At 44.1% G+C, this 72,089-nt stretch overlaps 1 protein-coding gene across 1 annotated transcript; it reads right to left on the reverse strand.

Annotated features, from left to right (window-relative positions):
• Positions 1-3,020: 3,020 nt before the first annotated feature.
• On the reverse strand, positions 3,021-37,061 carry MTARC2 (mitochondrial amidoxime reducing component 2). The gene is made up of 8 exons (XM_057554374.1): positions 36,448-37,061; positions 30,476-30,649; positions 23,666-23,828; positions 22,540-22,680; positions 9,950-10,011; positions 9,805-9,876; positions 8,939-9,077; positions 3,021-4,753 (listed from the first exon to the last, which is right to left on the reverse strand). The coding sequence occupies exons 1-7, from the start codon at positions 36,720-36,722 to the stop codon at positions 8,951-8,953; spliced, it is 1,014 nt and encodes a 337-aa protein (XP_057410357.1). The 5' UTR covers positions 36,723-37,061; the 3' UTR covers positions 3,021-4,753; positions 8,939-8,950.
• Positions 37,062-72,089: the final 35,028 nt, after the last annotated feature.

Consider the following 72,089-nt stretch of genomic DNA (forward strand, 5'->3'; position numbering starts at 1 on the left):
TTGCATAGCTATACACTAACAATGAACTATCAGAGAAATTAAGAAAGCAATCCTATTTATAACTTACCAAAAAGAGTAAAATACCTAGGAGTTAATTTAACCAAAGAGGTGAAAGATTTGTACTTTGAAAACTAAAACACATTGAAGAAGACACAAATAAATGGAAAGATGGTCTGCGCTCATGGATCGGAAGAATTAATATTGTTAAAATAACCATACTACCTAAAGCAATCTGCAGATGCAATGGAATCCCTATCAAAATGCCAATGGCAGTTTTCACAGAAATAGAAAAAACAATCCTAAAATTTTCATGAAGCCACAATAGACCCCGAAGAACCAAAGCAATCTTGAGAAAGAAGAACAAATCTGGACACATCACACTTCCTGATTTCAAACTATATTACAAAGCTATAGTAATTAATATAGTATAGAGTTGGCATAAAAACAGACACATAGATCAATGGAATTGCTCAACTGAGAGCCCAGAAATAAACTCACACATATCTGGTCAATTAATTTCAACAAAGGAGCCAAGCATAAACAATGCGGAATGGATAGGATAGTCTTTTCAATAAATTGTGTTAGGAAAAGTATGAAACTGAAACTTCTCTTCCCACCCTATCTTACACCATACACAAAAATCAATTCAAAATAGATTGAAGACTTGAATAAAACCTGAAACCATAAAACTCCTAGAAGAAAACATGGGCAGTAAGCTCCTTGACATCTGTCTTGACAATGATTTTTAGATTTAACACCAAAAGCAAGGGCAACAAAAGCAAACATACATAAGTGGGATTACATCAAACTAAAAAGCTTCTGTGCAACAAAGGAAACCATTAACAAAATGAAAAGGCAACCTATATAATGAGGGAAAGTATTTTCAAATCATATCTCTGATGAGGGGTTAATATTCAACATATATAAAAACACATACAACTCAACAGCAAAAAGAAAAAAGCCAAGTTTTAAAATGGGCAGAGGAACTAAATAGACATTTTTTCAAAGAAGACATACATACAGATGGCCAACAGGTACATGAAAAGGTGCTCAACATCACTAATCATCAGGGAAATACAAATCAAAACCACAATGAGATATCACTTACACCTGTTAAAGTGGCTATGATCATAAAAGCAAGAGATAAGTTTTGGGGAGAAAGTGAAGGAAAGGGAACCCTTGTGCACTGTTGGTGAGAATATAAATTGGTACAGCCACTTTGAGAAAAAATATGGAGGTTCTTAAAAATTTTTTTAATAGAACTACCAAATGATCCAGCAATTCCACTTCTGGGTATACATCTGAAAGAAACAAAATCACTATCGTGAAAAGACATCTACACTCCCAGGTTCACTGCAGCATTATTTACAATCACTAAGACATGTAAACAACCTAAGTGTCCATAGACTGATGAATGGAGAAAGAAGTTGTGGTGTATATATATACAATGGGATATTATTCAAGCATAAAAAAAAGGAAATCCTGCCATTTGTGACAATATGGGTGGACTTCGAGTGCATTATACTAAGTGAAGTATGTCAGACAGAGAAAGACAAATACAGTATGATTTCACTTATAATTGGAATCTAAAAAACCAAGCTCATAGATACAGAGAACAGATTGGTGGTTGCCAGACATAGGGGTGGGGTGTGCAAAATGGGTGAAGGTGGTCAATAAGTACAAACTTCCAGTTATAAGAAAAATAAGTCCTGGGGATGCAATGTACAGCATGGTGATCATATATAACAATGCTGTATTGTATATTTAAAAATTGCTAAGATATTAGATCTTAAAAGTTCTCATCACAAGAAAAAATATTGTAACTATATGAGGTAATGGATGTTCACTAAACTTATTGTGGTTTCATTTACACACACATATATCATTTCATTTATACATACACATATCATTTCATTTATATATACACATTTCATTTATATATACAGATATCATTTCCTTTATACATACACATATCATTTCATTTATACATACACATATTTCATTTATATATACACATATCATTTCATTTATACACATACATATCATTTCATTTATATGTATACATATCATTTCATTTATATGTATACATATCATTTCATTTATATGTATACATATCAAATCACTATGTTGTGCACCTTAAACTAATACAATGTTATATGTCAATTAGAAAAATAAAACTATTTTAATAGAGGTCATTACAATAGGGCTCAGCTCTGAATACAGCAAAGACATCTGGGGATGTATAGCCAAGGGGCACAGTGAGGGGGTGAGTGGCTGAAAAATTACTAAGCGGAGACATCAAAGGTAGGGATTCTCTCAAAAACTGGGCTTAGCAGGATTCTTGTTAAAACTGGGCTAGGCAGGTCTGACAAGGCTATAGCCAAGGTGGAAGCCCAGGCGAGAAGAGGGCTCAGAGGAGCTTGAGTAAGGTTTGGCCAAGGAGAGAGTTGTTCTCAGGCTCAAGCTCAGCACACGGGCCAGGATGGTACAAGACCTCATCAAACTCATCCATGCAGATAGAGGGTGTCTTACATCACAGAAGGGTCAGTTTCCAAAGGACAGTGAATCCTCTTTCCCCAGATGGCAACACACCTCAGGACCTTTCAGTGCTGAGCAAAGATCTGTCTTTGGACATTGTTCCCCACCATAAATATTTAGGCCTAAACAGAGTATATCTGTCCTTCCTTTCCTCCTCCCACTCCAGGTACACCCTCCCTCCCCACTCCTGTGAAATCCAGGAACTGAGTTCAGAGCACAGAGGCCAGTGCTGCTTCAGGCGTTAGGGCTCTTCAGTGATCTGGCTTCTTCCAGGAATGAGCTGGAGGAAGAAGGGCCTTGCATGAATCTAGCTTCCCCAGAAGAAAGGTTGACTGGTGGTGATGTGCACCATGGGGGGGGGGGTGGGTGGAGGGGAAGCAGTGGTGGGGTGGCAGGGGGCGGGTTGGGGGGACAGAGTGAACAGCAACACAGCACAGGACGGCCAGGACTTGAGCTCCATACGCTCCACAGAAAGGGCAGCTCAGGGGCACTAAATTTTGTTTACTTCTGTTTACCTCCCTCCCTGATTTCTCTTCGGAAATTTAACAGGAAAAAAAGTTGCTTCTCTACTTTAACGGTTGACTTTAAAGTGAGCATGATTTTTCAATTTCATCATTTCCAAACTTCACCCAGGGATATAGCTAAGTTAACACTTTTACCTCACAGGGTACTGGCAGTGGAGGTGAATTTCAGTCCCAGAACCCAGCAAAGGAGAGTGGAGAAGGAAGCAACAGCTGTTCCTCACTGGGCACCAGGCAGTCCCTGGGCAGTCACTGGCCATCACGCCTCAGATGGGCTATCTGTGTAGGTTATGATGGCCCTACCCCACCAATGACAGGAGGTAACATCTGTGGAGTCCAACTGCATCTCTGCTAGTCTATCCGAAAGGGTAAAGAACAACGAGTGACAGTGACTGAAGCTTTAATACAAAATGAGAAAAGCCCTGGAAGCAGACTCAGAAATACCAAAGAAAAAGTACAATTGAGAATCACATTTATAAATATTAAAGAAACCACAAAATTATAAGTGAGTTCATTCATTCTCATATTACATCAGTGAGAATTCTTGTTCTATTCATACCAATAGTTCAAAAATCACTGGCATCTGAAAGAATAGGTTCGTGATTCCATCCTCCTACTCCTACTGTCAAAATTTCATTCTCTTTCAAATCCCATTCTCTTCTTTATCGTACTTGGAATTCATACTTGGTGTATCTGTCAGTTACAATTACTTTTACCTGGCTTAATAGAGGCATAATCAAATATAGAAGCAAAGTCTACAGAATAATTTCCATTCTCAAATAAAACCCGATTCCGTAATGGTGGGGTCAAAACCACACAAGCAAAAAGTCAACAGGACTCAATAGCAATGTAAAAACCAATCAGTAAGAATCTGTGTGTTAACATGTCACTAATAGGAATTTGTATGTTAACATGTAAAGGCATATCAGGAAACCTGTTGTTTCCCATGTCTCCTAAAACACAGAACGATGGGTAATAAAATATAAGCATTCAAAAAAATTGTGTAGCTTTTTAGCTGATTCTTTAAACTTTTTTTTTACATTCTCTTTTTATATTATTTTCCATTATGGTTTATCACAGGATATTGAATACAGTTCCTTATGCTATACATTAAGACCTTGTTTATCCATTCTAAATGTAACAGTTTGTATCTACCAACCCCAAACTCCCAGTCCATCCCTCTCCCTCCCCGCTCCCCCTTGGCAACCATAAGTCTGTTCTCTATGTCTATGAGTCTGTTTCTGTTTCCTAGATAGGTTCATTTGTGTCATATTTTAGATTCCACATATAAGTGATATCATATGGTATTTGTCTATCTCTTTCTGACTTACTTCACTTCATATGATGATCTCTAGTTGTATCCATGTTGCTGTAAATGGCACTATTTTGTCCTTTAAACTTTCTTTATTCCTCAATATTAATGTCAGGGATTGGAGAAGTGCAGTAGCTACCACACATTAATTTTATCGGCAATTTTATTTATTTTAAAAGTCTTCATTATCTAAAATCTACATATGTTCTTATTCCCAAATCACCTCTCATACTTTCCTTGCATCAACTCAGAGCATCCGTTAACTCCAAAAAGAGATTCATTTCTACGATGAAGATGGTCACAGGCTGGGTAATAAGAATTTGCCCAGGTGGTGCTGCTGTGGTCATTAAAATCCAGATCAGTGCCTCCGGGATGCTGAAACCTGAAAAAATTGTAAGAATCTCTACTTATCTGGCTGTTTCTCTTACCAGTCATAAATAACTCAAACATGCACAAACCAGTCACTTACTGAGGTTAAAATGCACGAAATATAAACTATGTCCTGTACCAAATTACCTCGGCAAAGGCCAGAGCCAGGGATCTCTCTCTCATATGACAGGTCGGAGTGCAGATGGGAAGAACCCTTTGGAAAGCAATTGGTCAAGATGCTAAAAAATATGCCGACACCCCACGAGACAATAATTCCACCTTTAGAAACCTAACTTACAGGAAAACAATTTTAAAATGCTCTGCATATAACGGCATATACTAGAATATTATTGATAACAAAATTGGATATAGTTCGAGTGTCAAATACTGTAAAATGGTGTTTAAACAGTGTCACGTAATGTTACAAAGCCATCAAAAATGACATTTTAGGACTTCCCTGGTGGCGCAGTGGTTAAGAATCTGCCTGCCAATGCAGGGGACACGGGTTCGAGCCCTGGTCCGGGAAGATCCCACATGCCGCGGAGCAACTAAGCCTGTGCGCCACAACTACTGAGCCTGCGCTCTAGAGCCCGCGAGCCACAACTACCGAGCCCACGTGACACAACTACTGAAGCCCCCGCGCCTAGAGCCCGTGCTCCGCCACAAGGGAAGCCACCGCAGTGAGAAGCCCACACACCACAAAGAAGAGTAGCCCCCGCTCGCCGCAACTAGAGGAAGCCCACGCGCAGCAATGAAGACCCAAGGCAGCCAAATTAAAAAATAAATAAATAAATAAATTTATTTATTTTTTAAAAAATGACATTTTAATAGGTTGGAGGACTATGAAAGTGCTTATGATACTTAGTTTGTAATTCATAGATACATATTCATAAGCTCATAGTTCAGAGATATACATATATATGTGTGTGTACATATATCATATGATATGTGGGCAGGGAATGTTGCCTGCCCTTCCAGTAAACAAAAAGTGTTGCCCACCATTCTGGTTCTACGAGGATCAAGCCATCAGCAGCTGCAGAAGCCCAAGGAAGGTGTGCCCTGAGGAGAATTCAGGATGGAGAAAAACAGAAAGCGTTCTGTGCTTTGAATACTGGCCCTAGAGCATTAAGGTGCATAACTAAGGAATAATTTCAATGAGCCCAGACTCTTGCACCTTCCCACAGGCAGAGAAGCACTCAAATCATTAACTTGAGATGTCTACTCTTTGTGATGAGCAGTCATCTTTTGAAGTTCGACCACATTTTTTTTTTTTTTCCCAGCAAAAAACTCAAATATATCCTGGCTTCTCCCTGATCTCTTCAGAGCAGTTCCTCAGAGCTAGCTCAGAGGCTGTCTCCCAGGCTATAACCTCAGTAAGATCCCCCAATAAGACTTAACTCACAACTATTAGGTTGTGTATTTTTCTTCAGTCGACAGATACATATTTGTATATATATAAATTATATGTAATATATATCTGCATTATATATGATATATAATCATACAATCATACAGATCATGATATATTATAGATCATGGCTACCTTAAACAGACAAAAAACAAACCAAAATAAAATTTACAAGTGGTAACAATGGGTGATTTTTTCTTCTACATTTCTGGTGTCTTCTAAATTTGCTGTGATGAATATGAATTGCATTTATAATGAACAGATAAACTTTTGTATAATTATATTTTAAATGGATTTAAAAAAACAACTCAAGTAACCCTGGTGCAAGTATTAACAGCTATTTTTCTTAATGGCTTTAATCAACCTGTTGGATAAAGGAGACCCTCCAGAATCAGAAACTACAGTAGGCTCACAATCAAAGTAGGGGAGCAACGTTGTTATTTGTAAAGCCCAACAGAAATGCCCACCAGAGAGGAAACCTCTTGGTGCCCTGGGGGGCGGGCAGCAGGGATGACCACATTCCCCGGATGGGACTCTGAGGGGCTGGCACTCAGGGCACTCATGGGGTAGAAGAAAGTTCAGAGCAGAGAAGCAGGAGAGAGCCATTGGGAAGCGCTCAGGGTTTCGCAGGGGAGTGGTGATAAAAAAGCTGAAAAGTGATTTAAAAGAGCTGAAAAGGAGCTTAGGACCAAAGGGCAAACAGCACCCACGTCATGCTGAGCATCTGGGCACGCCACCCTGCCTCTCCACGCCCGTGGCCTCCACCCCATTTAAATCACATGCTGTCACCCCTGCCTGGCCTTTCCCCTCCCCTCTCACCTGTCTCCTGTCCATTCCACACATAGCTCTCAGGACGATCTTCCAAAAGCACCGTTTTGATCATGATTTGGACTTACACAGTTTCCACAGCGACCTTTACCGGCAAACTAACTTTCAAGAACCTATAATAGGCTTCAAGCCTCCTCTTGGTCAGCTGACCTATCTGAGACTTTGTTTCTTGCCCCTGAAAATGCTGATTATCACATCTATCTCACAGAGACCCTAGAAGGACTACAAAAGATAACACATTATCTTAGGCTTTCTAACACAAGGGCTCTGGGAGCTAAGACGATTGGAAACGGCTGAATGTGAGTGAAACACGGGTGATCCTCACCTCCGTCCACTGCAACACAACAGGATCTGATCTTGAGGAGGTTTGAGACTGAGCAATACAGAGGACCCTTAACTGTTAAGGTACCTCAGAGGCCATTGGGTCCTTCAAATGCAGACAACATGTGAAAGATATTGGCTCAGGTACCCATCCAGGTCCTGTGAATGGCGGCCTGACCAGCAGGGACACAGGATCAGTTCCACTCAAGCTAGATGACTCAGGCTTGGGTCCGTTTTCCCCAGATGCTTTTAGAAATGGTAGGCACTTGGGACTTTCACAATTTTTTTCTCTAGCATTTACTGTATTTCATCAAATCCAAGATACATCAACCCTAAGATACATTATTCTGTGCACACCAAGGTTTTTCTAGAAGACACCCTGAAATGTTATAAGAAGCTTTCTGATTTCAGAGGTTTTAAGACGTGGGGAAAATAGGCATCCTCGGACTGATGAAATATCTAATATGTAATATGAATGTATGATGTAATATGAAAGATGTAATATGGTTATGTACATGCCTGACCATAGCCAGGAGAAGTTTCTTTCTTTTTTGCCCAGCCTGTCTCATCTTTCTATTCACTGTGGCACCTGAGACTGGGCCCTACATGGAGTACTTGTTGCAAAGATGACAATAAAGATCGTAGCTAATATTTATGGACCACTTTCCATGCAATGCTACAACTTCATATGAATTAACCCTCAAAATAACTTGTATTGGTTGTTTTGGTGAGTACTATTTTTGATCCCACTTTGCAGGTAAGAGTACTGAGGCTTAGAGGTATAGACGGATTAAATAACTCAACAGAGTTAGGAAAGGGAACTGGTAGGATTATAAACCCAAGTCTGCCTAAGGATCAATCTCGACTGTCTAAACCACTGTGCCACGTTGTCCTGAAGGATGGTCAGGCAAGAAGGTGTGAAAGCCAGGTCGGAATTAAAGAGAAGAATGGTCAAGAGTTTTGGATATGAAGGGACTTTAAGATCGGGGTTATGGATTTTATGAGAAGAGTTACTTATAGTCTTCAATTTGAGGTCTTCTGACTGACTTTCCCATTCCTATAATTTGGCAGGTAAGCATTATGCTCCAGGAGTCTGAATTTTATTTGGCCCAAGGAACTCAACGTGAGAACGCTATTTTCTTCCTTAAGATTCAGAATCCAGGCACCTTGTTGCATCGATATTTTTTCACACTTTAAATCATATTTTAAAAATACATTGGATAACAAGCATTTGATTTAACATATTTCCCCCAAGTTGACTTTGAAGAGTCTATACATTTCCCCTTCACTTTTCTATCACAGACACAAAAAATAAATACAGAACTCTCCAGAACCGCTCACCTTCGCTTTCTTATTCCTTCATGATATTCCCTAATGAACTGGGACCCAAACCTGTCTTTCTGCTGGGGCTCCTGAATCCACATTTTATAATTGGATGGGAAAGTGAGGTGGAGGAGGCTGCAAGAATACTGATTGCTGCGGGGAATAAAAATAAAGGGCATTTTCCAGCTCCAAAGATCAGAGCACAAACTGTTCATTCTCCCAAGAGCTAAAGTAGCAAAACGTAAAAGCATCTCAACACAAGAAAATGTGGCCATGGCTTCAAGGCACTGCATTCCAGAAGCAAAGATTGCCCTTTACCTAGTGGATCTGTCACTGTACCATCTGGTACACGGGGTCACCAACTTTCAGACTTCCAATTTTTTCCACCGAATAATACATCCCAAAAAGTGGGGATGACTGGTAAATTGGCTTCTCGGAAGGATCACACAGGCGGTAGCTGAAAGAAGCAAAAATTCACCCTTAGGCACACAGAGGAAATAATCTAAGTGCTCTCAGTGGAATTCAAGCGTTCATTCTCAGGTTCTGTATAAATAAGCAGCAAGCCTTTTCTAAAATGTGGACAGAGAAGTCTTGGCAATTAGTCAAACTGCAAATAATCCTGGTTTTTCTAGAAGTATCCTGAGAGTCGAAACAGCTTTTCTATGGCTTCGTTTTGAGCCCAAAAGAAGAAACTTGTACGTGTTACTTAAAATAAATACTTTGTTTGCATGTGTACTTCCAGCTTCACAACTCATGGAAATAAATGCCCGTACAATCTCAAAATGGACCTGCCCTGAACTCCAGGCTTCCTCAACAATTCTCATATTCTTGATATTGATTCTATCAAATAAATGTGAGTTGCAATAAAAATAAAATGACTCGAGGTCTTAATTTGGAAATACACATGTAAAGGTTATTAAAAATTGATGTGAGAGAGACAAAAATTGCAAAATGTAGGATTATACAATTAAAAATTTGTCCAACATTAAAAAAAAAAAATTTGTCCAAAGCACTCAAAGATCCATCTAGAAAAAAAAGAGAAAGCCACAAGTACTCACGTACATTAAACAACTGACACAAAACGAGCAGAGAGCAGAAAGTTGCCCAGACAGAGCACCTACAGCCATAAGCGGTTCAAAGGATGGGGATAATATAAAAATACACTGGACACGTGGATGTTCTACCTTTTCAGGGTTTCCAGTGGCTCCTTCCTGTTGATCACTCCGGTATCTGGGTCCACCGTGGTCATAACGCACCTGTCACACAATAACAAAGGGTTAGGGGACAGTTAAGAACCGTTGAGCATGCCGCGCCCCAGAGAGTCCTTACCTGGGACAAGCCAAGACCTTTTTCATTTCTACGTCGCCAATGAGGAGTTCACCCCAGGTGTCCTAGGAGAAAAGGAAAAGGTATTTTTTGAATTAAGGCTTCAACAGTCTTTATAGCAGTTTATTATTTGGCTGGTCCTATGAAGCTAGCAGAAGAAAGCAGTGCAAGAGGATGCCACGAAGTATTCCCCCAAAAGGACTCAAATGGAGGCAGTGTGTTGGTGAGACCAGGATCCAGCTCTTGACTTGGTCTCAGGAGCCTGCCCCTTTCAGCACAGCAAAAATAGATCTTCTCTAGGGGGTCCTTTGCCATGAGGACCGTAAACAACTCCAGGTCAAGGTAATGATATATAATGAGAAGCGGAAAGCTTGCAAGACTGCCCACTCTTTCCTTTTGCTAAGCTACAATGGAAGCCAAGTTACAATCTGATGGTCCTTTGATGAGTGGGACATGACCGAAGAAAAGTCAGTTCTGAGACTCATCCATCCAGCACCTCCACCTCCACAGAGCGGCAGCCTGCCCCCGGCTCTGGCCAGTCATGGCCGCCGGCCCTGCTTTGCTTTCCCACCCTTGAACTGTGGTAGGTCCTGCCAACGTCTGCCTCAGGGCTTCCATCAAACCTCACGACTTTGAGGGAGGTACTCTTATGGTCTCATTTTTACACAAAGATAAGGAGGCAAAGAGAGATTAAAAACTTTTCTCAGGGTTGCAGCAGCTAGGTTTGAAAACCTTTCTGATTCTGAAGCAGGACTTTTAAACACCCAGCTTCTAACTATACCTATCTATATATCTATCTACACACACACATACATACATACATATATACACACATATATGGAGGTTATACAGATTACATTATATATACATATATACACATACATATACACATATATATACGAGGAGGGTATGTTACAGGTCTCTCTTGTTAACAGGAAAGCCATCTATCTGCAAAGCTTGAATTTCACAGGACAATCGTTTGTCCAGGCCGCCGGAGGAGAGGCGGGAGGCATGGGGGAATGGGGCTTCACTCCAGGCTCCAAAAACCAACAGTACTTATAACTAGATGCAAAAAAAACATGACCCTTGAAAAACTGTTTCCTGATCTCAACCCAAGTGAGGTTTTCGGAGACCGTGGGTCTAACGGATTTGGTGAGAAATCAGCCTCCAAGTGAGGCAATGAGGCATCTATTCCTCTCACCAGCTGGGCTCACTCCCCCAGGGACAGCAGAGGAGAGCAGTCTGTCCCCGCAGGAAGCAGGGCAGAGCAGGGCGTGGGGCCTCTCATGTAACACTTCCCCCTCGCCACTGATGACCAGGCTCCAATCATGCTAGGGTCCTCCTTCAGGGATACACTAACCCCCCAGGGCCTATAGGGGTGATTCAGCCAAGGCACAAAAGGAAGTCCAGTACCTAACTGGGTCTTCCCAACTCAGAAATCTCCTGCGGGATATGACTGAAGTAAGGAGGTCTCTGTGAATGCCCTGGGTTCCCAACCATCATTTATGAAACTGTTTCTGTGCGGAAATAAACTCTGCGTTCCAAACAACCCGTTGAGGGGTGAACTATGTAACCCTTGTAAAAGGCAAACCCACATTACGTAAAATGGAATCTCTATAGCCTAGCCAGGACTTTTTACAAGCAATGTTCAAACGCAAAACTGCAAGACAGGCGTAGTGCCTAGCTAACCTCCTGGAGGAAGGTGGAATATGACCAGTAATAACAGCTCCTGCCTCGGGAAGTGATGGGTCTTGTGGTACCCTGGCCTGGAAGCGGCTAAAAAGGCTGGACGCACTTCGCCACACGAGGGCGCTGCGGCCACAGGAACGTGAGCCCATCAGGCAGCCCGGGCCGAACCTCGCCCCCCCGTCAGCTTTCCAAGTAGCCCCCCACCCCCGCTAACGTTCAATTTCTTTTTACAAGGGCTGAGCAATCTCATATTTCAAAACAACATTATCTGTGGAAAGTCGGCCTCGTGACTATGATATAAAGCAGGAAGTCTGAAAAGTTCAGTTAGGTTTCCTAGTTTAACAAAACATTTAATCTGCTCAACGCTATTACACAACTGAAGTACCCAGTTTAGAATAACAAATTACCCGTTTTCATATGAATTGTATGAAGCCCCCCAAATGCCAGTTCTAATTACCTCCTAAAATATTAATCAGTTTATATGATAACATCACCCATCCTGATCTGATTGTCAGCATTTTTGTGTAAAGCCTTATTTGCAGTAAAAAAAAAAATGCAGGGGCTTCCCTGGTGGCGCAGTGGTTGAGAGTCTGCCTGCTAATGCAGGGGACATGGGTTCGAGCCCTGGTCTGGTAGGATCCCACATGCCGCGGAGCAGCTGGGCCCGTGAGCCACAACTGCTGAGCCTGCGCGTCTGGAGCCTGTGCCCCGCAGCGGGAGGGGCCGCGATGGTGAGAGGCCCGCGCACCGCGATGAAGAGCGGTCCCCGCACCGCGATGAAGAGTGGCCCCCGCTTGCCGCAACTGGAGAAGGCCCTCGCACGAACCGAAGACCCAACACAGCCAAAAATAAATAATAAATAAATAAATAAAGTAGCTATAAAATTAAAAAAAAAAAAAATGCACTAAGCAAATTAATTTAAATGAAATTACTAATTATGTTATTAGAGAAAATAATAATACATTTTAAATTATTGAAAAAATAAATTTAAATTAAATAGTATAGGAAATTAAATTTTCCATTACATTCTACTAGGCACCCGAAGTGTCTTCCCTAAGCACAGAAACAGCTCCAAGAGCTTACAGCTCCCCCTGCTGGTAAGCAGCCTCTCTGAAGTCTGGCAAAATCCAGGCCATTTAGAACGACCACAGAAAAAACCATGGAGTTTTTGAGATGGAAGAAGAAAGGAAAGGAAGAAAGAAAGCAGGGAGAAAGGGGAAAGTACTATACATAAAGGGCTCAGCTTGTGGAAGAATCCTGAGAATTTACTATTAATTTGCAGGCATTTTGTAAACACTAAATTAAGACTACATGGTTTCCTATCACAAGAAGCATCCAGAGAAAGACATAAAAGAAGGGCTTGGAGTGGTTGGTGAGGAACACACAGAACAGCACAGGGGAGGAGGTCTGTTTATTGGAGACCTTCACTGGAGTGCATACGGGCATGTGCCCAGAAAAACACTAAAGGTACGCCAGGAGATTAATCTCTCTCTCTCTCTCTCTCTCTCCATATGGCTATACACACACAGCTATATACATATATTTAGAGAGAGGTAATAGCTATATAGAGAGAATATTTATCCATCATTCTCTATATATGTTATGGTTCTCTCTATATATGTTCTATGATTATATACATATATACTTGTGGCTATACATACACATACACATGTATACATGGATATATACATATATTTGTAGAGAGGAAATATATATCTATACATTCCATCTTTTTCTATGGATATATATATATATATATATATATATATATAGTGAGAGAGAGAGAGAGAGAGAGAGAGAGGAGAGTGCCAGGTGAGAATGTAGGCCCAGGTAAGCTCTTGAATAACCAACTAACCATAGACAGACAAGACATTTGAAAGTAAGAAGGAAAGACAGAGGGCAAAGGCCTGAGTGGGTCTGCTGTTCAGTGGTCTACAAAGGAATTCTCCTAAAGAGCACAGAGCAGATCAACAGTTCTAATCAGACCAACAGCTACAGAGCCTTTGGGCACCTACACCTCAGGCCCTGCTCGCCTACTACCACCTGAGCCCTTCCCCTCCCAAATCTCAGATACATGATCAGTGCTTTCCTTCCACTGCCCCTGATTCTTTAATGGCTACTCATCAGTTCATTATACTGTGTCATACATACAATTGTTGGAAGAAGTTTTAAGCTATGTTGGGATAATTCGAAGGAATGAATAAGTAAATAAAATTTTTGTCTAGAAATCTTTAAGTAATTTTCTGGCTTGGTATCAATGACTGGACAAGATTACCATAGGCTCAGAAAGTCATCTACTAGAGGCTGGCTATATGCATGCAGACTTACTGTTTGGGCATTAGAAAGGAGGGTGTGAATCTACATTTATTAACGCTGAATAATGTTCAAGATGTTGCTGAGGGAAAAAAGCACACCTAGATATATATATACTACACGTAGGATGAGTCCATCTATGTAAAAGAAATCTGTATAAATACCTGTGTGTATATATTTATAGCAATATATTTGGAAGGCTCCTCAAGTTTAAATAGTATTATTTGCTTTTTATAATAAATGTTTCTTTTATTTTTTTCATTTTACTTTTTATACGAAGCATTATAATCCCAACAACACATTTAAATAAATCATTTTAGTCTAGAAAGTTTCTCAGATTCTTTCTGACAACAAATACATGGTGTCTTATCCAACACCAATTCTGCAATTCTTTGACACCAAGTGCTGTCCAACAATTTAACTCAATTCTGGTACTAACTGCTCTGAGTTAGCACAGACCCCATGGGTTCAGGGCTCAGTCCCACAAGACTGCCCCACTTCAGACGCCAGCGGCAAGTCCCAAGTCTCCCATACTTCTGACCACCCAGCTATAAATCAAGGGTTCCCATGACCCCCTCTGACATTCCATATTTTGCTAGAAGAGCTCACAGAATTCAGGAAAGTGCTTTACAATTACCAGTTTATTATAAAGAATACAATTCAGGAACAGTCAAATGGAAGAGATGCACAGGGCAAGGTATGGGGGAAGGGCACAGGCAGAGCTTCTGTGCCATCCCCAAATGCACTGCCCTCCCAGCACCGTGATGTGTCACCAATCAGGGAGCTCTCCAAACCCCATCGTTTAGGTGTTTTATGGTGGTGTCATTACTTAGGCATGATTGATTAAATCATTAAACTCAACCTCCAGCCCCTCTCCGCTCCCTGGAAGTCTGGGGTGGGGCTGAAAGTTCCACACTGTAATCACGTCTTGGTCTTTCTGGTGACCAAGCTCCCTCCTGAAGCTATCGACCTGCCTCACCCATCCTGACACTCACCTCATTACCATAAACTTAGGTGTGATTGAAAGGGGCTTGTTATTAACAAAAAACGTTCCTATCACCCTTGTCAGTCAGGAAATTCCAAGGGTTTTAGGAGCTGTGACAGGAACAGGGGACAAAGACCAAATAGATATTTCCCATTACACCGCACAGTTAAGCTATCTCAAACCAAAATCTGTTTCTCTATTTTTAAGGTACACAAGCAAAATGATATTCTTTAATGTCCTGTTCGAATCTCCCTATAAAGAAACCCCATGGCATTCTTCCTACAACGAGATCCCTATACACACATACCTTGCACTGCGTGCTCCTCTCTCTGGGCTCCAGAGAAAGCTCCGGAGAAACATAACATGGTTATGTTCCCAGTACCACAGCCCTTCTACTGAGCCCTACGTCCTGCTTCGCCCTGAGACCCTTGCAGGCAGACACAGTGAGGTCACTTTGGTAATCTTAGCATCCATCTCAGAGATTAGCACCCAGGAAGCCCTCAATAAATGTTTGTTGCCAACAGGAATGTTCCAGAATCTTGGTTATGATATGAACTTGCAGGAAATGTATCCTTAGCCGAAGTAAAACTCGACCTCATGGTCAAACTTCCTTCACAGACTGACTAACACTGGATGCCATACACTGAGAATCACCAACTTACATGAGACGTGACTTTTCACTTACCAGATAAGTCAAGATTATAGGCATCAATGCTGGCAGGAGTACAAGAAAAAGGGCATACTTCCACTGAGCTTGTGGGAATATAGATTGGTGCAGGGTTTCTGCAAAGCAATTTGGCAATGTATATGGAGAGCCTTTAAAGTGCGGATTCAGCATTTCTGAAGAGTAAATTTAGAAATGTAGACAGAGACTGTTTTACAGAGCTGTTCATTATTCATGTAAGGGGAAATGGAAAATAGCCTAATTGCCCGATGATACAGGAATGGCTAAATGAGTTATTGCATAGTTCTGTGATGCACTAATATGGAACTATGAAAACTATGCTGATGAGGAATTTGTAAAGATAAGAGATGTGTTTGCCATATGCCATGAAGTGAAAATGGTGGAATTCAAAATTATCTATACAATATCATACAAACAATATTGGAAACGCAATAAAATGTTATTGCTGGCTACTTTTTGACAGTAGGATGGTGAGGGAGTTTTACTCCTTTAAATTTTTCTGTATTTTTCTAACTGTATACAGAGGATGTGGTACTTTAAAAAATTACTTTTATAATCAGAAAAAAATTAACTGTATCTTAAAAAGATTCTTGAATTAAATCATCAAGAAGCTTTCTACTTCTCTGCAGCCCTGGTTCCAGATGCCCTCAAGGCTTTCTCCTGACCCCGTGTTTGAGCAACCCCGTGCAAAGAAGTAAATCCACTTCATCTTCACAGCGGCTGGTGTATGCTCCTACAGAATTACGGGAGATACATTTCTGTTAACCTAAATGCATAATAAATGTGCCAGGAGGAAGTTGCTCTTTGGAGGCACTTGGACTTGGAAAATCCAGGCAGAAGGGAAGGACTTCCCAAAGCTGGATAAAGCCAGCAAAGCTAGCTTCCGTTCCCTGGAGGGGTCACCTACTTTTCGGAACACCAGTAACAGGCTACAAAAAAGGAAAGAAGAGACCTTGAGATGTGGCTCTTCCTCTCTCTCTGATGTGTATTCACGGAGGGATACTTGGCGGGGCTGTTGTGGCTGCTCGTGTCCCATCCACACGCCAGGCTCCTCTCAGGGAGGTTAGGGTCCTGAGGATTCCAGTGCTTCATGGACAGTAAGAGATCCCAGTCTCCCCTTGGGGTTCAGCTTCTGACTGAGATGCTGGGGGTCCCACACCCACCAACAGCAGGGTCTGGGAGAGGCAGCCGCCAGCCCCGATTCCCAAGGGCAGCAGCCTGGGCTGCTCTTCAGCATCTGGGTGCAGGTGTGTGAATCACAGCCTTCTGGAGGACATGGAGGGAAAGGGTTGGGTGTATGGCGGGGGTGGGGGAGGGTCCATCCGATGACTCCTACCCGCCTCTACAATACCTTCTCTGCTTCAACATCTGTCTTCGATGGGCTCATCTCTAGGGTTGTTTTGTAAAGCACATGGCCACTCCTTACTCGTGATGTTCAAATGTGTATGTCTGTGCGATCATACCTGCTCAAAGGGAATGCCCATGTACTACTGTCATCGAAGGCTTTTATTTCCTCCTTGATCTGAAAAATAGCATACTTAGAGGTGGGTAAGATATGATGAACAAAATTCAATGGTCACATCCCTGCCCCTTGTTGAATTCAGTTCAACAAGATCTTACATACTCAAGGGCTTGTGCATTCAGGACCAAGGATAAATGAGAAAAAGCACAGTGAGGCGAGTCTTGAGAAATAGACCTCATGCAATTGTTAGGAAGATTAAAATGTGTTTGTTAACTTACTTTTTTTTAAAAGTTGGAATATAGTATGTGCAACATTAGTGTTTGTTTTAAAAAAAAAGCCAACTAACATACATCCAGAAAAACTCTAATTAGAAAAGATACATGTACCGCAATGTTCAGAGCAGCACTATTCACAGTAGCCAAGACATGGAAGCAACCTAAGTGTCCATTGACAGATGAATGGATAAAGAAGATGTGATACATATATATACAATGGAATATTACTCAGCCATGAAAACAAATGAAATAATGCCATTTGCAACAACATGCATGGACCTAGAGATTATCATACTTAAGTGAAGTAAGTCAGACAGAGAAAGACAAATATCATATGATATCACTTAAATGTGGAATCTAAAATATGATACAAATGGACTTATTTACAAAACAGAAATAAACTCACAGACATAGAAAACAAACTTATGATTACCAAAGGGGAAAGGGAGGGAGGGATAAATTTAGGAATTTGGGATTAACAGATACACACCACTATGTATAAAATTGATAAACAACAAGGTCCTACTGTAGAGCACAGGGGACTATATTCAATATCTTATAATAAACTATAATGGAAAAGAACATGAAAAAGAATATATATATACATATATGTGTGTATAACTGAATCACTTTGCTGTACACCAGAAACTAACACAACATTGTAAATCAATTATACTTCAATAAAAAAGCCAACAAAAGAGGTCATGTCAGAGAGGGGGTCTGAGAGGCCCCTGTGGTAAAGTGCCTTTTTGACCACACACACACACACACACACACACACACACACTCACACTCACACATTAACAGAGAGAAGAAAAAGGCAACAGGAATTGTACAACTCTAGGGCTGCAAAGAACCTTTAAAATCCTTTAGTAAAAGTTGCCCACTTTAAGATTAGAAAATGATGCTCAAGCAGGTTAAGGTCAAGCTCACAGAGACAGAAGGACCACGTGGCCCTCCTGGTCTCCAGCCACGTGCAGCTCCTGCTGATTAGCACCTTGCTCCCAAGGAAAACCCCAGGCCAGAGGGTCTCTGCCCTGGCTCAAGCCGGAGTCACCAGGGGGCTTTACAAAGCTCCTCTGCCCAGACTGCAGCTGGGACCCGGGATGGGGATTGTTCCAGTGTGGGAAACACAGCCCAAGCTGATCTCTACGCATCCCCTCCCACTCTAAGTCCACTTGTCTTCCTGCTGCGGGCTTTCAGGGGTGTTTCATTTACTGTGTGGGTGCAGTGATGGAAAGGGCTCTGTGAGGCTGTACAGAAGCCCCAAGAAGCGTCCTCCAGTTTGTCCTTGATATGAGAGGGGCCGAAGTTCTCTAGGGTTTGGCTTCACATGCTTCTGTCCTCTCTTTCTCAGCCCCTAAAAGTCTCTGTGGCAAATATTTCGAGTTACTGAGATGGAAACAAAAAAAGCAAATGTATAAGGAGATCTCCTTGAGTAAAGGCACTAACTCCGTCGGCAAATTCTTCAGGAATGTGACTGTATTACTGCTCCCTCCACCCAGGACTCCTGTCTCCCATGTGCTCATCATGTTAGCTTTTCTAAATCAGGACTGATTTACCTGAGGTCCTTGCTTGAGGCTCCTATCAAAGTGGGGATGTCAGAAAAGCTCCCCAGATGAGAACAGGGACCCCTTACTTGACAGGCATGCCATAAAGGGATGAGGGGTGCCCCTGCAGACCACCACATGCGTACAACACCGACAGTAAACCCTAAGGTCAACTATGGACTTTGGGTGATTATGATGTCAGTATAGGTTCATCCTTGGTAAAAAAAAAAAAAAAATGTATCTCTCTAGTGAGTGATGTTGATAATGGGGGAGGCTACACGTGTGAGGGCAGGGTGTATATGGGAAATGGTCAACTAGAGATAAGAAGCATTGGTCAATCTTATTACTTTCAAACTTGATTGCTCTACGTTCCCAGAATTCAAACACACTACACTGGACCAAAGGAAGCCGCTTTTTAAAATCTGCTTACTATTCTGAGTTACGCGGTAAAAGTACAAAGTGCTTTGGGTCACAAAGAGTAAACGTTGCACAATGCATCCTCTTATCACTCTATGATTCTGCAATAGATAATGGCCTGAATTTTTGTACCATGCTTAGGTTTGCTATATTTTTTATTATTAGTTGGTCTATGAAATATTTACCTGCATTATCATTTTACATTAATATTTAACAGAGTCCCACTAATTGGAAGGGTTATAGTTGTGTGATGGTGCCCGGTAGACAGGTTAACTCATCAGGCCCTTAACGCTTTGTCTTCTTAAGTTAAGGGAGAATAAATCAGCAACATTAGCATCATTTTATAGTAAAGAGTTTTTAATGTGCATTTCCAGAGGACTCTTCTATTCAAATAAGATTATTCTACCTTATGCACTATTTCTGTAAGCCCATCCATCACAATGCGGGACTAAACAAACGGACTTGGGAGAACAAGGTCACTTAACATTAAAAAAAAAGACTCCACCCGCTCAAATTGCCTAAGAGAATACGGTTAGGTTTACATCAGCCTTAGGTTCAGTTTAACAAGTTAGAGGTGAGCAAAAATTCTTAGTTGACAAGTTACAGAAAAGCAAAAATTCTTTAGCTGGGAATGGGATTATCTTTTCTTCTTATTCCTCTGGTTCAAGATCTTAAACTAAAATTATTATCTTCAGGGGAGACAAATCAAGAAAAATTGTATTCCCTAAAAGAAAGTTTCTCAGAAAAGAATGGGCCAGTTACAGGAGTCCTGTGCAAGAATTTTTGCTTCCTGGACTAATTTCTAATCAGTCCTTAGTAACTTGCATTATTAACACTGAGTCTAATTTCATTCGGTGTTTAACAAGTGTCTAATGACTCCATACCTCTGTACCCTCTGTTCATCAGCATGGGAAAGGAGAACAGGGGAGAAATAGGTGGGTTTACTGGGAATTTCGCTAATGAGGCTTGAGTCTCAAGCCCCAGACCCTTTCGAGACCCTGCACTTAATTTTGGTTTTGATATTTTCTTTTCTTAAAGAGCACCCTCAAATTTTATCCACTTCAGGTCACACCAAATCTAGATTATTCCTGGGGAGAAATCAAGTCTCTTCCCTCAAGGAGCTGATGGTCTGAGAATGTCAGCACCCCTTTTTCTCCCACCCCCTCCGTAACCCTTGCCCCCTCACCTCTCCTAAATCAACGCTTCCTGAGGCACTGTTTGCCCAAGATTCACCTGGGATGGTGCTGCCGACACAGTCACAGGCATATCACGATTCTGATGCAGGTTTCAGGTAAGTCCTGCTAATCTCCCTCTGGGGATGAAGCATGGCACTGATATTTCTGCCTCAGTTTCCCTAACTTTCCATGCACTTTCTAGAGAGTGGCCAGAGTCATATCGTGCAAATCATAATACCATGCAATTCGGCAATATTTCTTGAATGAATGCAGACAATAATTAGTTCCTCATTCAAAATCATTACCACAGTATAAAATCCAAACTCCCCGGCATGCTGGCCTTCAGGCAGCTCCAGGTCCACCCTCCTTCTGCCACTTCTCCTTTACCCCCAGTGTCCCTATGATTCTGAAATGCTCCCAGGCACCCTTAATGTAATGGCCTGTTGTGCTCTTAGGCCTCCCAACTGGTGGCCTCCTTTACCCACCATGACCCTCACTCCCCCTCGTCAGCACACACAACTACGCAGCATGGCCTCTGGGTAGCTTGATTTGACCCCTCTCTGACCCCACACTCCCCTTCTCCAGGCAGATTTAGGCATCCCTACTTCTAAGCATCCTTGGCACCTGCTAAGCATGTGCATTAAAGTACTCCTCACGCTGGGCTGTCATTGCCTCCTGGCCATTCTTCTCCTGCTGGGAAATTCTGAAGGGCAGGATCTGTATCTTTTTATCTCTGTATCCAGGGCCCTTACTATGGACCACAGTGCCTGGCCCATGATAGATGATCAATTAAAAAACATTTTTAAAAAATGTAGAGAGGAATTAAAGAAATTAGATAACAAACAACAGGATAATATCAACAAGTAGACAACTTCTGTATACATTGCTATTTTTTTCATTATCAAGTAATATGAAGTACCTCCATGTGCACGGATTTATACTAGCCTCCATGCAAAGGTTTACCCTAAAAGGCAACCTTTACCAGCAAATAGGGGCACATTTCACTCACACAAAAAAACGTGTGGTCACCCAAGGGAGCAAAGAATTGATAAGGTATTCAAGAGCCTCTCCCCTCAGAGTTAACTACTTGGAATCTCTAGACTGGAACCATGACCTCCGCTCCTCAGAAGCTGGAGTTGCAAGTCTTGGGTTCTAATCCAAAGCCACCACTTCCACGCCTGACAAGTTGTGTAACACCTGCAAGCTTCTGTTTCCTTATTAAAAAGGAGAAAATAGTACAGACTTCACAGACTGTAGGCTTTGATCCTAAGGATCGAATTAAGTAATTTGCATGAAGCCGTTCATTGGTTCTGTGCCTGACACCCAGTAAACACCCAGCAAATGGTATTTGTCGTTGTTATTTCCTGTGCTTACAAAGTTGAGCTGACTCCCAATGTTTAATATGATTCCTGGTCCTTCTTATTACAGAGCAACACCCAGCTATATGTATTTCTTGTACAGATTGCAGGTTACAACTGGGTTCTGATGTGGCTGTCCTTTTATGGCTACAAGGGGCTGAGTCTTTGGAGGGTGGAAATTTCTAGTTTCAACTACATAGGGGAGTATATGGGTCCTCCAGGAGAGAACTCAGGCCAAGCATGGAATGTCCCCAGGTCCTGGTTCACAGGCAGATCTCCTATATCCTCCTGGGGCTCCACTTTGGGGTCTGGGGCTCCCAGAAGCCTCAAATCTTTGAGCACCCCTGGATGCTACAGGAAAGGGAGAGATGGCTGTTCTCTTCATCTTTTTTTTTCCCATCAGTTATCTCTGAGCTATGATTAGACATTCTAGCCTTGTCCCAGACTTGCTCCAATTTGGAGTTGCCATTGCTTGCTTTGGGGCCTGAGCACTGAAGAGAGTGAACAGCAGCCCCCTGAGGCCAGCGAGGTGATGACAGCAGTAATAAGTGAACAACTCCACACAAGGCGAAGGTGATCCTTGGAGGAGGAGAGCCTCCCCAGCTGCCAACCTCGGAGGGTCTGACTTGGCACTGCCTAAGGAGCACATCTGGGCATCAAGCATAAAAGCAGCAAGCCGCTTACCTCCTCAAAAGCATTGCTGCCTGCCACCACGATATTTGGCCTGAAATTGTCCATTTTCACTTTCTTCTCCAGCCTGGTATTCAGATCTTCCAGGGAGGCTTCTGAGAGGATCATAATGGGGCCGCAGTCCGGGTAGGCCACCTGTGCCAAGGACACAGCACCATCATGCCTCGCTGCCCGTGGAATGGCTCAGACCAACTGCACAACTAAGCAAAACCCAGAAGCAAAACCACCTGAGCGCAGAAGGGGAGAGTGGTGTTCAGGAAGGATAGGTGACACTGAGGGCTTGGAAACGGCCAGGTCAGGGTTCCTGCCCACCCCGGACGCAGGTGGGTCTCCCCATCCGCACACTGAAGGCGGCAGCCAGGCTCAGGTCCAATGGTACCCGCCAGCCACATCTCTTGTTCTTCCCTCAGGCGCCCAGCACTGAGCCCCTTGCCACATCATCAACATCACCGGCAGGGCAAGGGTCTCCTGCCAATCAGCTGTACTCTAGCCATGATTTCCTTCAGCAGCACCATTCACTCACATGCATCTATTAAGCACCAACTGTATATTAGGCACTGTTCTAGGTGGGGAAATAGCAGTGAACACAGCAGATAAAAACCCCTGCATTCAAGGAAATTTTCGTCCAGGGATCATGAGGAGAGACTCCCCGAGGTGCATTTTGAATCTCATCTCACGGCAGAATGAAAGGCTTTGGTTTGGGGGTTGCAGCTGACACAGGAGGAGGTGACTTCTCAGCCCCGGAAACAACCACACCCCACTGGCTGTGAAGGGAGGACTTGGAGAAAGTCTGCTTCTGTGCTTTTAGGAAACCTGAATTTAGTCCCAATCAAACTTCACTTTTGCCTCCCAGCCCATCCTCTCCTGAGTCCCCATCTCCCTGGGAGTCACCCCTGGCTTCTCTCTCCACAGCTCCTCCCATATTCCACCCTCCACGCATCCTGGAGAGCCCACCAGGCTCTCACCCACTTCCCTCTCCATCCCTGACACCTGCCCAGGGATCACGCTCAGTACCACTCCCCTGGACCATCACTGCACTTTCCTAACTGAGGCCCCAAGAGAGGCTCTTTGTGGGCCCAGAAGGAAACCAGAAGTGAAGGGCGGCTCTCTGCAAGCTCACCTGGTAATTCTGGCCAACAGAAGGGAAAATTTTGCTCGATGGTCTTCCCTTCATGTTCTTTTCAAACTGAACCATCCTGAAAGCTTCTGTTTTCAGGAAGTTGGTGAACCACTGAGCAGCCTCGTTACCACAATCCCTGCCCTGGATGTCAAGACCAAACACCCTGGAAGGGTCACAGAGAGCAGTGGGGTTACTTTCTTCATCAACACACTGAGTGATGGGGTCAAGAGGGAACAGCTGTGCTGCTGGGACCTGACTCTCCCAGAAGACCAGTAAGTGGTCTGTGGGCCAAAGCTGGGCAGAAACAAAGGGGGAAGGAGCAGGGAAGAGCTTGTCAAACCCTAATAGGCTTGTAACTCACACAGATCTCATTGAAATGCAGATTCTCCTTCAGGAGGTTGGGCTGGAGCCTGAGGTTCTGCATTCCTAACAAGCTTCAGGATGCCTAGGCTGCTGGTCCACGGACCACACTTTGAGTAGCAAGGATTTAGGATACTTTCAGAAGGGGAGAAGAACAGTGGTGTGGTAAAGGCACCCTGAGCTTGGAGTCTGGCAAGACCCGGTTAAAACTGGAACTCTGCCACCTCTAGTCTGTGATTTTTAGCAAATCATTAAACTCCTCTGACCTTCTGCCTCCAGTTGTAAATTGGAGATAATAATATACCACCTGCCTCACACGGTGGACACAGATTCCACCAGATAACAAAATGGTCTTCAAGGATTTTTTGCTTGAGTGCCCCCAAAAGATAAAAGCTATGTACCCCTCACAGAATTGCAAGTTGGCATGCCAACTTTTTTCTTTTTTTTAAGTTGAAATATAGTTGATTGACAATATTGTGTTAGTTTCAGATGTACAGCAAGTGATTCCATTTTATATATACTTTTTCAGATTATTTTCCATTCTAGTTTATACAAAATTTTTTTTAAGATTTATTTTTTATTTATTTATTTAATTTATTTTTTTATTTTTGGCTGCATCAGGTCTTAGTTGCGTTGTGGCGCGCAGGCGCCAGCACGCATGAGCTCAGTAGTTGTGGCACGTGGGCTTAGTTGCCCTGTGGCCTGTGGGATCTTAGTTCCCTGACCAGGGATCGAACCCGAGTCCCCTGCATTGTAAGGCGGATTCTTTACCACTGGACCACCAGGGAAGTCCCTATACAAGATACTGAATATAGTTCCCTGTGCTGTACAGTAAATCCTTGTCGCTTATCGATTTTATGTACCGTAGTTTGTATCTATTAATCCCACCCTCCTAATTTTTCCCTCTCCCCCTCACTTTCCCCTTTGGTAACAATGTTTGTTTTCTATGTCTGTGAATCTGTTTCTGTTTTGTATATAGATTCCTTTATATTATTTTTTAGATTTCACACATACGTGTTCGCATATAATATTTGTCTTTCTGTCTGACTTACTTCACTTAGTATGATATTCTCTAGGTCTGTCCATGTTTTTTATAAGTTTAATTTGTTATGAAAGATTAAATTTCCATTGAATTATAAATATTAACATTTAAAATAAAATTATATCATAATTTATATACTATGTCTTAATATTATAAATATATATAAATTATATTAAATAAAATAAAATTATGCTTTTAAAAGCATGCAATGGAATCCAAATGCCAGGCTAGTTTGATATCTATTTTTAAAAACAATCTATTTTTAAAAATAAATGATTAAGGTCTTTTATGGCCCACATTTTAAAAATTATTTTTAACTTTTTTCCCAGTTTTATGGAGACATAATTGACATACGTAAGTTTAGGGTGTAAAGCGTAACGCCTTGACTTCCATGTACTGTGAAATGACTACAAGTTCAGTTAGCAGTCATCATCTCATAGTTTTTTAAGTTTTATTTCCTTGTAATGAGAACTCTAAGGATCCACTGTGTTAATAGATGGAATGGAAGAAGTTGAATTACAATAATTTCACTCATCCTCTGAACCCTTCTGTGATCTTTGGCACTTAATAAGCATTCATCAAAAAGTGATTTTTAATAATTTATCAGCAAATTTGATTAGAGGCTCCTTAATTTTAGTGTAAGACAAAGACTTTGTCTTTGTAGAATGACTTTACCCCACTTTGTAGAATGACTTTACTACTGTCTTGTAGAATGACTTTACCCCATCACTGGAGACATTCTCCTTTATCAACACCAGTATATTTTATTGTTTGGGCCCCATGGGTTTTCCCCTCCCAGAGCAGTGCTCGCTACTAAGACATGGGGTGGGCAAGCCTTTCATCTGTACAAAGGGGAGGTGGAGAGGAGAACTTGCCCCCTTGCAGCTAAGATCACTGTTGGAGGGAGAACCTATGGGATTTGAGGATCTGGAAATTGATTCCCTTACCCGCCCTCAGGTAGCACAGGAAGTGTTTGCACCTCTCTGCGTGAGTGCTTCTCCCAGCTGGAAGGCTCCTGGGGTGATGTATGTGAGGGTATGTATGTGATGTATGTGAGGGTATGTATGTGATGTATGTGATGTATGTGAGGGTATGTATGTGATGTATGTGAGGGTATGTATGTGATGTATGTGAGGGTATGTATGTGATGTATGTGAGGGTATGTATGTGATGTATGTGAGGGTATGTATGTGATGTATGTGAGGGTATGTATGTGATGTGTGTGATGTATGTGAGGGTATGTATGTGATGTATGTGAGGGTATGTATGTGATATGTGTGATGTATGTGAGGGTATGTATGTGATGTATGTGAGGGTATGTGTGTGATGTATGTGAGGGTATGTATGTGATGTGTGTGATGTATGTGAGGGTATGTATGTGATGTATGTGATGTATGTGAGGGTATGTATGTGATGTGTGTGATGTATGTGAGGGTATGTATGTGATGTATGTGAGGGTATGTATGTGATGTATGTGAGGGCATGTATGTGATGTATGTGAGGGAATCCCAGAGAGGCTCAGGAATCAACCCTGCGCTCCCCGAGGCCCACAGTCCTGGTCTGACTGCTACACATGCCTCATTCTCTGACAACCTAGCCCACCTACTGTCAAATCTCCGTGCTGTTCTTCTGATGTTTCTTGGCCTTTTCCTTCTCTCTAAACCCCCTTCTTGGAGCTGCTGTTTGGCCTCGGTCCCCCTGCCGTCTCATGGTCCTCTCTCTCAGAGCCTTCAGCCTTTCCCCGAAAACTCTCCTCAACCCACCAGCCTACTAATTCACACAGATCTGATCCCACCGTTCACCAGCTCCTTAAGTATCTGTTCCTGGGCTGAGCACTTCCCTCAACCCCTTCAACACAGCCCTCGTGTATAAGTGCACACACTCCTACCCTCAGCTTCCATCCACTCAGATAAGCTTAGTGTGGGCACTTTGAAAAGTAGAAAGCATCCAGTGGGGCAAGGGAAAACTGATTATCCAGTGTCCCTTCCCACTCCTGAAACTTATCCCTCCCCTATTCCTTCTTCCCTCCCACCCCTGTAGCAGACTCTATCTATCCCTCTGCCATTCCACCTTCTTCAATTCTCTCAGAATTTGGGAATTCCCTGGCAGTCCAGTGGTTAGGACTCAGCACTTTCACTGCTGTGGGTGCAGGTTCAATCCCTGGTCAGGGAACTAAGATGTCATAAGCCATGCAATGTGGCCAAAAAAGAAAAAAATGTTCTCTCAGAATTTTATGCAAAGTCTACTTTCTTCCACATTCTGATACAAAATGTTCTATCATCAACACCCCATAGAAAAAAACTGAATCTCCATGTGTGAGTACAATAGAACTAACATTAGTTAGTAATCTACTAATTCATAAAGCAAAATAACTTACTAAAAATACTTAAGAAGACATAAAAGCTTGAATGGATTTTTATAAAGAAAATCCAGGCAGTTTTACTGGAAATTTCCACCAATGATCAAAGAATAAATACTACCAAACATAAACAAAAAAAATTTTTTAATTGTCATCTAAAATAGGAACAAAAAGATAAGATGTCTAGGACTGAATCTAACAAAAGATGTGCAATTCTATTATAGAGAAAATTGTAAAACTTTTTTTTTAATTTTTGAATTTTATTTTTTTATACAGCAGGTTCTTATTAGTTACCTATTTTATACATGTTAGTGTTTATATGTCAATCCCAATCTCCCAATTTATCCCACCACCACCCCACCCCGCCCCACTTTCCCCACTGGTGTCCATACGTTTGTTCTCTACATCTGTGTCTCTATTTCTGCCTTGCAAACTGGTTCATCGGTACCATTTTTCTATATTCCACATATATATGTTACTATTTGATATTTGTTTTCCTCTTTCTGACTTACTTCACTCTGTATGACACTCTCTAGGTCCATCCACATCTCTACAAATGACCCAATTTCGTTCCTTTTTATGGCTGAATAATATTCCATTGTATATATGTACCACATCTTCTTTATCCATTCATCTGTTGATGGACACTTAGGTTGCTTCCATGTCCTGGCTATTGTAAATAGTGCTGCAATGAACATTGGGGTACTTGTGTCTTTTTGAATTTTGGTTTTCTCTGGGTATATGCCCAGTAGTGGGATTGCTGGGTCGTATGGTAGTTCTATTTTTAGTTTTTTAAGGAACCTCCATACTGTTCTCCATAGTGGCTGTATCAATTTACATTCCCACCAAGAGTGCAAGAGGTGTCCCTTTTCTCCACACCCTCTCCAGCATTTGTTGTTTGTAGATTTTCTGATGATGCCCATTCTTATGGCTGTGAGGTGATACCTCATTGTAGTCTTGATCTGCATTTCTCTAATAATTAGTGATGTTGAGCAGCTTTTCATGTGCCTGTTGGCCATCTGTACGTCTTCTTTGGAGAAATGTCTATTTAGGTCTTCTGCCCATTTTTTGATTGGGTATAAAACTTTTTAAAGAGGTAAAATAAGATATAAATAAGTGGGTAGGGGCTCCCCTGGTGGCACAGTGGTTAAGAATCCACCTGCCAATGCAGGGGACACGGGTTCATTCCCTGATCCGGGAAGATCCCACATGCCGCGGAGCAATTAAGCCCATGCACCACAAATACTGAGCCTGTTTTCTAGAGCCCACAAGCCCCAACTACTGAACCTGCGTGCTATAACTACTGAAGCCTGCGCACCCAGAGCCCATGCTCCGCAACAAGAGAAGCTACCACAATGAGCAGCCCACGCACCGCAACAAAGAGTAGCCCCCACTCGCTGCAATTAGAGAAAGCTCATGCACAGCAATGAAGACCTAACACAGCCAAAATAAATAAATTAAATAAATTTAAAAGTTCCTGTCTGAAACAGTTTAAGGTAAAAACTTGCAACTGTGTGGGCCACTTCTATCTGAAACTAAGATGTTTCTTCGTAAAAAGCTGAAAACGGTTTCAATAAAAAGCTTGAAAAAAAAAAAAAGAAACGAAAAGCCTACAATTCAGTAAATTAGTCATTAAAAAAAAAAGATATAAATAGAGACATCACTGGTGGCACAGTGGATAAGAATCCAACTGCAAATGTGGGGGACACGGGTTCGATCCCTGGTCTGGGAAGATCCCACATGCCGTGGAGCAACTAAACCCATGCACCACAAATACTGAATCTGCGCTCTAGAGCCCGTGAGCCACAACTACTGAACCTGCGTGCTACAACTACTGAAGCCTGCACACCCAGAGGCCATGCTCCGCAACAAGAGAAGCCACCACAATGAGAAGCCCGCGCAGCGCAAGAAAGAGTAGCCCCCGCTCGCCACAACTAGAGAAAGCCCGCACGCAGCAACAAAGACCCAATGCAGCCAAATAAATAAATAAATAAATAAATGGGGGAAAAAAAGATATAAATAAGTGGGGAAAGATAACACGTTCATGGATAGGGAGGCTTTATGCAATAAAGAGGATATCAACTATGTAAGCACTAACATTTACTTAAGTGCCTGAGATGAACCAGGCACAGTTGAAATAAATAAATAAATAAATAAATATATGAATTCATTACAATTTTCTCTAATTGAGCCTCAAGTTCAATTCAATACAATTCCAATCAGGTGGAACACAATCTCCAATCAGGAGATACAGGTGGTAACGTCTCCACTAATGCCCTTGCCTGCCTGGCAATTCTGAATAGAAGTCCATCCTACTTGAATAAAAGGAGACAAACCCTAAAGATTGGCCCTTTGTATCCTCTCTATATTTGTATTAATCATGACTTTTTACTTTTTATATTTTTGATGCTTTGACATCTTGGGACTTGGTGATGCTGAAGGAACTACCCCTCCCAGGGCTAGTCAATTCCTAGAGATAGTAAAACACTAGGCTTTCATAGGCAGACCAGCCAATCCAGAGCCCTCACCCCAACGACCTCGTCCATTGTGCTTTTATACTCTGGCCACTGTCCCCTGCTCTAATCACCCAGGACCAGGTACCAGACAACTAGGGACAGCCCCTCTGCCCCAGAGCCAATTTTCCCAGAGCCTGTAGAAACCAGACTAAAGACTCGTGCTCACATTTTCCCCTGCCCTCTCTGCCTCCTGACCGACCTGGTATTTCCCCATGTGGCCCTGCATGGTATAAGCCTCCTGTTTCTAGGGATCTGTGAATATAAAAAACTTCTTTCTTCATGACAGTCATTTCTGTATCTGCATGTCTTGCCATATCTGATGAAAGCAAATCTAAATATCCTTAATGCAATATTCTGCTTCACCCACTCGTACCGGACCACTGGCTTGATCCCAACATAGACTAGACTTCTCTTAAATATTTCCTTTACCAGTCTCATCATCTAGCATGCAAAGCGTAGCAAGGCAGAGTACAGGGTGGAGCCTAAAGGGAAATCAGTTGGCACAGATCCCCAGAGGGCCCCGAGCAGAGCACCTGCAGTCATGGATCTTGTTTGAAGAACGTGGCTTGCTCGGCAAAACCAGTTGGTCCATGCCTGGAGCCCTGAGGATAAGGCAATCATCCTCATAGGTAGTGGAGACCAGCACGAGGCGAGGCTCCTGCCGGGCAGTCACCATGTGTCCATCTTCCTTAATCACCAGCCAAAACCTGCCAAGAAACAAACAAGGGCACACTCAGAAAATCTTCTACCACCCTCTCCATAGCTTTCCTCTAGCTTTCTATTTCATCAAAACCCTCCCTCTGCCCCAACTCAGGACCCAACAATTTTTTCCAGACAGTATCCAGGTCTAGCCAAATTTTGGGGGTCCAAAATTCTTTGGCTGTTTGGTACAAACAGCCCTGGGAAAGAACATCTGGCTAATATATGAAAATCCCCAGTCCTGAAAATCCTTCTGGTGAGGCTGGTGTAGGGACCTTCTCAACTGCTGGGGCAACTACTTTGCTTACTTTGGGTCTTTGCTTTGGTCAGAGACTTCCCTGAGCCTGTCTCTGGTTGAAGCGGAATGTCTTCCAGGTCTTTTTGCTGTGGAACAAGATGGGGTTGACCGACTAATGGCCCAAGCAGACTGAAACTCTAGAGAAAGGTCTTGAATGTTTGTGACTCCAGCGGATGCAGTCCAGCCTCTGCTGGGTTTAAATTGCTGGGGCGTGTGGACCCTGATCGGGAAACCCCTAAACAGCCTTTCTTCTTCATACACACATTAAAACTTATATAATGTTATAAGCCAATGTTACCTCCATTTTAAAAAAAGAAAATATATCTCTACAATGGAATGTCATTCAACCATAAAAAAGAAGGAAATCCTGCAATGTGTGACAACACAGATGAAACTTGAGGGTGTTACAACAAGAGAAATAAGTCAGACAGAGAAAGACAAATACTTTATGATCTCACTTGTAAGTGAAATATAAAAAGGGGGGAACTGCTAGAAACAGAGAGTAGATTGGTGGTTGCCAGGAGTTGGAGGTGGAGGAAATGGGTGAAGGTGGTCAAAGAGCAAAAAGAGGTTCTAAGAGGAAAAAGTTCCGGAGACGTAATGTACATTATGGCAGCTATAGTTAATAATACTGTACGGCAGGGGTCCCCAACCCCCGGACCGTGGGCTGGTACCAGTCTGTAGCCTGTTGGGAACCAGGCTGCACAGCAGGAGGTGAGTGGCAGGCGAGTGAGTGAAGCTTCACCTGCTGCTCCCCATTGCTTCCCATCGCTCCCATCACTCCCCATCGCTTCCCGTGGACCGCATTACCGCCCGAACCATCCCCCACCCCCACCCCCACCCCCGTCAGTGGAAAAACTGTCCTCCACGAAACCGGTCCCTGGTGCCAAAAAGGTTGGGGACCGCTGCTGTATGGTCTACTTGCAAGTTGCTAAGAGAGAAAAGCCTCAAATGCTCTCACCATAACAACAACAACAACAACAAAGCGGAAATTACGCGAGGTGAAGGATGTGATCACTAACCTTATCATGGGAGTCATTTCACAATATATATGTGTATCAAATCATCACATTGTACACCTGAAACTCACACAATGTTATATGTCAATTATATCTCAATAAAGCTGGAGAAGAAAAAAATTCATGCAAATCACGTGTTAGATAGGAACTCCATTCACCTTCCAGAGAGCACCTCCCTCCGCCCCCGTTCTAGGCTCAGCTTTCACACGCTGTGTATCACATCCAAGGGGACAGTGGGGTGTGGGGTGAGCTGAAGAATGGAATGGGAGGCCGACCTGGTTAGGTTGGCTATGCTCTTATCGATAGTAGAGCGTGTCTTTGGGGTGACACCACACAAATGATTTGATGACTAAAAAAGAAAAATGTGCCACCCCTAGGGGAAATGAGTTTCAACATCACTATTTTAGACAGAGCGAGTGCAGTGGGTGAGGAACTCTGCGGGCTCTGATGAGTGAGCCACCACTGAACGCTGGGGCCTCCCACACGTGAGCAGGATAAAAAGGACAGCCGCTTCCAGAAGGAGGGAGACATTTCAAAATATGACTGGAGCCAGATGGAATGTTCACCATAACCTGGTGAGGACACCCGCTATCATCACAGCGCAGGGAACCAGGTCTAAGCCATCTCCTGACCCTGGCAGGTAATCTGCCCGTCAGGCAACCCATCCCTGTCCAGCTTCTGGATAACTGCCCTCCCCTGCAACCAAGCCAGCAGACAGGGGCTGGGTCCTGAGCCCTGCTCACTGGCATGTGCGTTGGTGCGAGGGTACAGCGGCGGGGATGGTGAGAGTGCAAAGGCATTTTAGGAACCGCCGTGGCTACTCTTCCCAGGAGCTGAGGATGCTGGGCTGTCGTAGGTCTCCGACCCTCTGAGGAGGCCACCTTTTTCTTTCTAGGGATCTTTGGTTCCCAGGGTTCTCTAGCCCGTTCACCTATGGGGTGAGGGTGGGTTCTGTGACCCAGGGATTTCCTGTCTACTTTGTTACAGCCCTGTTCCCTCGGGCCTGGGCCCTGTTCCTTATTTCCAGCCTCATCCTTGGGTGCAGAGTCCTGGATGACCCCGTTCTGATGAACTCCACCAAAGCCTGCACTTGAACTTCCAACATGGCCCGTCCCCCTCTGAGACAAGGCTCGCCCTGAGAGCTGCACATGACCAGACACATGTCCAGACAGGAGTCACCCCCCGCCATGGCCCATTATTTCCAACAGTCAGCCCCGTCCCTGGGCTGAGTCTTCTCAGCTGCCGTCCATCCCCCAACTTTAGCCCTATCACTCTGGCTCTCAAGCTACGCCCCCAGCTCCTGCCTGTTGTATAATCACCTGGGGGTTAAGCCCTGGGACGTAGCAGAAGTGGTGGCTAGAGGTTCTGTGCTAATCCTGCAATGGAAGGGGCAGGTGGCAACTTGCAAGCAGCCCAACACTGCGGTAGGACGAAGACCACAGTAAAAGATGCAAAGGTGCCACCGGCAACATACCCCAGCCAGCCACCCCCATCACCCTGTAACCGGGGTGGTGATATTTTTCACCTCTTGCACACAAATGATGCCCAGGGAATGAATAATGACCTTTGTTCTGCCCGGTCGGAAAGAAAGGATATGTCTGGAGTGTGGATTTTTTCACGACCCATTTTTTTCTCGCCTGCAACCCTGAAAGCCAGCACCTTCGTTTTACACAGAAAACATGAGTATGTGGCTTGAAGAGCAGTGCAGAGACCAGAGCTCAGAGTCTCCAAAAGAACAGCAATGCCCCGAACAACCAACAGCCGTGTTCAGGAGGCAGAGTCCAAGACACCTGGAAAGTCTCATTTCTAAACTGGCAAACTGGCCTGGGAAGTAGGAATGACTGAGCTGGAAAAGGGGGGAAAAGAGGAGCCCTACCACAGAGAGCTGGAGGGTAAGGGCAGGAGGGAATGACACTTGGGATAATAAACTTAGCAGACTCATGTCTCCAAGAGGTAATAGTCTATGCAGAAGAAATGAAGGGCTGGGTTTATCAACGGGCGAGTCATACATGCTTGGTGCGGAGAGTGAGGGTTTACAAGGTCAAGGTGGGCAGTCATGCCCTCCCAGCATCTGTACCAATCAGCCAGTGTTAGCCTTCTGCTGGATGGACTTGAAACGAGCTCAAAGCTCAGAGCTCTCAGGCCAAGCGTTTGCACAAATATGCTAAAGGCTTTGAGCAAAATCGCTCTAGAAATTTAAGGCACAGAGCCCTTAGAGAGGAAGCTCTCGGCTTCTTAGAACAGTTCCAAAGACACAGATTCAAATTGGAAATAAATAAAGGCAGGCTTTTCCTGCATTCTAGACTATTTGTAGTTTTGTGATTGAACTCTCAAGTTGAGAGAATAACAGCATTTAGCAGAGTTCTTTCCAGCTTGCTTTCGAGTTTCAATGATCCTTTAATAAATAAAATCTAGATTTGATAGGGTCTTGGAGATCATCAAGTTCAACCTCTTTTGCAAATGAAAAAAAAAATGAGGCTCAGAGAGGTTAAGTGACTTTGCCTGAGGTCTCCTGATCCTCGGCACAATCCTTGCCCTTGTAAATCACATGCTGGTTTTACAGGAGGGCCGTGAGTGCTGCACTCAGAGATCTGAGTTCAAATCCCTCCAGCACATAATGGTCTTGTGATCCTGGGTGAGATACTCATTCTTTCTGATACTGTTACCTTATTTGCAAAGTGGACACAATACCTAGCTCACAGGATTGTTTTGAGGCTTAAATTACATCATCTGTTGAAAGAACTTAGTTAAGCATCTGCTGCATATGAACCATTGAATAAAAGTTTATTCCATTGTTTTTCCCCGCCTCATCCCAGTCTCCATACCACACCACCCCATCCCAAGCATTTATTGTTCAAAACAAGGGAAAGTTGATACAGTTCCATCTATTTTCAGATGCCCACAGAAGCAGAAAAGCAAAGGACAAATATTCTCTTTCCATGGAAGCAAGAGTCACAGCAAAGTAGTGGCAATGAGCAGTGGGAAAGCAATAGTTATTCTGATGAAAAGAGGAAACACAGATAAGAACTGAATCTCTCTGTGAAATAACCTCAGTCCTTCACGTGAGGAAGGAAGGAGCAAAAGTCCATTTTCTCTGGGTGTGCATCCTGAGAATTTACCTCTTCACTCTGCCTGAAGTCTTCCCAGCAGTCAGAAGGCTTTTCTAAGCCTTCACACTTGAATAGACTTGAAAAATGCTCTTATTCTTAATGGTCACAGAGAAAACCCTCTCCTGATAGCATCAGAATCACCTGGGGAGATTTAAACACCCCCCCACACAAGTTTGCTTCACTCTTGGTGATTCTGAGTCCGTAGGTCTGGGATGGGAATCTCAGGAAATTATAGCCTTAAAAAACTCTCCAGGATCAGAAATCTGAGGTGAAAGGGGATGGAAAATGCCCCATGAGTTACATGGTCTGCACACACAACAGTTCTCTACAACAAGCTGAAGTTTTTCAGTGCCGTGGGAGCCCACATTTCTTTAAGAGGACAGCAGTCTCCAGAGAAGAGAGAATACATGTGTCCTGGAGTGAACTCAGGACAGCAAACAGCCTGTCTAGAAGGCTTCCTGAATGACCAATTTGCAAACCTCCCTCCCCCTAGACACAGGACCACAGCTAATCCATCGAAGCCAAACAGGAAAGCACCTTCATCCTAAGGAAGCAAAGAAGGAGGTTCTGTTCTTCCTTGTTCACTCTTTTTAGGGTTTAGCATCCTTCTCTGTCAAGAGTGCTTTCCTGATATCCAGCTGCACCATTCTGTGTCCATGTGTCCCCTCCAGGGAGGGGCAGAGGCTTTGTAACAGAGCAGGACTCTCTGAGGCCTTCCCAGGACAGGCCCTTCCCCCATACCCTCTGCTTTAGCTCCTCTCTGAAGTACCTAGATAACAGTATTTGATGCACATTTCCTGAATGGTTTTACAGATGTGACAACCCCCCATCAAATGGAAGATGTTAATTACTTGATGACCTGAAGTGCATAGCCCCAGGCCTCCTGGAGCCTGAGGAATGATGATGTTAACCCCTGTGACACCGTCCTCTTACCTCACCATCAGCCAGCTGGAGAATTGTGCACTAGCTGATCACATACCCTGTAACACCCGCCTCGCTCACCTGGCTTTTAAAAATGCTTTGCCGAAACCTTTCAGGGAGCTCTGGGTCTTGGGGGGTCTGAGCCACCCGTCTCCTTGCACAGACTTGCAATGAACCTTTCTCTGCTCCAAGCTCCAACCTTTCGGTTTGTTTGGCCTCACTGTGTCTTCGGGCACAGGAACTTGCGCTAACATCTTGCCTCCACTACCTTTCCAAATCTGCACCAGACACGAGCTTCACCTTTCCAGCTTCAGGATCAAAGGCAGAGGATCCAACAAGCAGCCCAGGACACGCACGTGGCAAACCTCTCTTCTCCTACCCTGGGACAGGCCCCAGCTCCCCCGCCCCACTCCCTCCCTCCCCAGCAGGTCCTGCGCTGTCGCCGCGCCCGGCCCTACCTGTCCCGCAGGTGACCGCTGCGCAGCCCCAGGGCCGTGCACTCCGCCGCCTTCACCGACACCCCCTTGCAGGACTTGACGGGGTAGATCCAGAGCTCTGCCACGGTGCCCACCTGCTGCAGCCGCCGGCGCCGCCCGGGCCGCGCGCGACGCCAGGCCACGGCCCCCAGCGCCACCGCGGCCAGTCCCAGCGCGGCGACCCCGAGCCAGCGGGGCCGGGGCTGCGGCGCGGGGAGGCCCAGGCGGGCCAGCGCGGACGAGCCGGCGGCGCCCATGACCCAGCGATCGCGGGCGCGGGTCTGAGCGCGGACTCGGCAGCGATTGGCGTGGGGAGGGCGCCCGGGCGCTCAAGGCTGCAGGCGAGCGGGAGGAGCCAGAGTTGGCCCAGGCACCGGCCCCGACACCCTTTCCGCGCGCCGAAAGGACTGGCTGTGCGCAGGGAGGGGACGCTTAACTGGGCGCCAAGGGCCAGGCAGTAACCGAGAGAAGCGAGGCCGAGAGCGAACTGGGGTGCTCAGGTGCCCTTGGGGGCGGTTCCGGAGGCCCCACCCCAGAGGCCTGGCTGCCCACTTTCTCTGGAACGGTCACTTTCGCCTTCCTTCTCCCTCTTCCCGGGGCCCTGCGACTCAGCGTAACTCCTCGCCCGCCCTCACGCTACCCGGCTCTCCACTGCCCCTTCGCTCCCTGTACTGCCCACTTCGCTGCGTGATTGGAGCGCAGGGAACAGTGCAAGTGGATGGTAGATTGCAGAATGGGTGATTTTAAATGTTTAGGAGCTCCTACTGGCAGATCGCTCTGAGAACTGCAGAACTTTCGGCCCATAACCTGCTCCGTGGAAACTTATGCGCTCTGAACAAACTCGAGAGTGGCTTCTTTTTTTAAAAAATACATATTTATTGGAGTATAATTGCTTCACAATGCTGTGTTAGTTTCTGTTGTACAACAAAGTGGATCAGCCACATGCATACCTGTATATCCCCATATCCCCTCCCTCTTGCTTCTCCCTCCCACCCTCCCTATCCCACCCCTCTAGGTGGACACAAAGCACAGAGCTGATCTCCCTGTGCTATGCGGCTGCTTCCCACTAGCTATCTGTTTTACATTTGGTAGTGTATATATGTCGATGCTACTCTCACTTCGCCCCAGCTTACCCTTCCCCAACCCCGTGTCCTCAAGTCCATTCTCTATGTCTGCGTCTTTATTCCTGCCCTGCCACTAGGTTCATCAGTACCATTTTTTTTTTTTCTTAGATTCCGTATATGAACATGGCTTCTTGCCGCATAAGGCCAAGTCCCAAGGATGACCCTAGCTCCTCATTAAAATGCCTTCCTGAGAAAGCTCCCTGCTGCCGGGAGATTTCACTGTTCCTGCCAACATCCAGGACCGGCCTCTCACCCCCTTTCCTTCCGTTACGGACCTTTGTTCTTGGCCTCCTTAATCGATAGAAACTGATTAAGAGGCCAGGCAAGAAATTCGGGCAAGGCTTTCTTGAGACTTGAGCTGCAGCACCAGAGAGCAAAAACAAGTAACAGGTTCCCTTGCTTCCTCCCTGAGTGGGGTGAGTGTAGGGGCGGGTCCGGGGATAGCGCTGGAGGCGTGGCTTAGGTCATCTGCCCACCCCCTTGGTGGTGCTGTGTGCAGGGGGCATGTGCGGTCCCCTGCTTTTGCTGGGTTTTTGCTCGTTTTGTATCTTGTTCATAATTTGCCTCAATTGCACAGGCACACAGTAATTTTTAGTCTCTTATAATGTCTTTGTATTTTGTCGCTGGAGGAGATGTTTGTCCAGGTGTAAGCACTGCAGCAAAGGGTCCCAGGTCCCAGCCTGTCTCACTTAGAGCACTTACTCAAAAGGGTTTACCATTGTGAGTCCTCCCTCTGTCCCTTCCAGATGTGTATGAACCTCCTACAACTCAGAAGTGTTTTTCTCAAGGACCTGAGAGCCATGCCTTTGAACTGTAATCAGTACCGCTGGCCCGACCCAACCCTTGTCAGTTTTCACCTGAGCCCCACCTTGCCTCATTCACCCTTTAAAATCCAGTCACCTCGGGGCTTCCCTGGTGGCGCAGTGGTTGAGAATCTGCCTGCTAATGCAGGAGACACGGGTTCGAGCCCTGGTCTGGGAGGATCCCACATGCCACGGAGCAGCTGGGCCCGTGAGCCACAGCTGCTGAGCCTGCGCGTCTGGAGCCTGTGCCCCGCAACGGGAGGGGCCGCGATAGTGAGAGGCCCGCGCACCGCGATGAAGAGCGGTCCCCGCACCGCGATGAAGAGTGGCCCCCACTTGCCGCAACTAGAGAAAGCCCTCGCACGAACCGAAGACCCAGCACAGCCAAAAATAAATAAATAAATAAATAAATAAATAAATAAAAATTAAAAAAAAAAAAAAAGTATTGTAAAATCCAGTCACCTCTGCATTCACGGGGCTGCAGCTCAGTTCTTTCCCCTGCTCATCATTAGTTACTGCATAAAATCTGTTGTTACTAAAAGTTCAGCTTTGTTTCTCCTTACCAGCTCCATTCACACAAGCTCTTTGGTAAACGGTGGATTTTCTTAGAGGAGTTAAGGTTTGAGGTCATTTGTTTATTTTGTTTATTTTTCAAAGATTGTCCCTTAACCTGCGGCACGGTTCTAGAGTTTACGGAGACAACCAGCAGACCACGTCCCACAGTCCTGATTGGTTATCCTCTGGAGAAGAGGGCCGTCCTCCAGGCTGGGAGGAGAGCAGAGGAGGGCAGGAAGCCAGAGCCAAGCTCCCTTCCGCTGCTCCTTGTGCAAAGTGAAAGTCAAAATCTCCCTGCAAACAGGCCCTGTTTGAAATCCCAGGCCAGTGCACTTCTGTCTCTTCAGTGAGCACACATTCTCATCATACTCAGCGGCCAAGACTTGGACTTCTTTTTCAAGTGTAGTGTTGTGAATGAGGTGTGTATTTAAACTTGCACCTGGACCCCTTCGCCTCTCCAGACACTAGACCCCATGAGTTTACCATCAGCACGAGGTCCTTAGAAGCCCATCCTCCTCACGGGCAGTAAGGAGGAACAGACAGGAGAAACATCTTGTTGATTAAGTATCTGTTCCTTTCCACACACATTTATTGATCATTCCCCCTAGATTGACCCTGGGGATTTAGTGTTTAGAAGAAGCTTCCCCGTTGTTCAGGAGCTTACAGAGCCCCTGGAAGACGGACTGGCAGGATAATGTTGGAGGGCAGGCACGGTCAAGGTGCCGTGCAAGTGAGATGGAAAAGCAGGGAAATCTCAGGACAGTGGTATCTTCAGAGGAAGGAGCTTTTGAGCTGAGACTTGAACAAAAAGTCTTTGAGAAGGGGCCCGAGGAGGGGATCCTGGGCCAAAGGTGCACGTACAACGTGGACTGAAGGAACAAGAGGATGTGACATGTTTGGACAGCCACTAGCAATCCAGCTTTATTAGAACGTACCTGTGTATGCAGGCGGTAGGGGGAGTTGAGGCAAGGCAGGTGGGCGGGGCCAGACCACAGATGCACCTGTCTCATCTTAATGTGGAGACACCTCAGGATTCAGAACAGCAGTGAGGTGTGATCAGACTTGGGTGTTAGAAGGTCACTTTGGCTGCTCTGGGAAGGAATAATGCCAAAGGTGGTTAAATGAGGGGCTAATGCCCTAGATCAGGCTGAAGTAATCCCGAATCAGGGAAAAACAGTAATGGAGATGGAGATGGGGGGACTTCCCTGGTGGCCCAGAGGTTAGGACTCTGTGCTTCCACTGCTGGGGTCCTGGGTTCGATCTCTGATTGGGAAACTAAGATCCCACAAGCCTTGCGGCACAGCCAAAAAAAAAAAAAGATGGAGTCGGGGCTGTGGATAGGAGAGATAGGAGACAATTAGCAAGAGATGGTGACAGACGAACACTGTGATTGAGGGAGAGAAGGGGTCCACGGTGACTCCCAGCTCTCTGATGTAGATGTCTGGGTACCGGTGGGAGGTGCCGTTCTCTGAGATAAAGAATTCAGGAGAAGAAGTTGATGGGGAGAAAGATGATGAGCTCTGTTGTAAACAGTGAGTGTGAGTTATATGTGGGACATCGAAGAAGAAATAGTTACCTGGACAGGTAACTTGAACCCTCTGGGCCTCCATGTCCTCAACTGTAAAATAATGGCTATAGACCTCTAAGATATCAGCTCAAAATTCTGTATTTCCTAAATCCATGCTAGCTGGCATTGGCTCCAACAGACAAACAAGTGAGGAACCTTTCCATGGTGAGTGCCAGATCTCTGCTACCCTCACCCACCGTTACCTAGCACCTAGCCTGCCCCGATTGCCATTTCACCAGAGCTCGGGGTGGGGGTGATTTCAGGGGAGCAGGGAAATTCCTTAGCAGTAATGTGTGCAATAGCAGCCCTAGCGTCTTCATTTCTAGAATTTGTGAGAGGTGATGGGAGGGGGAGGATCTATTCATCTTATTGGCTATTTGCTTTTCTTTTCCCTGTTGAGTTCAGAGATTGTCTTGTCTGTATTTTTCTTGTTGATTGATCAGAGACTTTTGTAAATTTAGAAAAATACACTTTTAGCATATGTGACTCAGGGTTTTGACCCTTCCCCCCTAATTCGTCAGTTTGGGGACAACTTCTGCTTCATAAGACATCACTGTCTGCCTAGGGGCACTGATATATCTAAATGAAACTCAGTTGATTAGAGTACCAACACAGGAAGCAGAGGAAAAAAAAGAGTCTAAAAGGCAAATATTGCTCTTGCTTAGCCAGGCCTTTATCAGGAGTGTGGGTCCCCAGCAACCAACAGAATTATTAGGGCCACTCAGCAGTATGTCTCTCCTGGGGAAATGTACAAATAAGATTATCAGAATGTGATGATAATCAACCTTCAACTCACATAAGAAATCTTATGAGTCAGGTAGGCTAAAATGTTGTAACCATCTCAAAATCTCAACAGTCTAACAAAGTAAAAGTTTATTTCTCACTTACATCCCAGTTCAGTGCAGACCAACAATGGAGCCAGTCATTCAAGGACCCGGCCTCCTTCAAGGTTGTTGCTCTCCCCTCCATTCAGTCAGTGAGAGGAGAAAGTGAGCAAGGCTCTTGCGTGGGAGGTTTCATACTGGGCTGGTCCTGGAAGTGGCGCACATTCTTCTACTCACATACATGAGCCAAAAGCCAATCCCACAGCCACGTGTGTAGAGAGGTAGAGAGAATTGAGAGTGTGCAGGCTGTTCAGGACAGGAGGAAGTAGAGTCTATCTGTTCCCAGCAAGAAGAGGGAATTTGAAAATGATGATGCTAGTGATCTCTACCGCTGCTGGTGCCGCACGCACAGCCCCTTTCTGAGAAAAGGCCCCCTTGGGGTTATTTCTGTACAAATGTGCTATTACACTTGCCTTCTGGGATGAAGGAATCACCTTTCCTACCCTGGCTACGAAACCAGAAGTAACAATACGGGAACCGACCATCTGTGAAGTGACTTGACTCAAAACCTTATTTAATAAGAAAAATCCATATTGGATAGCCACAAAGTGACCCAATTAGATCTCCTGAGAAATTAGAAATGGGAGACGCACACAGGAAAGGAGGGTCACTGAACGGTTACTAGAGACACTATGTTTTCTCCTTGGTGATTTCTCAGGCTCATCACTATCCACTCCGCTCACATCCTCCTCCCTCTGCCTCCCCGACTCACCTGGCCTCCAAATTCACAGAGCAATAGAATGCATCAGACATGACTCCCTCAATCCCCAGCCCCTAAATGTACACACTCTCACGCACCCCATTTGTGCACCGTTCTTCCTCTCCTCCTGTTCGTTGGGTCACACGTCTCCCCTGCTGCCCGAGGCTCATTCAGCCTTTGGTGCGTGGGATCCTGTTCCTGCCCTGGGATCTACTGACTCACCAACCAACACATGATCACCTTTCCCTCTGTAGCCTTCAACCTCCTCTCACTGACTTAGTTCCTTCCAGCATTTAAACACACTAAAGTAATTTTCATCTTTTAAAAACTCTCCCTGACCTACCCCTTCTCCTCCTCTTTACAATCACACTTTTAAATGGGTTGTCCGTAGACACCGTCTAGAAACACTTTCTCAACCCTCACTTATTACCCCTCACGACCTGGTTTCCATCCTCATGCCCCGGACGGTTTCTTACCAAGGCACCATGCACCCTGAGGACACTTCTCTCTCTTCCCTTAGTTGCACTAACCCAGGTGATCACTCTGTCTTTTTTATTCCAATTTATAATGCATAAATATTTCAAACCTACAGAAAAGTTAGAACTATAATGCAACAAACATCTATACCTCCTTCATCTAAATTTATAAATGGTTAAGTTTTGCCACATTTGTTTCTCTTTATTTCTCTCCCCCTCCATCTATGTACGTATATTTCCTGAAACGGTTGAAAGTAGGTTGCAGACATCAAGGCACTCACTTTGAAGTACCTAAGCATCTCCTAAGAATAAGAACGTGCTCCTACATAAACACAAAACCATCATCACACCCAAGAAGTTTGACATTAATATAATATTATCTTATACGCAGTCCATATTCAACTTTCTCCAATTATTACTGAACTCTTTTATAGCTTTTTTTAAAATTCAGGATCAATGATGGATTATACACTGCATTTGGTTGTCATGTGTCTTTAGTCTCCTTTAATCTAGAATAGTCACCACCACCTTCTCCTCTCTCTCTCTCTCCCTGTCTCTCTGCGTATGTGTGTCTCTCTTCCTCTCCCTCTGTCCGTTTTTTTTTGGGGGGGGGGAGGTGGAAGTCTATTATGACATTGATGTTTTTGAAGAGTCCAAATCATTCTCCTGTAAAAAGTTCCATAATCTACATTGGTGTGATTGTTCCTTCCTGATTAGATTCAGGTAAAACATTTAGTAAGAATAATGTACAGGTGACATTTTGCACTTTCCACTGCATCATATGAGGAGACATCTAATGTCAGTTAATCCAATTATGGTGATGCTAAGTTTGGTCACATTATTAAGGTGATGTCCATTGTAATTAAGAAGTAATCTGTGACTTGGCATTTTGAGATTATCTGAATTTTTTGTTTTACAACAAAACTTCACTCAGTTGTTTTAGCATCCACTGATGATCCTTGCCTGTAACAATTATTGTGTTTATAGTTATAAAATGGTGGTTTTAAAAATACTATCGGGGCTTCCCTGGTGGCACAGTGGTTGAGAGTCTGCCTGCTAATGCAGGGGACACGGGTTCACGCCCTGGTCTGGGAGGATCCCACATGCCACGGAGCAGCTAGACCCGTGGGCCACAACTGCTGAGCCTGCGCGTCTGGAGCCTGTGCTCCGCAGCAAGAGAGGCCGCGATGGTGAGAGGCCCGCGCACCGCGATGAAGAGTGGCCCCCGCTTGCCGCGACTAGAGAAAGCCCTAGCACAGAAACGAAGACCCAACATAGCAATCAATCAATAAAAATAAATCTTTAAAAAAATAAATAAATAAAAATACTATCACTTCTACACTTATTACCTGGCTTTTTTATTTTTCTGTAAATAAGAGCTCTCCTCCGCCACGTTTATTTCTGGTAGTATTATGGATTCATGGATTATTTTTGAAGCTCCATTAATATTTTTGATGCTCAAATTGACCAAGTTTGACCAATGAAAGACCTTTCAATATGGATCCTTGACCTCATTAACCTTGGAGCACTTTCTGTTTTCTAGTATAAGATATTGTAGGCTCACTTTTAACATTCCTTGCCCCAAACCTTGAATTAACCTTTTATTCAAGGAAATCTTGTTCCTTTTAGAGAGAATGGTATTTAGAAACCAAGATCTGGACTACAGGTGTTCTCATTGCTATTGGGTTGCTTCTAGGCCCATTCAGTGGGCAGAAATAGGAATTATAAACTTTATACCACAGGGTAATTTCTTATCTTTCTCCACTCCATATTCTGTCCCATTTCTTCCACAATGAGAACCTGGTCCCCAACAACATCATTATATTCTACAAGGCACACAAAATAGATTTAAGTTATACAATACCACTACCAGCAACGAATCTACTAAGTGAATTTTAAGATTTCCAGCTGACAGACAGAACAAGGAAATACATGTGTGTGTACTAAACCCATGTATGCACATATCTATAAATATTTCTATAGATAGCTATCTGTATCTTTATTAAGCTAAACATGAGTTCATACTGATGTCTCCAACTCTGATCCACTACCTATAGATCATTCTAGACTCTTCCCCTTGCTTATCTGAAAACTTTTAAACAAATGGTCCAGATATGTTAGCTAGTAAACTTTGGAGGTCAGAAATTAATGAATCTGATTTTCCCCTTCAGGAAAACAGTTACAGTTTGTTCCAGTTATCTGAATTAAATCACAGACATTCAGGATCAAGAACACTAAATACTTAGTAGGGATATATTCTGGCTCCCCTGTTCCCACAGGTGGGACGGTGCTGGGATCCTGAGAAGAACATTAATGGCCCCAGCAAGTGCTGGAGCTGGGTACTTAGCGATGACCACTTCCTGTGTCCTCAGAGCACCCAACCTGTATTAACCCTCACTCTTAGAGTTTAATGCTGGAGAGCAAGAAGCTGAACATTCTCTGAGTGTCATTGTTTAATTTCTATTTATTTTATCCAATAATAGCAGAAATATAACCCTTGTTTTCCAAGTCTTAACTACTACTGAGAAATGAATGGTGGATTACAGGCTACAGGTATATTTGGCCTACACTGCAGAACAGGTGACCTGTTCCACGTGCACTTTGACCTTTCCCCTCTCCCACGCTGTTCCCTTGGGAGATGGAACATTAGGAGGCTCCTCCCCACCCAGCTTCTAGGCATCACTGCATGATAACATGATGTTGACATTGTTACAACTTAACTTCTTGTTGCACGCTGCCACCATCGCACTGCACCATCGTAATACAGTCAGGCTTCAATCCCCAACCTCCAAATCTTTTGTTTGTTTCTTTTTTGAGTGTTGAGACCTTTCCCATTTTTCTGTTTCACACTTACCCGTCCTCAGCTGAGACTATAGAATAAATCCTTCCAGGCTGAACCTAGAAGTTCTTTAGAGAAGCATGTGCTGTACTGCATTACTAACCACCATTCTAGCCAGTCCAGCATCTGGAGCAATAACCTGAGCACTGACTACTCCTCAGACCCAAAATCTGATGAAAAATTAAACCAGGGATACAATGTATGGGGTCATAGTTGGTTCCAATCTTAATGGAGAAGAAAGCATTATTATCACGGTTGCAGAAGAGAACTGCAACTTCTTTTAATGTATATCCAAACATAGATATATTAATATATTAATAGAATTTATTTCATTTAATTCTGATAACATTTCATTTATCTGATGCTCATAATGGTTTCTTTCTAGACAACTGATTGCAGGAAGAGAAGTGTGTTTGCCCCCTCACCAATGGCTCTGTTTTAATGTTTATCTCAAGTGAGTTTCCAGACTTCAGGTAACACCCTCTCCCAGAGACCAGTTTCATCTTCTCTTTAAGTTTGGAGCAGGGTGTTGGTGCTGAGTTTGGATCTTGCTGGTCTTGGAATGACGTTAAAACTGTGACCGCAGAGTGAGCCACATACATAAATTAAATAAAGAGGGGTGCATTTAAATATCTGCAAGATGTGTAGCCCAGCTAATGAGGAAGAATTTGAAAAGAATGCAAAATGGAATCAAGCAGTACCTTGATTGTTTGAACTCAGTAAGTGCTGTATCAACCTGGCTGTGATTGCATACTCATCAGTAGAACACTGTGGAATAGGGGAAAGGCCACCCCATTAATAGGACATGAACTTGAAGTTCCTGCTTGGCATAATAGCTGATAAAAGAGTAGTATCCAAGGATAAGAAAAATCTTTTGGGGTATCTGTAGCTTCAGAACCCCCATCCCACCAGAGTCTTTTTTTTTTTAAATATTTATTTACTTTTGGCTGCACTGGGTCTTAGTTGCAGCACACGGGATCTTTAGTTGCGGCATGGGAACTCTTAGTGCGGCATACATGCGGGATCTAATTCCCCAACCAGGGATTGAACCCAGGGCCCCTGCATTGGGAGCACAGAGCCTTAACCACTGGACCATGAGGGAAGTCCCCCACCAAAGTCTTTATTCAGCTTAAAATCTCATCCACCTTTAATAATAACTCCAAAATCCAAAATTACTCAATGAAATAACAGTAAGATTTAGAATTAACTGCAGAGATAATATAGAAGTAAAAGTTACTATATTAATGTTAAATACAGGAATGATCCTTGCATATTCGGTATTGTAAGTATTTGTAGTACTTAACAGAGCTTAATATATTACAGAATAGTTGGGAATACTAGAGATTCCAACTTAAATTATGTAATTGTTTACTTGATTTAGATTTTTTTAATGACTAAATGTCATAACTTGAAAAATATCCTAGGATTGTAAACAGTATCGGGAAATTTAAGGGAACCTAAGCATTTCCATGTTTATAAGTTTAATTTATTAGATTACAAGAGCTATTGAAATACTTGGGAAGGTCTGTTTGTAAGTCAAACAACAGAAGTACTTAAAAAGAAAAACAATACATTGAAGAATGCAATTCAAAAGTCTGTAAGGCCAAACTTTAAAGGTCCCCTTAAAAAAAGTGATTGTGGAAAAAAAAAAAAGTAAAATAAAAGAAGAAGCAGCTATGTAAAGTGAGCATAAAAATTAAGGAGATTTCTGAATTTGAAAATTAAGTAAATAAAATGCTAGTTAAAATAATAATAATGGTAATGATCATAACACCTTGCATTTTACAGGACTTATTTACGGAGTAATTTGACATTCCTCGAGACAGGGGTTGAAGTTTGAGAGAAAGCTGTAAGTTGCACCGTGATGGCAGGAGGAGTGGGTAGATGACCTCGACACAGCTGTGTGTCTGTCTATAAAGTCCCCACTGAGTGGAGGGATCAAGGCAAACTCACCATGGCTCAGAATCTTCCTTCTAGCCCTTTACAGCAGAACGTCTAACTTTTCTGTGTCCAAGAGTTGATTGGACTCAGGGAAGAGACTGATGATGAAAACGTCCTGCTCTTTTATCCATTGGCACTGAGAGATAGCTCTGCAGGCCCACAAACTTGTGCATCAGTGTGGCGAATACCTCCTCTTCCTCCCAATGGGGACTGAACAGGGAAAACAGCCAGCTCACAGGGTTAGCTGTGTGTTAGCCGGGCACCTCCCCTTCAGGCTACAAGGAGGAGACCCATCCAGATTACACTAGAGTTAGGAGGGTTTGTGGTTGGGACACCCCAGGAAGTAATGCCTCAGCTGCCAAACGTGAATCCCAGAACATCCAGAGGCTGAGGGCTCAGAAGTCCAGTGGGGGAGAGAGCGACTTTCACTCCAGCCCTGCTGTGTGCTAGACGTTGGTCCTTAGTCGTTAATAATGACTAGTCTCAGATCTCAAGGGTCCAGGAACCTGCTGAGGATACACATAAGTAAACAGGCAATTAGGTTACAAGGGGAGAAGAATTAGAGGAGGGGAGGGGAGGGGGTTCTGGCGCCCACTGCTAACAGAGGAGCTGAGGCCCGACTGATGAGAAACATTTTGCTAAATGAAGAGAGGGTGAGGGAAGAGGGTGACAGAGAGCAGGGCCTTCTGAGGAGCTAAATTCAGCATAGGCTGGAAAACAGGGGGCAAAGGCTGAGTGTAGGGAGAGGACTGGGAAGATAAACCAGCCCAGGTAGTAGAAAGAATTACACTGCGTATAAAGTAACGTGGACTTTATCCAGATTTATATACGATGAGTAACATCATTTACTGATAAAAGAGAAACTGGTGGCTGGAAACCTGGAGGGATGGAAACTTTTCACTTGTACACAATTTATACCTTTTGCATTTTGAACAGTGAAAATTATTACTTATTCAAACTATTAAAAAATAAAAGCATTTAAAAATATATTTTTAAATTATCCTACTTACAACGAATCTAGCTGTATATTAGGCCCTGGGTGAGCAAAACCTACCCTATCAGTTTCTAACCTGTGAGGTGTTTTCAACACTTTATATCCCCTCAGAGACACAGCCCACAGGTGGATTCCCAATGCCCAAGATGTATAAACAAATAATTATAACATAAGCGAAGTGATTGTTATCCTAGAGATATGGGCTTAGAACTTTGAAAGCACAGGTTTGGGGGTAGGCAACATACTATGCCTGAAGGCTTGGGGAGGTATCCTGTAAATGGGGTTTTGGTGGGAAGTAACATGTAAACTGGGTTTTGAAGAATGCTTAGGAGCTTTAAAAAATAGAAAGGAGAGGAAGAGCACCTCAAAGAGAAATAGAATTTTCTGAAAAGGCCTGAAATATTTTTGGAGGAAAATAGTTTGGTATGATGATCAGGGCAGCATGGGAAGTAGTAGGAGGTGAGGCCATCAGTCAGGATGAGGCCAGATTGTGCAGGCTTTGCATGTTGTACTAGGGAGTATGGATTTCTTTCCCAAACACACCCTCATGGACATTGGTATTCTGGAAGCCGGTGAATATGTACCTTTATGATAATTTATTTTTTTCCCAAATAGTCGAAAAAAAATGGAAAGAAAATTTTCTATTTTGCATTTTTCCTCCCAAAATTTTGACTGAAATCTCCTAGTTTCAGTGGGTTAATATAAGAAGTTTAAAAAAAAATCAGTATGACAAGTAAATATAAATGGGAAACCTGAGAAGCAAGTGAATTAGCTTGTTCTTTTTTTTTTTCTCCTTGTGAAATATGTTCATAGTTGCCACTTTTATATTTTATATAAAATGTTTCTATTACCAAGACCGTTCTTTGTTTATGTGTTGGGATTAACTAATATAAATACTTTTCATCTTTTCCACGGAAATCAAGGCTTCCTGATGGTTTGCAGGCCCAAACTCTCACCCACGGCTTGCTTTCTTTGGCTTATACAATTGGTTTTGGTTTTGGTTTTTTTCAATAAGGAAGTTTCTAGCTTGTCTTGAAAAATCAAAATAGCTGGTAATGCATGGTCTATTTTCTGCATGACAATAGTCAGCTGGACGTGACTGGAACCTGTTGCCTGCAGGCATTCCCCCCCCCCCCCCACCGTGTAGGGCCCCAGTTCCAGCCCTCCCTGAGTTCAACCCCACTCACTCCACTGAGCCTTTGGGTTTGCCCTGGGTCTATGGAGCAATTGCTCCTGATTTCCACCAGAGAGCGCTGTGATCAACGTTTCGGAGTGAAGGACAGGGAGGAAGTGCTGGGAGCTGATTCTACCCGGCAGCGAAAGGAAGCCCTCCTTTCCTTCCTGGAGAGTAAGTCTTAATGCACAACTTCCCTTGAGGCAACTCAGTGAAGAGTCAGGACCAAGAGCTACTTGCAAGCCAAGTATTTTGAAATAGAAGGTGGAGAAACAAAGCACACTTTATGTTACCCTTGACACTTGAATAATACTTTGCAGTCAATACAGTTCTGTCAGAGACAGAATGTTATTTGGTCCTCACAGCAATCCTGTGTCGGAAATAGGAGACGGTGTCTATCTCTGTACCAGTGAGACAGAGAATCCCTTGTCTCGCCTAAGGGCACCCAGCCAGCAGGTGCCCCACTGCGGTTGCTTCCTCACACTTTCCCTTTGGTGGAGAGACAAAGGCCCTGGGCAAAGCCAGGGTACCAAGAATATGTGGCTGGAGGAACGGGGCAAGGAACGGACAGACCAGAGAAATTTGAGATGTGTCCGTCACAGCCGACTTCCTCATTGTGAGGTGGCCTTCCGTCGGCGCTAGGATTGTGTCCCTACCTGTGAACCTTGGGCACAGTAGAATCTCAGTTTATATTTGGTGAATAAATAGATGATCCAAGGAATTCACTGGGCCTCTTCCTATACGGGAAGGGCACTAATATTCCATTGATGTCAAAGGCAAAACTGTAGGGGCTTGGGCCAGTGATCCTGAGGGACAGGGACCTTCTCTCTTCTGGCCAACCTCTTCCAGTGGCCGTGGCTGCGCATCTTTGCAGCTTTGATTGTGAGGATGTTATCAGCCAGGATGCAGAATCCTGCTTCCTCTCCCAGTTTTCGGTCGCTTTTCCTCTGTGTTTGTTTTCTTTGGCTGCTGCAGGGAGATTTGCTTTTCATCTGAGCAGCACGTGTTCTTCTTGGAGTGAAGAATGAGGCTGTAGCAGGATACCATTGTCTGGGAAGGGAAGAGAATCTCCTTGATTGGGGCTGTCCTTTCCAAAACACGGCCCCTCTGTCGTCAATACCTGTTGCCGTGTCTCTCCAATGTCCCTTTCTCCCCTTATTCCCCCAAGAAGAAATTAAGCAAGGTGTCTCCTCACCCACAGTTAGTCACAAAATAACCTCTATTTCCCAGGTCCTCTTTCATTTTATGTATGTATGTATGTACTTATGTATTTATGCATTTATTTATTTAACCTGCCAAAGTCTTGAAGATCATTAGTATGACCGGAAAATAACGGCTTAGGTATGATTTACGGTACAACACTTGAGTAGCAAGCATTGTCATGTTCTGTTTTGAAATTGAGATGCAATTCACATACCATGAAGTTCACTGTTTTAAAGTGTACAGTTCAGTAGGCTTTAGAAACTTCACTGTATTGTGCAATCATCACCTCTATCTCATTCCAGAACCTTTCCATCACCGCAGAAACTCCATACCTGTCAGGAGTCAGTTCCAACTCCTCCCCCGCCCTCGCATCCCCTGAGAACCACTAATCGGCTTCCTGTCTTCATGGATTTGCCTATTCTGCACACTTTATGTAATAGGAATCATACAGCATGTGGCTTTTTGTGTTTGGTGTCTCTCACTTAGTGTAATGTTCTCAGGGTTCATCCACGTTACAGCCTGTGTCAGCACCTCATTCCTTCTTGTATAAATGTATGTACCACATTTTGTTTATCCATGCATCAGTTTCCACTTTGAGCTATTATTCATAATGCTGCTATGAATATTCCTGTACAAGTTTTGTGAGACTGTTTTCAATTCACTTGAGGATATGCTAGGACGGAATTAGGCGGGTCATATGGTAACTCTGTGTTTGACTTTTTGAGGGACTACTAAACCGTTTTCCATAGTGGTTGTACCATTTTACATTTCTCACCAACAATATCTGAATTTCCCTTCTACTTTTTCCCAGTTTTCTTGAGATATAATTGACTATAACATTTTACTAGTTTAAGGTGTACAACATAATGATTTGATATTTCTGTATATTGTTAAATGATTCCTACAAAACATTTAGTCAAAATCCATCACCTCACATAGTTACAATTTTTTTTTTCTTTCTTGTGATGAGAACTTTTCAGATCTACTCTCTTAGCAGCTTTTAAAATACAATACAGTACTGTTAACTATAGTCACCTTGCAGTGCATTACATCCTCAGGACTTATTTATCTTGTAACTTTGGAAGTCTGTACTTTTAAAAAAATATTTATTTATTTTCCTTATTTTTTTTTGGCTGCGTCGGGTCTTAGTTGCAGCACACGGGATCTTTGTTGAGGCATGCGGGATCTTTTCATTACTGTGTGCAGTCTGCTCCGGTTTCTCCCTAGTTGCTGTGTGTGGGCTTCTCTCTAGTTGTGGCGTGCGGGGTTTTTTTCTCTCTCTCTAGTTGAGGCGTGTGAGCTCAATAGTTCTGGCGCACGGGCTTAGTTGCTCCACGGCACGTGGGATCTTAGTTCCCCGAACAGGGATCAAACCCGCATCCCCTGCATTGGAAGGTGGATTCTTTACCACTGAACCACCAGGGAAGTCCCCGGAAGTCTGTACTTTTTAACCACTTTTTATTCTTACCTCTTATCATCCGATATCCCTTTCATTCTTAAGCCAAGCAATTAAGGGATTGTCTATGTGGTCTTAGGTGAACTTACATTGTCAAAGAGGTTAGAGTCAAACGCTAGTTAAAATCGTAAGGACAGATTTTAATCAGTAATAGCTGTTGCAATAAGGAAAAGGGTCCAACATGAACTGAATCCAGCTTCGATCTGTACAGAGGAGACTGGGCAATTTAAGGAGAGAATGAAAGAGTAGGCAAGCAAGTGAGCAGGGGCTCAGAAGAGTCATAGAAGTGAAAAACTACAAAAAGTGAGAAGGGGGCTTAGTCTTGTGAAAATCATCTGGATTGCTAACTGGGGCTTATCTTCCCACAGAGGCTGAGAGACAGGGGCCCTATCTTTAGATGTGGGCTGGAACAAACAGTAAATTCTTTCTTCCAGCAGCCTTGAGTTTCTCAGGCAGACACGTGAATGGGGAGCCAGGATCATTCTAGGTATTCAGCCCTGAGCTGTTAGAAACTATGTTTTAGTGTTTGCTTCAGTCTATACAGGCCAAGGTTGAGATCTAGCCAAGTCAGAGGAGCCTGGCTAGAGTTTGGTCAAAGGGAGAATGAAGAAATGCGAGGGGAATCTTTCTCTAGAACTGTCCTCTTTTCATGTTCCCCTCAAAGTATACAATGAAACTTAACACTGATATCATCAACTAATTCATTTTAAAATGGGCTCAATGCATCCTGCTATAGAGATTCCATCAACTTAACAGACAACTCATATACAGCATGGCTCAACCATTGAGAAGTAGCCAGAGTTGTATGTTTTCATGGATGTGGAATGGGAACACAGAACTGAAATCTGTACAAGGCCCGAGCAGGAACGCTGCGGGTGGGGTGTCAATCTGACACCATCCTAAATGTGGAAAACACAACAGGAAATAAATTCGCCTGAATGATGTGCTAAAACACTTGTTGACACTAACAGAAGGAATCCTGGCTAATTTTAGATTAAAACTTCTAACAAAGAAGCTTTGGAGATTGAATGTTCTTGGGCGGAGAATGCTGCTTTATAACTAACTCCACAATCGCTACCATTGAAAGAGTCTTTCGTGATAAATAGGAAGTCAGATAAACTCTCTCGCTTTGGACAAGAGCCTCTGACAGCTTAAAAATGTGTAGCCCCTCACCACCCCGCTGCTCTCTCTGGAAGCAGCCACATAGCACAGGGAGATCAGCTTGGTGCTTTGTGACCACCTAGAGGGGTGGGATAGGGAGGGTGGGAGGGAGGGAGATGCAAGAGGGAAGAGATATGGGAACATATGTATATGTATAACTGATTCACTTTGTTATAAAGCAGAAACTAACACACCATTGTAAAGCAATTATACTTCAATAAAGATGTTTAAAAAAAAAAAATAGGGAACCAGTAGAGTTAGTAACATCCCGCCCACCCTACCCCATCTCTGTCTTCCCTGCACAAATCTCTTTCACTATTTATTTGTTCACCATTAACTGTTATATTGATACACATGAATTATGACTGAGCATTTATTATATGCAAGATTCTATAGGGTTACAAAACAAATGTGGAGGCATTCTTCTCCCTAGAAACTTACAATCAATTGTGTAAAATAAATGTATAAATAAACAAGTAAATATAATACAAGGTGAAAGCCGTAAACGTCATGTGGGAGTTTGGAATCTAGTGATTCCAAGGAAGGAGAAATCACTTCTGGCTGGAATCAAGAGAGAGAGTTCTTCCTTGTTGTTGAAAAAAGCCAAAAAAAATCACCCTTTTGTGTTTTGTTTGTTTTGGGGTTTTTTGGCCGCATCATGTGACTTGCGGGATCTTAGTTCCCTGACCAGGGACTGAACCCAGGCCCTCAGCAGTGAAAGTGCGGAGTCCTAACCACTGGACCACCAGGGAATTCCCCCAAAAAGTACCATTTTGAATGGGGAGCTCACCATAGTACCAGGACAGCTATTAAGAGAAGTTTAAAAGGAAATGCACAATCAGATTAATCAGATTTGGTGTGATTGCTGCTAGATACCCAGTTAGAGGAAGAGGGAATATTTATATGTGTCACATCTAGGGCTTATTTCCTTCCCTTTGCGGCTTGAGTAGTTCTTTTTTTAAGGCCTAAAAGCCCATCTTTTGTCCAATTAGTTCCCCTAATTAAAAGCATCATGATGACAAATGCTTGCTCTCATATCCTGCATTTTTCCTAATCTAATTACACTGCTTCTAGATATTTCCTTCCAGTTCAAAGTTTTTACAACTTGTTTTAACACTTAAGAACAATGAGTAAAGGACCAGCTTTCCCCAATCATATATATAAGGATGTATGTGCCTTAGGATTTTTATATTCTTTGGGGAAGGCCTTATAGATTTCAAGGGTCATAGAGGAAGCCCACAAGTCTAGAGCCTAGAACTTTTCTGGACAATTACTAGGATATTAATGGGAAAAAAATTCCAAAAACTCACAAGGACTCAGAAGAGAAGCATCAGAATCTCCCCACGTTGGCTCTCTTTATCATAGCCTGGTTGGGTGGTGTGTGGGGTAACGGTGACAGAGTGGGTTAATTAGGAGAAGATACTACAATAAAGAAACATAGGCCTCACCTTAAAAAACTTCAGGGAAGTTTCACTACTTTATCTTGGCTTGACATGGTACAGAACCCACTTCCATAATCTATTCATGGAACCAGTTATATCTGTTAGGTGCTAAGGATCTAATGATAAACATGTAGAAACAATCCTGCCTTCAAGGTGGCCATGATGAGATCCATAATGTTTCCCAAATTCATTTAGACCAAACTGATCGCTTCCTTTTTTGCAATATCTTGAAGATCTGAGAAAGCAATGACTCAGAGTCTCTGGCAGTCATAACAACAGTCATTATAAAAACAGAGGTTTGGTTTATAGTAATAATAGACTAGAAAACTCAGACACATACAAGAATATTTTTGGCAACATTATTGGTGATAGCCAAAAACAACCCAGATGTCCATCAACAGTGGAATGGATAAATAAATTGCGTGAATGTGGATCAATATCCAGAGTTGCTACAATACATTATTTTTATTTATTTATTTTTTATTATTATTTTTTATTAATTTATTTATTTTGGCTGTGTTGGGTCTTTGTTGCTGCGTGTGGGCTTTCTCCAGTTGTGGTGATCGGGGGCTACTCTTTGTTGCGGTGCAAGGGCTTCTCACTGCCATGGCTTCTTTTGTTGCGGAGCATGAGCTCTAGGTGTACAGGCCTCAGTAGTTGCGGCATGCAGGCTCAGTTGTGGCTCATGGGCTCTAGAGCGCAGGCTCAGTAGTTGTGGTGCACGGGCTTAGTTGCTCCGCGGCATGTGGGATCTTTCCAGACCAGGGATCGAACCCATGTCCCCTGCATTGGCAGGTGGATTCTCAACCACTGCACCACCAGGGAAGTCCCCAATACATTATTTTTAAATGTCTAGTTTTCAACACAAAAATTATGAGACTTGCCAAAAACTGGGAAGGTGTGACCTATACACAAGAAAAAAAGTGGGCAACAGAAATTACCTTTGATTACCTTCTGATGTCAGACTTACCAGAAAAATACTTCATAGCAGATATTATAAATGTGTTCAAAGAACTAAAAGAAAAGATGCTTAAACAAATAAGGAAAGATATGATGACATTGTCTCATTAAATGTAAAGTATCAATAATGAGACAGATTTTTTTGTTTTTTTTAAGTATAACTGACCTACAACACTATGTTAATTCCTGTTACACAACATAGTGATTTGATATTTCAATAAGTCTAGTTACAATATGTCACCATACATAGATATTACATAGTTATTGACCATATTCCCCACACTGTGCATGTCATACCCATAACTCATTTATTTTATAACTGGAAGTTTACACCTCTTAATCTCCCTCACCTATTTCTTTCCTCCTCCCTCTCCCTTCTTCTCTGGTAACCATCTGTTTGTTCTCTGTATCTTTAACTCTGTTTCTGTTTTGTTATATTTTTTTATTTGTTTTGTTTTGTTAGATACCACATATAAGTGAAATCATACAGTATTTGTCATTCTCTGTCTGACTTATCTCGCTTAGCATAATACTCTCTAGGTCCATCCATGTTGTCACAAATGGCAAGATTTCATTCCTTTTTATGGGTGAGTAATATTCTTTTGGTGTGTGTATATATATATGTATACCACATCTTTATCAATTCATCTACTTATGGGCACTTTGGTTGCTTCAATATTTTGGCTATTGTGAATAATGCTTCAATGAACATAGGGATGCATATATCTTTTCTAGTTAGTGTTTTTGTTTTCTTTGGATAAATACCCAGGAGTGGAATTGCTGGATCATAGATATTATTTTTTAATAATGGAAAAAAGTGGAAACTCAGTGTTGAAAAATACAATAACAAAAAATGAAAAATTTACTAGAGAGTTCAGCAGTAGATTTGAGCTGAAGAAAGAATCAGTAAGTTTGAGAACAGATCAATAGAGATCATGCAGTCTGAAAAACAGAATAAAAATGAATGAAGAAAAATGAACAGACCCTCAGAGAAATGTGGGATACCATTAAGTGTATCAGCATACAAGTAATGGAAATACCAGAGGGAGAGGAAAGAAAGGAGCAGAAAAGAATATTTGAGGAAATAATAGCTGAAAACTTTGCAAATTTGATGAAAAACATCAATATACAAATATAAAAGCCCAACAAACTCCAATTATGATAAACACAAAGAGATCCACAGCCAAACAAATTATACTCAAAATGTTGAAAGACAAAACAAAGAGAAAATCTTGAAAGAACCAAGAGAAAATGATGCATCATATATAATGGAACCACAATATGATTAATTTCTGACTTCTCATCAAAAACAATGAAGGCAAGAAGGCAATGGGGTGACATATTCAAGGTACTGAATGAAAAAAATAACCCTGTCAACCAAGAATTATATATCCAGCAAAACTATCCTTCAAAAATAAAACTGAAATAAAGACATCCTAAGATAATTAGAAACAGAATATTCATTGCTAGCAGACTAACCTTAAAATAAATGCTAAAAGAAGTTCAGACTGAAAGCAGTGACTCCAGACAGTAATTCAAATCCACTCAGAAAAACAGAGTGCTGGTAGAGGTAATTATGTAAGTAATTATTAAAGACAGCATAATTGAATATTTTTTCTCTGTTCTTCCCTTAACTGATTTAAAAAGCAATTATAGGGCTTCCCTGGTGGCGCAGTGGTTGAGAATCTGCCTGCCAATGCAAGGGACACGGATTCGAGCCCTGGTCTGGGAAGATCCCACATGCCGCGGAGCAACTAGGCCTGTGAGCCACAATTACTGAGCCTGCGTGTCTGGAGCCTGTGCTCCACAACAAGAGAGGCCGCGACAGTGAGAGGCCTGTGCACCGCGATGAAGAGTGACCCCCGCTTGCTGTAACTGGAGAAAGCCCTCGCACAGAAACAAAGACCCAACACAGCCAAAAATAAATAAATAAATAAATAAAATTAAAAAAAAAAAAGCAATTATATAAAACAGTATGTACATAAATGTATTTCTGGTACTGTAACATATAAAACATAATATGTTTGACAATAACAGCACAAAGAGGTTTTGTGGGAACAAAACCAGCTTGGAATAAGGAAATAACACCAGGTGATAACTCCAATCCAAAGGAACATATGAAGAGAACCAGAGATGGTAAATAAGAAGCTGAATGTAACAAATCCTCTAAATTTATATTGTTTTCTTTTCTTCTCTCAGCTTTTTAAAAAGGCATAAAATTATATAAAGTAATAATTATAACAATGTATTGTTGGGTTTGTAACATACATAGACATAAGCACAGTAAGAAGAATAGCACAAAAAAGGGGAGGGTAGAGTAGAGGTATATAGAACCAGCATTTCTAAACACACTGGAGTTTAGTTAGAATGAATGTGATATAGATTCTGATAGGTTAAGATACATATTGTAAGCCTTGGGCAAACACTAAGAAAATAACTAGAAATATACATATTTAAAGGAACTAAAATGTTACACTGGAAAATATTTGTGTAATACAAAAGAATAAAACAAACACTTCAGATTCAAAGATCCAAAAAGCATTTTTAAATAAACCTGAAAAATACATCTTGCAAATAACAACCCATGAGAGCACGATAACAGCACAAATGAGTTTGTTGGGAACAAAAGTGTATTGGAATAAGGGAACAATGCTGATAGTAACTCTACTCCTAAAGAACAAAGGAAGAGAACCAGAATTCGTATTAGCATAGCTTGTGTAGCTCTATTAGTAATCAGGCAATATAGACTTAAAAATATGTTACTAGTGATAAAGAGGGGTATTTTATGATAAAAGAATCAAGCCTGAAAAAATGTGAGTATTGAAATAATCGAAAATATGTTCTCCAACCACAGTGCAGTGAAATTGGAAAGTCAATACCAGAAAGAAATTTGGGAAATTCATGAATATGTGTAAACTAAACAAAATACTCCTAAATAACAAATGGTTCAAAGAAAAAATTACAAGGGAAATTAGAAAACACTTTGAGATAAGTGAAAATGAAATCACAACATACCAAAACTTATGGGATAAAACTATAGTAGTACTTAGAGGGAATTTATACATGTAAATGCCGATATTTTTAAAAACGAAAGATCTCAAATTGATCATCTAAACCTCTACCTTAAGACTTTGGAAAAAGAAGAAAAAGTAAACCTAAAGTTAGCAAAAAGAAGGGAATAGTAACTATTATAGCAGAAATAAATAAAATAGAGGATAGGAAAAATAAAGAAAAGCATTGAAACCAAAAATTCAATTAAAAATAGGCAAAGGATTTGAATAGATATTACACCAAAGAAAATATACAAATGTCCAGTAAGCACAAGAGAAGATGTCATTAGTCACTACAGAAGTGCAAATCAGAACCACAGTGAGATATCACGTCACACCCACCAAGGTGGCTATAACCAAAAAGATAATAACAAGTGTTGTTGAAAATGTGGAGAAATTGAAACACTCATACATTTTTGGTGGGAATGTAAAATGGTACAGTCACTATGAAAAACAGTTTGGTGACTCCTCAAAATGTTATATATGGAGTTGCCGTGTGACCCAGCAATTCCACCCACAGGTATATACCCAAGAAAATTGAAAACATATATCCACACAGAACACGTAACATATATCCACACAGAACACGTAACATATATCCACACAGAGCACGTAACATATATCCACACAGAGCACATAACATATATCCACACAGAGCACGTAACATATATCCACACAGAACACATACACGAACGTTCATAGCAGCATCATTTGTAACCAAAGCATAGATGTTATGACTTTGTTAAATTAGCATGTGTTAAGTGGAGCACAGAGTGCTAGATGGTGAGCTGCAGTTCAACAATAGACCACAAAAGAAAGGGAAATAGAGAAGATTATCACTCACCAGTCCTAGAGGAAGTACATGCCATATGCCCCAAGGGTCCACATGGGGAGGTGAAGTCAGGGTACAGACAGAGAGAGAGACAAGACCAAGGGCACATGCCTCTCTTAGGGTCTGAGGGTAGAGTGTTTTGGGGTTCCCAGGCTAAGGTTAGATTGGTTAATTCAAATTTAAGAAGCGGGGTTTTGTTAAATCCCACAGTGGTCTTTTCTAAGGGGCACGTAAGGCATACAGGCTCTGGGAGACGGTGGAGGCTTTTGGTCACAAAGGCTGTTGGGTAGTGACATCAGAAATGGGCTGCTATCCAGGGCATGTGCTTGCATGTGAGAGGTGCGGGTGTCAGTTTAAGGTCCCCGGAGGCCACTTGGCCAAACAAAATGGATGCCAAGGCAGCAATCCCGTGGAGTAGCTTAGCTAAACTCGTGACAATGAAACAACCCAAATGCCTATCAACAGGTGAGTGGCTGAACAAAATGCGGTGCATTGATACAATGGAATATTATTCAGCCACTTAAAGGAATGGGGTACTGACACATGTGGGAATGTGGATGAACCTTGAAAACATATCGTTAAGGGGAAGAAGTCTGTCACAAAGGGTCACATCTTCTATGGTTTCATGTATATAGAACGTCCAGAATAGGAAAATCCATAGAAAGATGAAGTAGATTAGTGTTTGTCTAGAGCTGGGAGGAAATGGGGAGTGATCGCTAATGGGCACATGATTCCTTTTGAGGGTGATACAAAGGTTCTAACTTTGATTCTGGAGATTTTGCACAACCCTAGGAACAGAGTAAAGTGATTGAATTATGCACTTTGAATGGATAAACTGTATGGTATGTGAATGATAATCAATCTGATTTGAAAAAACACTGACTTTATATACAGCAATAGCTTAGGAACAGGGCTCATGTTCTAGTTGGGAACGCAGATTCCTTTCATACAAAAATAAATAAAACTGCAGTTCAATATACTGATATAAAATGAGTGACACTCTCAGAGCTATGGGATTTTCAGGTAGGAGAGGTCCCCCAGGTAGAGAGACTGTTTTAGAAAAAGCTAGAACTTCACCTGAGCCTGGAAAGGTGAAGATTAATTCCTAGGAAAGTAGGGAGAAGCCAGGTGTGTGGCCTTGCAGGTGCGTCACGTCATGGACCAGGCAAAAAGGATGCAACTATGAAGGACGCCTCAGAAAGTTTGGCCCCAGCTCAGGGTTTCTATAAGGAAGCAATGGAAATTTTTTAAAGTCCATTTAAAAGGTTAAAACGGTATATTTTTGTGCTAATTTGCATTTCTTCTATTATAGTGAGGATGATCCATTTGTTTTAGTCATTTTATTTGAGAGAAGTTTGTATATTTGTGAGGTTTCTTTCCATTGAAATGTTTTCCTTTTGTCTTACTAATTTTGTAGAGTTCTTTATAAATTAATTAGTATATATTATAATTTATAATACATACATATAGGGCTTTTAAAAAATATTTTAGTCACAATTCTATCTAAATTTTGGATAAGCCTATGGCATGGTATAGGGATTTTTTTTTATATATATATAAATAGCAAATTGTCCCAGAATCATTTATCAAGCAATCCATCTTTTCTACATGGATTGAAAATGCCTCTTTTATTACATAAACAGTAGATCCAAGTAAATGGGTCCCATTTTCCCTCTGGTTTCTCATGCACCCTGGCACACCATGATGTCATGCAATTTGGAAAGCACCTTGCAAAGATTTATCTCAAAGAGAAAGTTGGAAGTCTCCTAAATAAATGATAGATAATAGAAGATCATGGTGCATGCCACACAGGCACTTCAGATGATGTTGTGGAAGACCTAGAATGATCTGGCAAATGCCCACCGTAGTATCTTCGGCTGGTGGAATTACCAATGTTTTTCACTTTCCTCTTTTCTTCCATTCAAATCTTCTGCGACTAAAATATTCAGAAGACAAACAATAAATGTTAATAAAACAAAAACGCTTTCAAGAATTTAAGTCCTTGAAGGTTTAAAAGAACTCAGACACAGGCATGTCTGGGTCCTGCACACAGAGTTATACCAGGTTCAGCAGCTGCTGGAGTTGGTCGTACCAAAGTCCACATGGCGGGCTCCCCCAGGGAGATCACCTCAGATGCCTGAGGCCCTCCCATCATGATCCGTCTCAACCCTACTTCCCACAGCTGGCACTCCCCTCCCTACTCCTCCTGAGAGGACACCAGATGAATCATCCCTTAATTGCATAACAAGGGCAATGGGCCGGGTAGAAAGCGGTGCACATCTTTCCCCCAGGGAGCAGGGAGTCCACAGGGCCTCCTATCAGTGAGAGCCAATTGTTTTGGAAGCCACGCAATGTAGCTTCTGCCCTGAGCTTGGGGAAAAGCAGCATGGCGACCCACATACCCTCCAATGGGAAGACAGGCGCTGGGGGTGAGAGAGCGGTTTACTGTAAAGACCACTTGGATGTCCAACATAAGGTATGTGGGAGGGTGGGGAACGAAGGGGACCAGGGCAGAAAGAGTGGTTCAGTCTCCACCTGGAAGGAAAGCGTGACCAAGAAGGTAGTGTTTGGATTTATGGGAAATGAGCCTTCTCCTGCAGGGCTTTGCGCCCTCGTGAGGCCTTTCGGTCAGTTTCCTTATTTAAATAATGGGGATAATGATATCTATGTCATTAAGTGACGTGTGCTATTAAGCGCCCGGCAGGGCCTGGGCTCTCCTGAGTGTTCCTTTCCTCCACATGTGCACAAGGCATCCCTCCCTGCCCCCCACCCAGGGCCTGGAATGTGCATTTAGGCAGACCCCGTGCCAGCAGCGACCGGCAGACCAGCAGGCAGAGCGTGTGCAGTAGGTCCTGCCTCTCCTGGGGAGGCCAGGGTCAGGCACGGGGCCAGTCATGTGACTGTCCGGGCTCCAAGGTAAACTCCAGCGCAGGAGATGCCGAGGCTGCAGCAGAAAACCCTAGGGCTTCTTCTTGTATATTGTATTTCCGGCCCAGCAAAGAGGCATTGTACAAATTCAACACATAAACAGCAGTTTGGGCCTTAAGCTCAAAAGCCTTTTGGCATTCTTCTGTTTCTCCTCCTAGCCGGCGCCTCCCCGGCGCTAGGGCAAGAAGCCGAGAGAGTTCTTTGATTCCTCTCTCTCTCCCTCAGCCCGGCACCCACCCCAGCAAGTCCTGCCACGTCTGTTTCCTAAACCAGGCTCTGGGGAGCGCCCTCCCCGCCCGCGGCCCCGACCCCAGGCTCGCTCTGCGGAATAACCCAGGATCCCCCTCAGAGCTCCCTACAATGTCCCCCCAGGCCCAGCCTGTCCCCACTGCCACTCTGGGGGGTCTTTACACACCATGGAGTGGATCCCACTGCCTCCTCCCCACCCCTACTGAGGACCACCGCCTTCCCTTCCCTCCATCGCTGAGGCCCGCGCGCTCTTTGGCCGCGGGCCCCTCCCCTCTCCCCAGACCCTCCCTCTGGCCCTGTCCCCTGCTGGGTGCTCCCGCCACACTGGTTCCTCCTTCTCAGACGCTGCTGAGCCCCTTCCCTCCTGCAGGCTGCCCTGCTTCGGACAGCTGGGTGAAGCTTTCTCCTTGCCAGGAACCCCTGCCCCACGGCTGTCCTCTCCTCCAACAGCCATCCCCACTCACCCACTGGAGGCTCAAGGCCCCTTACTTCCTCCATAGCAGTTGTTTGCTCATTTGTCTTTCTTTCCCTTTGGTCTGTCCCCCCCAAGGACGCAAGGGGCAGGCACGCAACCTTGGTTACTTGTGTGCCGTCCCAGCCCAGTGCTGGGCACAGAGGAGGTGCTCAGGTAATGCCTGTTGCACAGCTGAGGGACTGAATATGTGGAAGAAGGAAGAAATTGATAAATGAATGACAGCGGACAGCCAACACCCTTGTCTGACCCTCCAAGACGCAGTGCCGTGGCGGGGTGGGGAGAGGTCCCAGGCAGAGACCCACACATCTGACCTCAGGCTGGCTTGGAGCCCCAGGACTTCCCATGCGAGCTTTGAGTGCTGAGCCTTGGAGAGAACTCAACATCCTCCGGTGCGCCAGCACCCCAGCTCCGGCTGTCGGCGTGTCCTCTGTCCTTGTCCTCTCATCAGCAAAGGCTCATTGAACTCCTATTATGCGCCAGGCATCGTTCAAGGCACCGAGGATGCAGCAGGGAAGCAGACAGCCCCTGCTGTCATGGAGCTTGCATTCAAGAGGGGGGAGGGAGACCCCCAAAGAGTGAGCAACTCAGAGAGAAGCGAATACAGAGTGGGACGGCAGGGAGCAGGGCGCTGGGATGGAGAGTGACACCCGCGGATGGCGGCTGGGGAGGGGGAAGGTCAGGCAAGTTCCTGACCTTCTCTGCTTCAGTCTCTTCATCCGTGAAATGGGCTCATGACAGTCCCTCCTCATAGGGCACCGTTAGCCCGTAAATCAAGTCCCCCCCCTCGCCTGTTCAAAGCCAGCATAGTGCCTCCTGACACTAAGAGCCCTGCAGGATGTCTGCACCACTAGCTCCACGCGCCCCAGCCGTCACCTCCCTGAACTCATCCCCTCCTGCTGCACCCCCAGCTCCCTCTGGGCATCCTGCTGCTTCTCAGTCAGGCCAGGCAGCGCATGGGACAAACCCCACTCCCTTCCAGACCATACCCAGGGCAGCCCCAAGACCAGACCCCCGAACCGAAGCTCAGGGTCTCACCCTCCCCGCCATTCACACTCCATACGCTCAGGGTGAGGGGCAGCCGAGGGCAGCAGCGGGTTCGTTTTGAGTAACTTTTCTAGCGTTGTCAGCAATTACACAGGGGGAGCTTCACGATAGCCTACTTCCTTGTTCCCGAGCCAGGTTATCCAATGGAGGTGCCCATGGAACCCAGGCATTCTCCACGGATTTTTGTTTTGTGTTTTATGTTGCCCATAAAACAATAAACAGGGACCAATTTTTGCCCCAGTTACACCACCAAGCTTCCTACAGAGACTTGTTCTGTTTCTGTCCCTTCCTTTCCCCGCCACAAACACTTACCCAGCACCTACTATATGCAAACACGAGGCTGGAGGCAGTAGGAGGGAGATCACATGTGTTAACAACTCATTCTAACAGAGAGCAGAATAAAATGGGGGTTAAGGCTCACTGCTGTGTCCAGAAGAACCGATTCTTTCTAGCCGCAGAGCTCAGGGAAGGCTGCATGGAGGAGGAGCCCTTGAGCTGAGCCTTGAGAGAGAAGCAGAGCTCCCAGTGCAGGGCTGGGAGGTGGCTGACGGGAGGGGCCAAAGGCCAGGGGGTGGCCTCTCCTGGCCAATCCTGGCAGCCTTCCCCACGGGGAACCTTGGTTTGGAAGGAGAGCCGGGCAGAGGGTGTGGTGGAGCTGGGGAAAACAGCAGTGGTGCCAGAAAAACAACTTGGATACCTCTGGTTGGCAGGGGACTAAGGCTGCTGGGGAAGTGATTCCTATTGTTTCTGTTTCCTCCGTGGGGGGCTGCTTGAGAGGACGCAGCAGGTCTCTGATTGTCAGTGGCCTTGAGAGCTTCTCAAGAGGAAGGCAGAATAGGAAGAGCCCCCTTGAAGAAATAAAAGCTAAGCAAGGATCAAACGACAGCGCCCGTGATCTTGTAAGAAGCAGGCTACAAGAAAATCACTCAGATTCAGAATGCCGGAGCAAAGAGGCACTCGGGCGCCATCCACTCCAGCCTCATTATTTTACAGAAGAGGATGCCCAGGTCCAAGGAGGTGAAGTGACTGGCACAAGGCCACACAGCTGATTGCTTTCCTGACTCTGTACAGCACTCAGATTACTTCCTGGGACCGAGAGCAGGTGCAAGGAAAGACAGAGGTCCCTTCTCCCTCCCTCCTATGTTAGCAGAGGATGGTTCCCAATTCCCAGCCAGGCAGGCCAACGCCTGCCCAAGTGCCCATGAAGACCTCGTGTCACAGGGAGAGCCTCACACGGGTCCCGGGTGGCCCACCCCCTCCCTGCCCACCAGCCTCCTTGGCTCTGAGGCCCGGGAGGTCTGCCAGCTCTGGTTCCAGCCCCACCAATCAGGAGAGAAAAGCAGGACGGTCCACGCTCACAGCAGAAGGATGTCCTCAGCAGAGGCCTTTGTTTGCCAAGGTCAAGGTCGGTGACTCAGGCTGGGGCTGCTGCACTTTACCCACCCTCCCCCCACACTCCAGCCACCCCTGCCTTTTGGGAAGCCTTCCCAAGACGGGGTGAGGGGCCCCTCCTATGGGCCCCTGGGTCCCCCCACGCACACACGCATCACACGGGGTTGTCTGAAGCCATACAATCAACTGCAAGTTCCCTCAGGGCCAAACCCTACTTTGTTTATTCTAGAAATAACAACACCACAATGACACATTTTGAACTCTTTCTATGGGTTTCACTGTGGTGAGAATTAACTCACTCTCTCCTCCTGATAACTCTACAAAATGGGTAGAGTTATTACCCTTATTTGTCAGGTGGGTAAATTGCGATTCAGAGGCCGAGCCTCTTGACCAAGGTCACAGAGGCAGTGAGTCGTGGAGTCAGATTTCAGGGACACAGCAATGTGCCACCCACATTTGTCTGCTGGGATCGTTGTGTGCAGAGAGCTTTCCAGGCTCTTGAAGAGTCCTTTCAAGACTGCCTCAGTCCCTGAGAGCAGCCTCAACTAAAGTCACGCGCCTTCCCAGGGCAGCCCACGTCCATGGACTGATCAATGTGGGGTGTTAGGCCTGGCCTTCCCCGGACAAGCCAGGTCAACCCTGAAGGCCCGTTCTAGCATCAGAGCTCCCGTGAGTGGGAGAGGGCTTTACTGGGCCTGCACTGCAACTCAGCTTCTCCCTCTGCTGAGTCCTGCCCCCTTCTCCTTGGGGGTTGATCCCAAGGCAACCCTATAACCACCCTGCACATGAATCTCCAACCTGCAATGGTCTGTTTGACACCAGGATACAGTGCGGTAACCATGCATCCAGTTGCCCTCCAGTGCAGCAGCTCCACCACCCAGCGTGGTGCTGGCTGCCAAGTAGAAACTGGCACTTGCCATCTACCTCTACCAGGATGAAGCCACTAGCCACTGCAGCTGCTGGCCTTCAACACCCCCTGAAAGGAGTTCAGGGCGGAGATCAGGGATGAGTGTTTCCCTGTGCTCTGGGAAAAACTGGCAGAATAGGCCCTCAGATAGTTAGATACTTTCAGGAGAAGATTTTATGAGCCCGAATTCTTGCATCTTCTCATATCTAGAAAAGCACTAAAATCATTAGTGCTTTAGGAGACGTCTGCTCCTCGTGACTAGCGGTAAACTTCAGGAGACTAGCAGCAAGCCTCTGCAAAAATGTGTGCTTGACTTCATGTATCTTCCTTCCCCCAGACCTCATATATGCTGACATCCCCCCCCCCCCCCACCTCTGCAGAGCAGTTCCTCAGAGCTATCTAAGAGGCTGTCTCCCGGGCTATATTTCTCATTTTGCCCCAAATAAAGCTTAACTCACAACTCTCATGCTGTGCATTTTTTTTCAGTTGACACAGAACACAGCAAAAGTGCTCGAAATGTATTTGTAATAAAGAAGACGTGGTATACGCATACAATGGAATATCATTCAGCCCTGAGAAAGGAGGAAATCCTGCCGTTTGTGACAACATGGATGGACCTGGAGGACATTATGCTGAGTGAAATAAGTCAGAAAGAGAAAGACAGATACTGTATGATCTCACTTATATGTGGAATCTGAAAAAAGCCAACCTTGTAAAACCAGAGAGCAAAATGGTGGTTTCCAGGGGCTGGTAGGCAACAGAATGGGAGAGATGTTTAAGGGCACAGCCTTGCAACTAGTAGATAAATAAGTCCTGGAGATCTAACGCACAGTCTAGTGAATATAGACAACAATATTGTACTGTAGTCATCAAACTTGCTAAAAGACTAGACCTTAAGTACTCCCACCACACGCGTGCACACACACACACACACACACACACACACACATAATTACGTGACATGATAGAGATGGTAACCATGGCTACAATGGCAATCATATTCCAATATATAAATGTAACACATCAACATGTTGTACACCATAAATTTACACAGTGTTATATATCAAATATATTTCAATTAAAAAATATTTTTTGAATAAATAAATGAACATAAATGAAGAGACTCCTTGGATGATTTAACAGAAGTGCGTATTTGCCTTCCCAGTCTTCACTGTTTATAACACCTAGCCAGTAGGTCCCCTGCATGTTTACGATGAGGGGGGCGGAGACCCCTGCCCGCCACCCCTCCTGAGCATTCGCGTGCTTTCCCACCGACGCTCAGGCTGCCTGTTTGTCCTCTGAACACTCTGTGCCCCGGGGACTGAAAGGACTTCTGCATCTCCATGTTACAGATGAGGCCAGTCTGGGTATCCGGAAACAAGGCCACTGGCAAACCAGACCAAGTTCAGGGTGAAAGTTCAGAGTCCTTCCAGTGGCTGGAAGAGACTAGAAGCTATAAACAAACCCTTTCCTGCTCTCGTCTGTCCTCTGCAGCCCTCAATCCTGTCCTTCCCCAGCCCAGCTCCCCTGCAGCGCCAACTGGGTTTGTTTTCCAGCAAAGGGAAAGGTGGGGCTCTTATGTGATCAGGAGGACCCCGGAAGCCACTCACAGCAGATAAAGGATATGTTTAGGGGCAAGAGAGAAAAACACTAAGAGTGGATGGGGCATCAGGCTGTCTCCCTGCCCCCAACCTCAGTTCTGCCGGGTTCCCTCCCTCGCACTCTCCCCCCATCTCTCAGGCCTTCTTTTCCTTCCCTCCCACAGGTCAGCGCACATGCAGAGCTGAGCTGGGGCCACTGCAGAAGGCAAATATTTAATATCCTGCACGCTCGGTTCTGAATACACCCCATATGTCATCTTCCAAAGAAGCCTCTGAAGTAGATACTACTTACTCTACTTTTCAAAGGAAACTAAACCAAATCCTGAAATTCAAAGGAGTTGGGGACCTTGCTCCCCAACTTGCTCCCGGGGTCACAGGGCTGGAGGATTTGAAGCCAGGTTGTGGGTGCCAGTGCTGTTCCTATCCTGCAGGGTGGCTTCCTGCTAGCCTTGGGGCTTTGGCACGTGGGCCCGGGACCCTGGGATGAACAAGAGAGTGCCGGCTGCATGGAAGCACAGTTACCAGTCAATGGGAATAGTAGCTGAGGCTGCAGAAATCACGCTAAGTAAGTTTGGCAAAATAAAGTAAATTCAACCAAACTGACTTGGGGTCACAGATCCCTTCCCCAGCCCAGCCCCACGTCCCCTTGCGCTGCGCCTTGACCACGGCAAAGCAGCAGCTAAGCAATCTCAGCATCTCAAAAATCCAGAGTATGATGGGCAAGTAAGCACCTCGAGTCTTTTTTTGGAGGATTTCTAACTACTTGGATGATAATATTGGAACCAGGAACGCTCATTGGATGTAATTCCATTTAAAGCGTCGCTCTTCCTCATGGTCGCCGGTGGTAACAGGAGCCTGAGAGGAAAGGGAATGAGAGGCAGCTGAAACGGGCAGAAAAAGTAAAGCTGTGGGCCCTGGTTTCAGGCCTCCTGGCCATCGCATTGGAGCGGAATTCCCTACCTTCCCTCAGCTTCCGTTTCCTCATCTATAAAACCCAGATAATAATATCTATCTTGTTGACTTTGTTAATGAGAAGTAGATGAAATTGAGAATTAAACTGATGTCATCAAGCCACCCAGCACAATGCCTTACTGACTGAAAGAAAAACACAAAAAGCGAAAGTTGTGAGTTATGATTTATTTGGGGATCTTACTGAGGACTATAGCCTGGGAAACAGCCTCTCAGCTAGCTCTGAGGAACTGCTCTGAAGAGGTGTATGGTCAGGCCTCTCAAGATGGCTGTTCTCTTGCTCTCTGTACATCCCCCCAACCTCCCGCTGGACCAGTGCCTGCTCCACCTACAGCCTACTCACAGGACTGACCTTCCTACATACTTGCCCCAGGTCCCAGCTAATGATTGTTCCTAACAGCTTATCAAAGGGGAAGTAAAGGGCATGCCGCTCTGCTGGTTTCCCTGGTAACCACGGGGCCAACCTGACATAATTCCCCCTGTAACTGGTAAACTCCCCCTGCCCCCGGGGAGTGAAGGCTGCCGCTTTGTCCTGCCCACTCTCTGCTGTACACAGTAGGGTGTCACCCCAGGACCTTGCTTCAGACATTCCCCCAGCCATTAAACCACCAGTCTCTGTCACTGACTTCAGGCTCTGTCTTCGGTCTCAAGGCTGGGCAAGTACAAGGCTTGTCGGCCTGCAGCCGAACAAGAGGTAAGATTGGAGCCAGAAAAAGCTATGCTAGGCCTCTGTTATCGTGAGTGACGCTACAAGTATCACTACTACAAGTGGACTCATCTGAAATTCTTTCATCTAGAGATAACGAATAAGCCTTAGAACTCCTCCTTCTCATGTTGCTATTTATGTACATACTTAAAATTCCAGGTTAAAGAACAAACAAAAAATATATGCACTTTTTTTTTTTTGGCTGGGGAAAACATGCAGTCAAGCATAAAAGGATGACTGCTGATCACAAAGAATAGACATCTCAAGTTAATGACTTTAGTGTTTTTCTATCTCGGAGAAGATGCAAGAATCTTGGGTCACTGAAATTTTTCCTTAGGTATGCATCTGAACTAGTCGAGGGCCAGTATATCCAACGTGCAGAATGCTTCTTGTCTCTCTGCGTCCTGAATCCCCCTCAGGGGCACTGTGGTTGGGTGACTGCAGTGGTTAATGGCTTGATCCTTGTAGAACTGGAACGACAGGCAACATTTTTTTCTTGACAGCCTTGAATCTAGTAGATGTTTGCTGCATCTTGGCTTCCCTCTCTGATCCTACGTGCAGCAGAGCCATGACCAGGGGGAGCAGGTAGAATGGGGGCCGATCACAGGAGTGGCTCACTGATTTACTGAAGTGAAAACACTGAAAGACAAACTCAAGTCTGATTTTGTACGGAAAAATGAGGTGATGAAGAAAAGTGCATAAATCACTTAGATGCCATTGTCTCCTCAACTCCAAAGATCTCCAAATACACGAATCATCGTCTACAACATAAAGTGTCTCTGCTTCCTAGCTCCGTGCCTGCAGGCATTATAATACCTAACTCAGGATTCTTTCAATGATTAAAGAAGATAAACAAGTAAAGGGTTTTTCCAATGGGTAAGTCTCCCCGCAAAAAAAAAAAAAAAAAAAGGAAAAGAAAGGTTATATCACCACTTTCTACTTCTGCAGCAATTATAAACATCTTCCATAGGAAGCAAAACTAAAACAAGTAATCTCCCTTCATTTTCAGTGAAGAAAGCTAGTCTGTGTGGAAGTGGTTTACTCTGGAATTACAGGGCAAGCAAAGGGAAGTGTGACCTCTCAGCTCTGTGTCTGTCATTACTTTTGCTCTGATTCTTTTGTCTGCTTTGAACCAGATACATTTGTTTAGAGCCTTGTCAACAGATTGTGCAAGAGGAATCACCTGAGAAACACCTTTTAAAAAAGCAAAGCCAGTGCTTGAAGGTGCTGAGTTCTGATCCTAATTTCTGTCTCTAGATGGAGCTGCAGGGTGAAAGGCACTAGGCACCCCTGGGGCGTCAGGCAAGCAAGACTCTGTTTTTCTCCTCCGTTCCTCTCCCCTCTCTGCCTCCGCTCCTGTGTGGTTTGTGTACCCACCGGGATCTAGCAGTGAGCCTTCTAAAAAACCTGAAGAGACCTTCTTTCCCTTTGGCTACGATAGAGTGGTTTGGCTCAAAAACAACTTTGCCTCTAAAAAAACCACGATCCCATGTATTATTAATTTTTCCCCATTTCTCCATGAATGGTCAAGGGAATTTGAGATTTTTTTTTACTCAGGAACCATCTGGGCATTTGGCAAAATCACGGAACTTCTCAAATGCAGCCTGTACAAGGATGCTGAGGGCATTCGCTTTTTTTTGTTTTGTTTTGTTTTGTTTTTTGTTTTTCTTTAACTTTGGGTATAGTTTGTATTATAAAATAAGTTTACAGGAAAATCTTTAAAGTTTTCACAACATTTTGGGGATGATGGCATCACAAAGTTAAATTCAGTTCGTCTCTGCTCCTGCAGAGGGGCGGGGGGACATCACAGGTGCAAAACCTGTCACAGCAACCGTCTGAATCTAAAATTGCATTGATGGCTTCCCAGCCCCACAAGCACTTTCTGCTGAGGGCACTGCCATGCCCAGGAGGACTATTGGTGGATGCGAGGGGGAGGTCTGAGTTCAAGTCCTGCTTCGGGGTACTTCTTGGTGATGGACACCAGTTGGAGCTTCTCTGACAAACCACAGGTGCTGAGCAGGGGGACAGTAGGGGTGATTCCAGGGCAGCTGAAGACATCAGGGACATATAGCTTCTGCTTTGTCCTAAGCCTAAAGGTTGGTTGACACACGTGGCCACAACCCTGCCTGGGTGGATAATCTGACAGCAATTCCAGAAGCTTCTGTAAGGCTCAGTGAGCGGGCATCCTCTGC

The sequence above is a fragment of the Balaenoptera acutorostrata genome, chromosome 1, assembly GCF_949987535.1.
Source record: "Balaenoptera acutorostrata chromosome 1, mBalAcu1.1, whole genome shotgun sequence".
Taxonomy (NCBI): Eukaryota; Metazoa; Chordata; class Mammalia; order Artiodactyla; family Balaenopteridae; genus Balaenoptera; species Balaenoptera acutorostrata.

What these genes read in the sequence shown, in the direction of transcription:
- MTARC2 (XM_057554374.1), bottom strand. Translation starts at nt 36,722, where the DNA reads ATGGGCGCCGCCGGCTCGTCCGCGCTGGCCCGCCTGGGCCTCCCCGCG. An exon ending in AACAAGATCCATGACTGCAG is followed by an intron (nt 23,829 to 30,475) that starts GTGCTCTGCTCG and finishes TGACCCTTCCAG; the next exon opens with GGTGTTTGGTCTTGACATCC. An exon ending in CCACTGGAAACCCTGAAAAG is followed by an intron (nt 9,078 to 9,804) that starts GTAGAACATCCA and finishes TGCTTCTTTCAG; the next exon opens with CTACCGCCTGTGTGATCCTT.